General features: G+C 36.2%; 1 protein-coding gene and 1 pseudogene across 1 annotated transcript; one reads left to right on the top strand and one right to left on the bottom strand.

Annotated features, from left to right (window-relative positions):
- The first annotated feature begins 48,139 nt into the window (after nucleotides 1–48,139).
- Nucleotides 48,140–48,819, top strand: LOC143541355 (cell wall / vacuolar inhibitor of fructosidase 1 pseudogene; annotated as a pseudogene).
- Nucleotides 48,820–66,227: 17,408 nt separating this feature from the next.
- On the bottom strand, nucleotides 66,228–67,300 carry LOC143541343 (uncharacterized). Its single transcript, XM_077034185.1, has 2 exons — nucleotides 66,844–67,300; nucleotides 66,228–66,364 (listed from the first exon to the last, which is right to left on the bottom strand). Exons 1-2 carry the CDS (start codon nucleotides 67,298–67,300, stop codon nucleotides 66,228–66,230), a joined length of 594 nt encoding a protein of 197 aa, XP_076890300.1.
- Nucleotides 67,301–72,089: the final 4,789 nt, after the last annotated feature.

Genomic DNA, 72,089 nt, shown 5'->3' with positions numbered 1-72,089 from the left:
ATGGTATGTAGAAGAAGGGCTTGACAAAACACAAAAGACACAGCAAGGAAGCACAAGCCGAACACCCTTGAGGTCTGAGATTGTGAGGCCTGAGCCACCACGAAATCTGAATCTGCCCACACATCTCTTCTATGATAAAAGATCAAAGACCTTGAGGGTTGTCACTGAAGAAAAAGAAGAAACCCTTATCATATTTAGAGATGATTTGAGAAACTTTACAAAAGAACAGCTGAGGAGAATGGCCGAACTGGACTTATACGATAATCAAGATCGAAGACAATTGGCCGGGAAACAGAGAAACGATCTCTCTAAATTCATTAAAGAACAAGCAGAAAAGGGCTTCCCGTTTCTGAACCAAAGAAGAAGAGAGATACGGAGTCAAGCAGAGAGGGATAAATGAAACAAAAGGATTAATGAAGTTCACACCCTTGAACTCTCTCTCTCTTTGACTCCGGCAGAAGGAAAACTCAAGCAAGCAGCTCACATGGCAAAAGGAAAACCTTGAAGGAGTGCTTGGCTATGAAGGAGGAGATGCGAGAACCAAATTCAGTGGTGCAGCAAAATGGAATAATCACTTTTATCTCCTACAATCAGTACAACGACTCAATCTCCTTGAGGAATGAGTCGGGTATACCCATTGCTGTAATCAGGCATGATGGAGATCTTCAATTTATGCATCCTCAAGATCTCCAAGACTTAATTGATGCAGAATTCTCAATTGACTCCTCTGACCCTGTGGAGCTTGATATGATAAAACAAAAGGCAACCCTTGTCAAACGAATGAAAGAAAAATCAGACGCAAGGAGCCGGAGGAGGAGATAGCAGAAAAGAAACTTAATGATGATTATTTGATTTCTTTTTATCTTTGTAATTTTGTTTTAGTTTTTATTTTGATGTAAAAATTTTAATGTGTATTGCCCAAGAGGTAAAATTCCTATTTATGTAATAAAATGACATGTTCTTGAATGATATATCTTTGAGGTCTGATACAGGTGTAACTCTATGCAGGTGTGTTTTGGTGCATCTGAGCTTGTTCCAATCTAGGGGGAGATTGTTGGGTCGGATTTTTGATAAGGAAGATTGGAATCTTCTCAACCTCCTCAGAAAACGGCCAAGTATGGACTTCGAGCAACCCTAGACGATCGAGCATGGTTTTACTACTTCGAGCAAGGTCTTTTGAACCTTAAATGGTTGATTCTTCTAAGTGTTAAGGCTTGATCATACAAGTTTGATCATACAAGTTTTAACCAAGTGTTACGAGCAAGAGTATTCTTCTATTGAGCATGGATTGCCAATCTAGCAAACAGCTTGATCATACAAGTTTTAACCAAGTGTTACGAGCATAGGATGATCGAGCACATGGGGACAAGCATGGATGCAATAAGAAGATGTCACGTGATCAAAGCAAGGACTTCGAACACAGTTCAGTTCCCCGAGCAAGATTTACATCCGAGCATGCTAAAGATTGCTCAATAAGTCTAAGGATAAAAGTGAAGACATCAAGAAGAATGAACTTGCTCGATGGACTAGTTCGAGCAAAGAGAGGATTCGTCAAGAGAAATGAAGCCTGCTGGCAGAGAATATCTTCACTGAAGATATTCCAAGTAAAGTATGCTTGAAGACACTCATCGAGCATATCTAGCGTAGTGAGTTTGCTCGAGCAAGATTGTTACCTTGCTCGAGGACTCAACACTTGTATTATTTTGTCTTTTATTATGTAATGATTAGGAACTTCTAGATGGAATGTCAGGGTCAATAAATAGGGTCCTAGGTTTCCATTTAGGGCACGGAGAATGACGCATACAATACGAGAAACATTCTAAAACAACATTCTATTTGTTTCCTCATACAGCCACTGCCGTTGCCGTCATACACGAAACCCTAGACATTCCTTTCACTGTTGTATTAAATGATATATTAAATGCAGTGAATCTTTGTCTTTGATTGTGTTCTTATTTATTATTTATTATTGTTTCGTGTCCGATATATCACACCTTCGTTCCTACTTGTTGGATATCCTGATTCCGCCGGGATATTCAATAGGCTTTTGGGTTACAGAGTCGTCGTGTTCTTATCAACCTTTTTCTATGGTTTCACCCGCCTCTCGGTCCTGACAAAACTAGACTTAATTAGACTCCTACAACTCAAACAAAATGTAAAGCAAAACAAGTAGCACGTATGTAGAAAATAGGTCCAATCAAAGCTAATAACGCAATTACCAAGAGTCCCCGGCAACGGCGCCAAAAACTTGATGTGCTTGAAGTAGTTTAATAATTATTAACTAAACTAACTAAAAATAAACACTAAGTAATACTCTAGACTCTCTAAAACTCGACTAAACTAAAAACCGGCAAGTGAACCGATCAACTCTAGTAAAGCTAAGTAAGTCCGGATATCGAACCCACGAGACTCTCTAAATTACGTTTATTAGCTAATTAGACTCGACTACAAAACACGACTTATTAATTATATTTGTTTGGGGGGTTTTTATTTAAAATACTAATTTAATACTATTATTAAAAAACTAATTAAGAAAACAAGTAATTTAAACGAAAACAAAGTTTGATATGAAAATAATATGATGATGAGAAAACTTCCTAGGCTAGAATCCCCTAAATTTCAGTAATGAATTGACTCGGGAAAACGTTTAGTTATGGAACTGGGATCGTAAAAATAGACACTTATAAGAAAACCCGAACAGGACCCCTGACCCTTTTCAAGAGACACTTATGGATTTCTAACAAGTTTTAATGCACACCAGTATTAAAAATCAAGTTCCCTTAAGGTCACCCAATTATTTATAATTTAGTTCCTTTATAATGAAATCCTACCTTACAGCACGGAAATCAAAGGCAATTTACTATATTTAATCAATTTGATAATCAATAATAAATAATCAACCCTATACGGACTCCTTACGAAGAACTAAATCTAGCAAGATTAAATAGTAAAGACTTATCAATAACCTAGCACTTTACAGATTTAGGCTAGCAGCAAACTTAGGTTTATTCGACAATATTATTCCTATGACCTTATCATGACATCAATCATAAAATAATCAAAAAACACGAAGTAATTGACCTAAGCATTCATACGCATCAATCAAATATAAATAAATCTTTTACTAAACCATAAAAACCATAACGATAAACAATCCCAAAGTCAAATCAAAACATCAAAGTAAGTTCATCTTAAGCCTAAGTAGTTCATGCAATTTAGCCTAGCATCTTAGGTTTAAACAAAACAAACAAATAAGAATTCATGGCAAAAAATAAACGAAAACAAAAGATAAAACCCGTGTTCTTTGTCTTCAACCAATACGCGCAACACCAGCTGACTCTTCAACTCCAAAGCTGCCAAAAACTTGTCTCGAACTCCTCGGAACTCATCAAAATCATTTGGAACTTCAGTGTATTTTTAAGGGTGAGTTTAGGGATCTTTATAGAGGCAACAGGTGTCCAAAAATACGAAAGTCGGTCAAATAAACGAACATTCTGGAATTCCTCACTGCCTCGCCGCGCGACGGCTACCTTCCCCTTGGCCGCGCGGCGCTCCGGCCTAGGGGTGGTGGTCACCTGGTCCGGTTCACTTCTGGTTCGGTCCGGTTCGTTTCCTGATGGATCGGTTCTCCGGTTCGGCTTGTTTTTGCTCCTTTTTCGCCCTCTTTTCACCGAATTTCAAACCCGAAACCTAAAACATAAAAATATGTTAGTAGTATAGAAATCTTACGAGAAACCAAAAAAAAATTAATAAAATAATAAATAAAATTTACACAGGATTAATATATATAAAACGTTATATCAGTATCCATAGTTGGACCCTTCTTCACACAACGTGTATCTATGCATTCAATAACTATCATGCGATGCAGTCATATTACATATACGCATGCATTTAATAGCTACCATACAAAGTGTCCCTAATGGGACCACCTATTCCTTGTATCCGTAACTGGACAATCTTACCATAGTGTCCATAACAGGACCACGTTATCCTTTGTATCCATAATTGGACCATCTTACCATAGTATCCATAACTGGACCACATTATCCTTTGTATCTATTACCGAACCATCTTACCATAGTATCCATAACTGGACCACATCATCCTTTGTATCCATAGCTGGACCATCTTGCACATATCGTTTTATCAGTCAATACATTGTATCTATAACTAGACCACATTACTGTCACAACACGTGCCCTGAAGACAGTTAATTTATTACTAGTTTACACATTTACTTTCTCTTTCAAAGCATATCACGTTCATCTATTATTTTCTTCCTTGAGTTTGCATACAGCCCTAAAACATTTTTAAAGGTAAAAAGGGGGCTAAAACTCACTGGAATCCGGATTCTTCCTAAGTTAACGGTGATACCTCTATTAAACTAAGCACGGCTAACTTTTTAACAAGTTACAAGCATCAACCATCTAGTTATAACTATCTCGCACCTCTAAGTTAGTGAAATCCTAGCGAAAGAGGCCCATGGGGAGTTGTAATAATTACTTATTTACACCTGACTCAACTCGATTTCAGTTGAGTTGAATGACTAGACTCATCTCGATTCCATTTGAGTTGAATGACTTTACTTAACACGATTCCATTAGAGTTGAATGACTAGACTCAACTCGATTCCAGTTGAGTTGAATGACTAGACTCAACTCGATTCCATTTGAGTTGAATGACTAGACTCAACTCGATACCATTTGAGTTGAATGACTAGACTCAACTCGATTCTAGTTGAGTTGTGTAACACCCCGTTAAGCGATTTGCGGAAGCGTAAAACGGAAATGTAACAGATACAACTGGTATCAAATACATTGTTCATAAAGAAACATTACTAAATAATTTACAATATATTACGTCATTCTAACATCTTTTACAAAATAAGTGACACAATCAAAACTAGTCTGTTAACTACTTCACTTCATACTCGAATGCTCACAGCATCGATCACAATCCAACAAGTAACACATAATCAATCTACTCTACTTTTCTGATTACCTGAAAAGCATGTTTAAAAAAGGTCAACTATGAATAGTTGGTGAGTTTCATAAGTTTTAACGAAATCAGTTCTGCGTACCATACAGTCGTAGTTTGCATGTACGCGCGTATATAAAAATTTTATTTACGTTTGTATATATGTACAGCTGTGTCTCTATGTGTACATATGCATGTATGTAAGTTTATAATATAAGTTCGAAATTACGATAAAATCGTGATAGTTTGTTCATACTATGTGTTTCCAATTTCCGTGCTTAATCAACCACTGTGGACCTCCTTCCTCCCACAACGGTTCCACATAAAATCAACCATTGTGGCCCCCCTTCCGCCCACAACGGTTCCGCGTAACATCAACCCCTGCGGCGACGGTGGCAACTGGTGAACAGTAGTCGCGGTAGCAGCAGTGATGCAGTGGCGGCGGCAAGGCAGGCCAACGACGGCAAGGCAGGCCGGCGACAGTGGTGTCTTCACGGAACAGCAGCGGTGGCGGTATGGAGGCCGACGACGGTGGTGAGGAGTAATGGAAGAGATCAATTATCTTTTGGTGGCTAGGGTTAATTATAATTATAGGTTAACTAGTTTATTAATAAACTAATTAAGTTAATACGGGCCACCAAGCCCATCTCTCAGTTCCAATAGCCTGGTCCATAAAATCTCATTAGTGTATGTCATACCCGGTTAACTAACTTAAATGGGTTTCACACTCGTTACCCAATGTGTAACTCTAACGGGTCGAAACTCGGTCAGCCGTGTTGACTTTAACGAACCGGTCCATAAATCCAACAGTCTCCCACTTGGACGGTTTCTAGTTATGTTCCTCAATGCTGACAGCCAGCGGTGCTCTAGCTACACATAGTTGCCCCCAACAAGTTATGAAATTTTAAAGTCATTAACCAAAACATCTTGGAATACACTATTGCAACATTAATAAGTTTATGGTAATCGTTGTCATCTATCTTTTCCGTATAAGATATCAATTGAACAATGAGACATGGATCATATTCAATCTCATATGGCATTCAATCATTATTGTTCTCGATCTAGAATCAAAGTGGTCCAATTAAACACACAGTAAGTTTGGGTGACGCCTCACACTTCACCAGTTTGAATCAACGAGGGCGCCAAGATTTCTAACTGTTACATATCTTGTAAGAGTATAGAATCCTATCTTGATACATACTACTCCCACTGAACTTCATATTATTTCCAACCAATGCCTTTATAGCTGATAGTTATACGATAGCGGTTGACGCTGATTAAAGAATAGCCTTAGTAAATGAAGTTCTAATATGTATCTTAGGTCTAAGCATACTAAATGAGTATACAAATATCAAAACATCTTATGACTAAGATCCATGAAAATGATTTTATGCGAGTTACGTCCAACGTCATTCATAATGAGGTCTGTGAGTTTAGAAGTCAACTCCTTGATTCCAAAGTCAGAATAGTCTTAATTCAGAGTCGCTCCCATGAGTCTGACCGACTATGGATAATTTAGAATACAATATTCATGGATTAAATTTATTAAAATCGAACACAGTTTTATTATTCAACATTTGCATTTAACCATTAAATCAAAAGAGAACTCAAAAGTATAATTGGTTAAATGTTCACACATCCAAATACTAAATCAAAACAAACTACTAGCTAATCTAAGGCCAATAGCATCTCTGTGTTGATCATGCTTATCCTGTCAGTTTAGTGAACGGGTCAGCTAGGTTTTGATTTGTGTCTACTTAGCTTATTATGATGTGTCTTCATTCCAGTATTTCCCGTATAAGGTAGAACTTCCTTAGAATGTGCTTGGCTCTGTGATGAGATCTGGGCTCTTTGTTCTGAGCAATATCACTTGTGTTATCAAAGAACACCTCGATTGGTTTATGAATACTTGAAACCACATCGAGGTCAGTGATGAACTTCTTCATCCAAACAGCATCTGATGCAGCTATGTATTCTGATTCGGTGGTAGAATCCGCCACCGCACTCTGCTTGGAGCTTTTCCAATAAATAGCTCCTCCACTGAGAGTGAATACATATCCTGATTGTGAGCAAGAATTATCTCGGTTATTCTGGAAGCTAGCATCAGTATAAAACCTTAAAGTGAGCTCTTCTTCCACTCCTCTAAACACTAAGAGCGTATCCTTGGCCCTTTTCAGGTACCTTAGAATGTTCTTTACTGCAGTCCAATGGGTAATGGCAGGATTTTGCTGAAAACACAAGTCATGCTTAAAGCATACGAGATGTTAGGTCTAGTACATAACATAGCACACATGATAGAACCAATCGCTGAAGCATATGGAATTGCTTGCATGTGCTTAGTTTAAATGTCCATTGTCGGAGATTGCAATTTGTTCAACATGGTTCCTTTAGCAATGGGAACAACTCCTTTCTTGGAGTTATCCATTGAGAAGCGTGCCATTACCTTATCCATGTATGTACTTTGACTTATAGAAGCCTAGACCTAACTCAGTAGATCTTGATTCCTAGAATATTATAATCAGCTTCACCAAGATCTTTCATTGAGAATCAAGATCCCAACCAGTATATCATCCACATATAGGATGAGAAATGATATATGCTCCCACTAGCCTTTCTGTAAACACAAGGCTTATCTTTATTTTTGATAAAACCAAACTCGTTGATTTTCTTATCAAAATGAAGATTCCAGCTGCGAGATGCCTATTTAAGTCCATAAATGGACTTATTCAGTTTGCAAACCCTGTTAGGATATTTAGGATCGACAAAACCTTCAGGCTGAACCATATAGACATCTTCAGAAAGGTGTCCATTAAGAAAAGTAGTTTTGACATCCATTTTCCATATCTCGTAGTCATAATACGCGGCTACGGCAAGTAAGATCCTTATCGACTTACTCAAAGCAATGAGCTAGAAGGTTTCATCGTAGTCCATACCCTGAGTTTGAGTAAAGCCTTTCGCGACTAGTCGTGCTTTATAAGTCTGTACATTTCCATGCATGTCGGTTTCCTTTGGAAAATCCACTTGCTTTCTACTCTCCAAAATTCGGGGGTAGCTCAACCAAGTTCCAGACTTGATTCTCATGCATAAATTGCATCTCGGCATTCATGGCATCTTTCTATTTCTCAAATTTCGGATCTAAGATAGCAGATTTGTAATTAGCGGGTTCGTCACTTGACTCGGCTACTAAGAGGACTTCGGGAGCATCTAGATTCCATAGGTATTTAGAATTTGGTATGCGAGTCCTATTACTTCTGCAAACGCTTGTATTTATGTCTGATGTATCAGCAACAACAACTTGTTGATCAAACGTTCCAACTTCCTCTGCGATTTTTTGTGGTTCTTGAATTTCTTCAAGATCGACAATATTATTTCCAGTTCCTTGATTGAGAATTTCCTTCTCGAGGAAGTGGCCCTTCCTTTTGATAGAAATCATATTTGTATCAGGATGAAAGAAATAATATCTGCTTTGGTTATAGTATACGACTAAAACAACATTTACGCCGTGAGGATCGAGCTTATCATCATAATTACTGGTGACATATGCATCACATCCCCATACTATAAGGAAAGAAAAATTGGGTTTATTCCCATGCCATATCTCACATGGGGTTTTGCTTACCTTTTTAGTTGGAGCCACATTGACAATGCGGGCGGCGGTCATAAGGGCAAAGCTCCAAAAGGAGTGACGCAAATTAGTTCTACACATCACTGATCGGACCATGTTTAGCAAGGTTCAATTTCTCCTCTCGCTCACGCCATTATGTTGGGGTGTGCCGGGTGGAGTGAGATATGAAACAATTCCATGCTCTTTTAGATGATTTATGAATTCTGAGCTAAGATACTCTCCACCTCGATCTGATCGAAGCATTTTAACAGTTTTCCTAAGTTGGTTTTCCACTTCATTTTGAAACTATTTGAACTTTTCAACATTTCATGCTTGTGTTTCATAAGATACACATAAGCATATCGACTGTAATCGTCAATAAAAGAAACAAAGTATCTTTTATGATTTCTTATAAGTGAAGGAGTCTTTGACGAGTTTACCAACTAAGCAAGATTCGCAGCCATCAAAAGAGTTTGTTCCTATGTATTCAAGAATACATTTGGATTGGAATCTCTTAACTCATGCCTTGCTTATGTGGCCAGGTCGGAAATGCCATAGAAATGTATCATTGATGCTAGATCTGATACGTTTAGAAAGATTATATACGTTATGTTTATTTGAACATAAATCTCATAAATACCATTTCGAGGTTTAGCCTCAAAATAAAAAACATCATTTAAGTAAGCAGAAATAGCAATACCATTAAAAGCGTACTTAAATCCTTGTTTAAAAAGTAAAGAAAATGAAATAATGTTTATGGTTAAACCATGCGCAAACAAATAGTTATTCACAATAACTACAAGGCAGATGGGCAAGCAAAATGATTTGTGCCAGTTGCAAGAAATGGGACTCTCTTCCCATCACCAACGATGAGTTCCATGCTTCCTTGTTTCAACTTCTTCTAGTTTTCAAGCTCCTGCAAGACATTAACGATGTGGTAACTGATATAAGGCTAAATATATATAAATCCCTTGTATATTTTCATTAATATTTTATTATTTTTTGTTCGGTTTTATTAGAATTTATATATTACTAACATATTTGAATAATGTAGGTTCCCAGACTTGTTCATGGTTAAAAAGGGCGAAAAAAGAGCTAAAACAAGCCAAACTAGTGAACCGGAGCATCAGAATTGAAACGGACCGCATCAAGAAATGAACCGGACCGGTCAACAATCCTAGCCCGCTGCGCCGCACGACCAGGAGGCAAAACACCGTCGCGTGGCGCTCCAGGGACCCCATTTCTCGAATTTTCTTCGGTATTTATCAGTTTTGGGCCCAGGAAACCTATTTAAACACCCCTAAACTTAATCCTGAGCATACCCTGCGAACCAGAGCCGAATTTGGAATTTCCTGGAGCTTAGGATTGCAATATTTGGTGGGTTTGAAGGCTATGAATCAGCCGGCGAAGTGCTTATCATCCAAGAACGAATACCACGGGTTTTATCGCCTTTAATCTTCCGTTCTTATTTATTTTCGCCATGATTTCCTTTATTATTGTTTTGTTTGCTTTTATGATGTTAGGCTAAACTTTATAGACTGCCTAGGCTTGTGATGAACCTTTGTTGACGTTTGATTTTGACTTAGGATTTATTTATTGTTATGGTTTTTATGAACTAGTTAAAAGGTTTAATTATATTAAATTGATGCATATGTGTGCTTAGGGTTGTTTAATTAAGTTTTATTATTCCATAGTTGCCTTGATTATTGTTTTTTATTATGATAGGTTTCTATTAGGTCATCTACTTTGTGTTTTTGACTATTTTATGATTGATTTCGCGATAAGATCATAGGAATAATATTACTTAATCAAATAAACCTTAATGTGCTGCTAACCTAAATAGCTGTAAGGTGCTAGGTTATTGATAGGTCTTTGTTGATAAAGATTTCTAGATTTAGTTCTTCGTAAGGAGTCCGTCTAGGTTTGATTGATTAACTTTGTCTATCGAGTCAATTGAATATCTTAGACTGCCTTTGGTTTCCGTGCTGTAAGTTAGAATTTCGTATAAAGGAACTAGTTTGTAATTAATTAGGTGACCGTAAGGAAACTTGATTTTTAACACTGGTGTGCGTTAAAACTTATTAGAAATCCATAGGTGTCTTTTGAAAAGGGTCAGGGGTCCTGTTCGGGTTTTCTCTTAAACGTCTATTTTACTATCCCAGTTCCATAACTAAGTAGTCTCCTGGTTAATTGATAACTGAAACTTAGGGGATTCCAGCCTAGGTGGTTGTTCATCATCATCTGAATTAAATCAAAGTTCTAAGTTTAGTCGTCTTTAGTTTTCTTAATTAGTTTAAATTAGTTTATTAGTAAAACCCCCCTTAAACAAATAATAAATAAATAAGTTGTGTCTGTAGTTGAGTCTGATTAGCTAGTAAACGTAATTTAAAGAGTCCTGTGGGTTCGATATCCAGACTTACTTAGCTGTACTAGAGTCGATCGGTTCACTTTCCGGTTAGTAGTTTAGTTAAGTTTAAGAGTTTAGAATTTATTACTTAGTGTCTAAATTAGCGTTTATTTAGTTAATAAATTACTTACTACTTTTAGCACATCAAGTTTTTGGCGTCGTTGCCGGGACTCTTGGCGATTGAGTTATTAGCTTTGATTAGATTTATCTGCTACATACGTGCTACTTGTTTTGTTTTGTCTTTGAGTCGTGGGAGTCTAATTAATTGTGTCTAATTTTAAGATTAGTTTATTTATTCTTAGTTTTATTTTAGCATTTAGATAGAGTCTATGGATTTGGTCTTGTGTGCTTTTCTGGTTTAAGCCACATCTTCGATCGCAAGGACATCTCCGTTAAAGTCAGAAATCAGATCACCGATCATCATAGATTCTCCACCAAAGTCATCACCAAACAGTTCACCGCCGTCGAGTCCCAGAACCATTCCCGATATTCAAATGGCCGACAACCGAACCGTTTACCAACAAGCCTTCGAGGGTCTCACCGGAGATCACTCGCCCATCATCACCCCCGCAATCAATAACCCTAATTCCTGGCAAATTCCATCTTATGTCATAACCAATCTCACCCAGAGCAATCTATTCCATCAACCGTCTTACCCGTGTGCTTAGGACGTTCAATTTACAAGGTGCTAATGAAGATGCCATTTTCCTCCATTTGTTCCCGTTTTCACTTATGGGTCGGGCTTCTACTTGGCTCGATTCTCAACCTGCTGGAGCATTCACTACTTCGGAGGCATTGCGTACTACTTTCTTGAAGAGATACTTCCCGCCTGCCAAAGCATCTCGTCTCCGTGATCAAATTCGTTCTTTCCATATGGAGCCGGACGAGCCATACTATCAAGCTTGGGAGCGCTTTCAGGGTTTACTGGCCCATTGTTCACAGCATGGTCTTACTCCGTGGGCCCTAGTCAAGAAGTTTTACAATGGGTTGACATATGAGACACAAGCTCGTTTTGACACTGCTGCTAGAGGAAATTTAATGGATAAGAAAAGTGTAGTAGAGTGTAATGAGTTATTTGAGAGTTTTGCCCAGTCCGAGTTTGCTAAAAAGCCACGTAATGGGAATTCAAATCCCGTCACGAGTAAACCCTCATCCGTTCGAGGTGTGCACCAGGTTAATCTGGATACTAGTGTGGCTGCTGCTTTAGAGAGTCTAGCCAGTGAGATTAAAAACCTTAAGGCTAAGATATATAAGTGAGAGTTGTGTAGAGGAAGGCATGGGACTTCAGATTGTCCGTTGATGAGTCAGGAGCAGGTAGAGTTCATAGAAGGGCAGAATAGGGTTCCTAATGCATTTAATGGTAATAATAATTCAAACTGGAACAACTATAAAAATAATAACTATAATTCTAATTGGCGTTCTTCTGGTACACCCCCTGGTTTCCAACCAAGTTCAAATCTTAACCGGGGGCAGGATCAATCATTTAGTGGGGATCAAAGTAGTCAAGGTAAGAGTAATAGGCCAGATCTGTGTAAGAAATTGGATGAGATGATGCAGCAACTAATTATTAGAGATCAAGTTACTGGAAAGACTCTTGCCAAGCATGATCTATTTCTTAAGAATCAACAATCAGCTATGCTCGACATGCAAAGGACCATTGGTGATATAGCCCGGCGTTTAGATGAGAGACCAACAGGTCAGTTTTCAGGCTCTACTCAGCATAATCCGTCCGCTCTAATAAATGCCATTTCTACTCGTAGTGGTATGGTTTTAGGTCCGAAGAGAGAGATTATGGTTGAGGAGAGTGATGAGTTAGTGGATAAGGAGATAGTGTTGGAGACTCCTAGGGGGTTCAACCTAGGCTAGGCCTAGCAAGTACCGCACCTACCAGTGAGTCCATAGTTAGAGGAAGTGAGGAAAAGATACCAAGAGATGTTAGGCCTTCACCGCTTATAGATCATTCTCGTATGCCGTATCCAGCCCGTGTTAAGAATCAGAAATTCAGAAGAGAGTACTGGAACTTCCAAGATATGTTTAGGCAGCTTAGGATTAATCTTCCATTTATCGAGGTCCTCCAGCATATGCCGAAATATGCCAAGTTTTTGAAAGATATTCTTAAACGAAAGGAAAGTCTGGAGGAGCTTTCGACCGTTCCACTGAACGGAGTGTGTTCGGCAGTAGTGCTCAATAAGGTTCCGGAAAAGTTACCAGATCCCGGTGTTTTTACTGTTCCATGTTTGTTTGGTAGGGATACCTCGTGTCAAGCCTTAGCAGACCTAGGAGCTAGCATAAACTTAATGCCATATTCGTTGTTTGAAAAGCTAGGCCTAGGAGAGCTCACACCCACTCGTATGACCTTGTCTTTAGCGGACCGTTCGGTGAAGTACCCTAGGGGAATCATAGAAAACTTGCTCGTGAAAGTCGATAATTTGGTTTTCCCTGTAGATTTTGTGGTTTTAGATATGGAGGCCGAGGAGAGAGTTCCTATTATTTTAGGTCGTCCAATCTTGCGTACTGCTAGGGCACTCGTTGATGTTTTTGATGGTAAAATCACTCTTAGAGCCGGCGACGATAGTGTCACATATGTTGCTAAATTCATGAGACACCCGAGTGGTCAAGACGGTCTCATTGATCCATGTCATCCCGTTTATGCGATTGAGTCTTTTATTCCCGGCATGGATCCACGTCTTGAGCACCCCGTTCAGTCAGAGTTTGTTTGGAGGAGGTGAGAGATGTCGTGAGTTCTCGAGAGTCGATGGAGTTTGATAAAGAGAGAGGTGGTGGCCTACAAAAGTTTGTGGAGTTTCGAAAAGTCGAAGATAAGAGGAATAAGATTGAAGATGAATGGTCGTATCGTGATGCAGTTTCTTGGAGAACCATGGAGTTTTACCTTGGTGGAGGAAGCTCATGTTGGGACTTATATTTTAGACCGACGCATCGAAATATTATTGTTATGGGTGAAAAATATATTTATATTATTGGTCTTATCCAAGAGGCGGATGGAGTGAACAAGGCACAAGACCACTATAAATAGACGATTAGGTCATGTGTTTCATTGTGTGTGTGTTTGTATTGAGAGTTTCCACTCGGGGAAGAGCTCTCCCTGGGTTGTGAGCGTTTATGATATGTATGTATGTATGTATGTATGAGTGTTCTTTGTGACAATCTTTTGGTTAATGAAATCATACTACTACATCTATCTATTTGTGTTTCAATTACAATTGTTCATCCTGTTATTGATTGTTAATCGAATCGAACTCTCCACACCCGTCCAATATTATCGTTCAAGAGTGAATACATGTTGTTGATTCGATCCTAGCTCAGATCCGAGCTCCTCCGTTAATACCGACTATTCACGCTTCCGCACCGGGGCTCGGTTCTCACAGCTCCACTCGGACAGCCGAGTAGTTCACATAAGAGAGTATCTTGAGTGAAAGCTCAAGTGTAGAGTTTGTATATTTGTCCTGTCTTTATTTTTGAGTCGTGTCGAGTCAAAAACGTAGATTGTTGTAGTTTTCTTTGTTTTTGTTTTTTAAGTTTTGCAGGTTTTGAGCTAGAAAAATGACCCCCATGAAGTTTATTGCAAAATTCAAGTGTGGGGATAGAGCAGCCTAACTGTATACTTTTTATTATTTGCTGCTATTTATTCATGTTTTATATATAGAGTGGGTTGGTTGGTCTGGTGAAATACTTTGAATGTTTTAACATCTATCAAATTGATAAGATATATTTTAGATATTGTTTGTGTTTGCGCTTCCGTTCGTGAGTAAGAGAAGGAGATATTGTTTGATACGCACGTTTGGAGTTGGAGGGCATACATGGAAGAAGACTTTGGCATCATATCGTCATTCGCATATTACCAGCTAAGTCTTTTCCATTATTTATCTTGCTTGTTTATTTTTATTTTTATTTTTTCGTTTTTAGTTTTTTGTATTCCGATTTTCTTTTTATTTTTCGTCCTTATTCTTGCATTGAGTACAATGCACAATTTAAGTGAGGGGATAGGACATTTGAGTCGTAGTTAAATTTTTAATTTGAAAAAAAAAAATTTAACATCTCTTGATTTTGTCTCTTTTTGCGCTTAAATGGGAGATGAGGATACTTATCGGGAATCGGTTTTTCAAACTACTAATAATATGAGATAATATTAAAGAATGGATACTTAACTTGGGATGTGTCAGTAGGTCCAACTAGTCTTGAAAGGTGTTCCATTGCATATTCTTAATAAACCTAATTAATCTTAGATTTTGTGGGTTCTCATCCTAAGGGGGGATAGTGAAGCTGAAATTCGATAAGGTATAGGGAGTATTACCATAAGCTGATTACCCTAAGGTGGTGAGAATTGAATGCACTTTAAAATTAGCACGCCATTCCATTTTATGAAAATAAATAAAGAGTGGTGGCGCCCCGCAAATGTCCAATTTTATACCAGCTTTAGTCTTTAGTTATATATTTTTAGGTAAAAGATTGCCTAAGTGCACAATAAAAAAATAAGAAAAATAAATAAATGAATAAAATAAAATAAAAGAAAAAGTGAGAAAAAGTTATGTAATGAAAAATAACAAATAAGCATTCTCAAAAATAGAAAAAGAGGCCAAAGTGCACATACTAGACGAGACTTAGAGTTTACGTGTTACCAAGGGGATGGAGACTCTGAGGATACACTATTGGGGCTCGAAAGTTTCTAGTAACTAAATATTTTCTTAGGGCATATATAGGACGAAGTACAATAATATTTAGGGCATGCTCGTACGACCTCACTTGACCTATCATCCATAATTCCATCTAAGTGCATTTTCTTCTTACCATTAAGGGGTTGTTATCTTACGGTGATATGTTGAACCAGTTTGCTTCAACCCTAAAGTTAATCCTGAGCATACCCTGCGAACCAGAGCCGAATTTGGAGTTTCCTAGAGCTTAGGATTGCAATATTTGGTGGGTTTGAAGGCTAGGAATCAGCCGGCGAAGTGCTTATCATCCAAGAACGAAGACCACGGGTTTTATCGCCTTTAATCTTCCGTTCTTATTTATTTTCGCCATGATTTCCTTTATTATCGTTTTGTTTGCTTTTATGATGTTAGGCTAAACTTTATAGACTTCCTAGGCTTATTATGAACCTTTGTTGACATTTGATTTTGACTTGGGATTTATTTATCGTTATGTTTTTTATGAACTAGTTAAAAGGTTTAATTATATTCAATTGACGCATATGTGTGCTTAGGGTTGTTTAATTAAGTTTTATTATTCCATAGTTGCCTTGATTATTGTTTGTCATTATGATAGGTTTCTATAGGTCATCTACTTTATGTGTTTGAGTATTTTATGATTGATTTCACGATAAGATCATAGGAATACTATTAGTTAATCAAACAAACCTTAGTGTGTTGCTAACCTAAATAGTTGTAAGGTGCTAGGTTATTGATAGGTCTTTGTTGATCAGGATTGCTAGATTTAGTTCTTCGTAAGGAGTCCGTATAGGTTTGATTGATTAACTTTGTCTATCGAGTCAATTGAATATATTAGACTGCCTTTGATTTCCGCGCTGTAAGGTAGGATTTCGTACAAAGGAACTAATTTGTAATTAATTAGGTGACCGTAAGGAAACTTGATTTTTAATACTGGTGTGCGTTAAAACTTATTAGAAATCCATAGGTGTCTCTTGAGAAGGGTCAGGGGTCCTGTTCAAGTTTTCTCTTAAGCGTCTATTTTACTATCCCAGTTCCATAACTAAGTAGTCTCCTGGTTAATTGATAACTGAAACTTAGGGGATTCTAGCGTAGGTGGTTGTTCATCATCATCTGAATTAAATCCAAGTTCTAATTTTAGTCGTCTTTAGTTTTCTTAATTAGTTTAAATTAGTTTAAAATTAGTTTATTAGTAAAACCCCCCTTAAACAAATAATAAATAAATAAGTTGTGTATATAGTGGAGTCTAATTAACTAGTAAACGTAATTTAAAGAGTCATGTGGGTTCAATATCCGGTCTTACTTAACTATACTAGAGTCGATTGGTTCACTTGCCGGTTAGTAGTTTAGTTAAGTTTAAGAGTCTACAATTTATTACTTGGTGTCTAGATTAGCGTTTATTTAGTTAATAAATTACTAACTACTTTTAGTACATCAGTAACCACATCCGGTATCAATGTCACACCCTAGTCCAGGGCCTGGGTGCGACGTGCCGGTTGATACCTGTTTTGTAAATATATCAGAGTAGCGGGTTTATTTTAGCGGAAGTCTTTTATATATTAAAATATTAATTTACATTGTCAAAATTACTCGGGAATTAAACAACCGAGTTTCCAATTATAAAATAGTGTTATTTTTATTACAAGGATTTTATATATTCAAAATAGAATCATCTTGAGCGATCTTCTATCTTTATGACTCCTAATCCTTGTATATCACTATCAGCATTAGTTACCTGCATGGGTTGGAAAAACAAGTCAGCTATATGCTGGTGAAACGTTGACTCAATAAAATAGTTTATAACAGTTGTTAAATACAAACATAGTTTTTTGTTTCACAAGCTCAGAGGGAACGCCTGTCATTCCTGGGATTTGTACCACTTCCCTACACACAAATATAAAAGGTTCCCCGAGTACATAGCCCCAATTCGGAGACAGCATTCCCCTAGACTATGTAACCATGTTGGAGAACTGGTTATGACTGACTTGGTTTTGTATGTCAATTATCAGTTATGTATGGATCCAGACACATGTGTATTCGGTCTGAGTTGCTTTTTATTATCTATTTTGTATTATAACGATTTTAGAGAAAAGTAATCTCATGCAAACATTTATCAGAATCTTTATAATAAACAACCAGTCTATTACAAGAGTAAAATCAGTTCAGACAGTAAAAGGTTTAACGTGTTCACCTTGTGTTGTCAGTTCGGTGATATCAGAACCCTTTTTCACTCAGTATGCTATTAACCTATATTTATAATAGGTATGCATAAGTACCTAGATGGTATATCTTAATTATTCAGCAGACTTTAAGTCTGTTTCAGTTCAGCATACTCTTGGTCTGATCAGCAGACTTTAAGTCTGGTTCAGTTCAGCAGACTCGAGGTCTGATCAGCAGACTCTTAGGTCTGACCTAACCTTAGTAGAGTTATAGTTTTATGAAAATATATACTTTTGTATTTACATATAACATTTGGGATAGCACGCTTTGGCTTAATAGAGTTTATCATGTTGGCAAACTTCTCCAGGTAAGTAAACGGGTCCCACAGTTGATTGGGATTTGTACGAATTACTTAACTTAGGCAAGAAGAGTCTACTAATGATATCCCCCTTCCAGTTACTACATGCCCGTCAAAATATAGTTTTGATAACATTACTTCTTGTGGAAGTAATATTATTATATTCAATAAATGATTATTTGGAAAATCAGTTAGGTTTAACGACTATACCCATAACTAAGTTCTAATAACTATATAATAAATTAACTATAGCATAATTCCTACCTTATTCGGCTACTCGGGAATAAAAGCTAAGAAAATCGGCAGCTCGTAGGTTAGTGCTTCGCTTATCATGGCAGCAGATCGTTAACAGCGTCTGGACACCTCGTTTCTTTGCGAAAACAAGCCCTCGGAACCTCGAAAGACCCTTGGCACGAAATCCGATGCTAACTATGTGAAAGTGAGGATGAAATGGTGTAAATTGGGCTGAACCCGTAGCTGCCCTTTTATAGTTGAGTTTTGGTCATCTTCACGTCGCGCGAACCACCTTAGCGCCGCAATCTGTGCATGTCAATCTCGTGCTGCCATGTGTCAACACGTGGTAGGACACGTGGATCCGATTACTTAATCAGGTTTCGCGTTGTGCGAAATAACACTTCGCGTCGTGCGAAGATCAATCTTCCTTGAATTGTGTGCCAGCAACTTTGCGTAGCGCAAAGTATATCAGTCTCAACTTCGCGTCGCTCGAAGATACATGAAAACAAAACTTTCATTTTCAGTCCCTTAACTTTCAGATTGACATTTTTAGCTCAAAATTAAACAGGGTATTTACACGGTATTACAATCAAATATCCATGTGTTGCGTGAAACATTGAAAAGTTCAGTAATTTAAATGGAAATATCTTCAGAGGAGCTTTCACCATTGGTCATTTGCTTCTTTAGCTCAGCAAGATTATCGGGACAGTTACGCTTTTAGTGTCCCATTTTGTTGCACTTATAACACTGGCGCTCATCAGTAGGCGGCAGTGGTACCTTGCGACACCCTTGTTAGTGTTGGTGGAATACTTGGCAGCAATAGTAACCCTTTTCTTGCCTTTACCATTATTACCCCGTTTCTTGGGTTTAGGCTTCTTGACACCAGCAGATAGAACCATTAGAACTTGATTAGTTTTACTTGGAATATTCATCTCAGCCTTTTGAGCATACAACGAAACTCCGGCACTGTCTTCACCTAGGTATTCATGTTGAAACTCATTACGAACTGGTCGTAAGATATGGGAAGAGAGTTCAAAATTAAATCCGCTGCCATTTCATCCAACAGGGGGTACAAGTTTCTTCAACTGTTCAATGTACCCTTTCATTTTGACGACATGCGCACTAACAGAAGATCATGTTCCATTCTACAGCTAATAACCGTTTCATGGTGTCATAGCGTTCTTGATGGGCTTGTTTCTGGAACATGCCCTTGAGTTGCTCTAGCATCTCATAGGCTTTAAAGTCTTCCAAGCCTTTAGCAAGCTCGTAAGACATGGTGGCTAGCATAATGCATCGACTTCAGTAGAGGCTCGGTTGGAACAGGTCCATCGAGAACATAGTGCTTCTTTGTCATCTTGAGAACAAGTCCCAAATTGCGGTGCCATTTAAGAAAGTTGGTGCATTCAGCTTTTCTTTCTCAAGAATAGTCTTGAGGGTAAATGAGGAGTTATTATCAGTTGACATCTATTAAATAAGCAAAAAGTAATTTAATTAATATTTTAGATGTTTTAATCCTATTACCAATGACCCAATTAACATTAATAAAATAGGAACTTGAGAATCTAGCTTCCAGTTACTAATGGTTGCTGTAGCACACAACATTAGTAAGTGGTTAGGCAGACAAAAAATGATTGCCAATTGTGAATAAAGCACAACTCTCATTTATGAGGCCTATTAAGACAACACTTGCCTAAATAGATACGTTTAGCCTCATCTACGCCCACCTTAGTCTCCAGACAGCTGTAGCACGTAACAAGAGAATAAAGTAATAGTCGCCCTAGTATAGTCACCTGTGAAAGGGCCTGATGTGTCAATGAAACCCTTTCACCTTGAAGGGATAGGCTAGAAATCAAGTGCGGTGCTGTAGTTCCCAAACACTTGAAGTTTCGCAGTATGCCTCAAATGTGGCTTATAGTAGGATGGCATAAACTATTAATTTTAAAATTGAGATTAAATTTAAATATTACCGAATAAAGTAAAACTCCAGTTTTACTGTATTAATCGGACAACTTGATGAACCCTTTCATCTCTCAGGACACTTTGTTTTATAAAACCTTTTAAAACTAAGTTTGTCACAACATGAATAACCAACTTTAAGTTAATAGTTACCTATTAAGTTATTAGTTTTGAAAAATTAAATTTAGTATAATTTTGCAAAACATGATTAATTATAATTTGTTTTAAAGACAAAATTTGACAAGTTGTAAAACTCCTTTCAGAACTTGTTTTAATATGATTATATTTTAATATTTTAAAACTCCTTTTAAAATATATGTATTTGTGTGAGGTTGGTTATTATATAACATTTATAAAAATAAGCAACCACAAAAGCAACAAAAATATGTAAATCTATATGGCCAAAATTTGTTCGATCTTGCTAGAACCTATTAGCAAGACGAGTCACAGGATCACAACACACAAACAACCAAAAGGATGGACTTGAGTGCATCCAATCGTTGCCTCGAGCAACTCCCACTGACTTCATGATTCCCGTTTAGTTTCTATGGTCTTTGTCTTTGGGTCTTTGTTTATTACAATATTTACAAAATAAATACAATGAAAGAAAAACCGCAACTATGACAACTTTAAACCATTCATATGGTCAAAACCAATACCAAAATATCACAAACAACCACAAACACGATCAGGCCAGATTTACATATTGCATTAAAATCACACAAAATTCGGACAAGCTTTTGGTCAAATAAAACAAAATAAAAAATTTGACCCAAATATAAAATTGCACTTAAAAATCTATTAGACCAAAAACTTTAAAACCAGTTAAAGTTTGTGTTCTAATTCCAGTTAAAAGACCGGTACCGACTCGTACGTTGTAACCAAGGCTCTGATGCCACTGTTGGAATTCAGTGGTGATCAGTCAAAATTTTATTTATTAAAAATCGGTTTAATAAATATGACAAATATAATTAATCCAATTATGCAGCGGCGGCGGTGGTGTGGTGTCACGGGACAGCAACGACGACGTCAAGGGAGGCCGGCAATGGTGGTGGCTTCACGAAACAGCAGCGGCGGCGGAATGGAGGCCGGCGATGGTGGTGGCTTCACGGAACGGCGGCGGTATGGAGGCCGGCGACGGTGGTGGCTTCACGAAACAGAAACGGCGGCGGTATAGAGGCCGGCGACGTCAAGGGAGGCCGACGACGGTGGTGGCTTCACGGAACAGCAGTGGCGGTGGTATGGAGGCCGGCGACGGTGGTGAGGAGTAATGGAAGAGATCAATTATCTTTTGGTGGCTAGGGTTAATTATAATAATAGGTCAACTAGTTTATTAATAAACTAGTTAAGCTAATTCAGGCTACCAAGCCCATCTCTCGTTTCCAAAAGCCTGGTCCATAAAATCTCGTTAGTATATATCATACCCGATTAACTAACTTAAACGGGTTTCACGCTCGTTACCCAATGTGTAACTCTAACGGGTCAAAACTCAGTCAGTCGCGTTGACTTTACCGAACCGGTCCATAAATCCAATATTTATAAGATTCAAAAAAATCATAACAATAAACGGTTCCTTGTTACTATTATCCATCACATATTTTATGGAAAACATGAGAGAAAACCATAAATTATATCTCGCATTAAGCTATTAGCAATATGCATTTTTATGTTTGCTACATATGTTAACAAAAACAAATCATAGTTGTTTTATTCTAGTATTCAAATGCATTATGCATTAATATGATTTGATCACATATCTTTTAACTTCACATGTATAAGTTCATGTGAAATGGGGCTTGTATGATCATTCAAGGTGGCATTTGGTTACACGTACCACCATACAGCCCTTTCACTATGTCACAAGCGAAATGCGTAAGGTATGAAATGGGGCTTGTATGATGATCACTTGATGAAACAGCTTTTGTAGCGTTAGTATTAAAAATAAATTATTGCAATGAACCGTTTCGAATTTTATATAGAATTGTGTTATTTGAAATGAAAGTAATTAAGGTAAAGAAATAATATATAAAATATAAAATTTAAAATAATAGTTACACAATAATTTTGGCCAACCTCTTGTTAATTGATGGTTAGACAAATCTAAATGTTATCTAGGTGATAAGAGAGGAAGAGACCCTCATGGGTAATACTCATTCACAGACCAGCCATATGTCGTTATTTCATTTCTACCCTCAAGTACCCACAAATCAGAAAAATCTGAAAATAACTACCCACAAGTACCCTAAAATTTTTTTTTTTATTAAAATTTACAAATAAATAAAACAATTAAATGTAATTAAAATTACAATTTCATTAAAATTAAAAATATTATATAATTGAAATCCGGAAAATTAAACTATGATGATCAAAACCAAAAATAAAAAATAAAACGCGAACATCTAAACTATATGATCCTTCGGCCATTTATATTTTTCCGCAATTTCTCTTTTGTGGGTTATAGCGATTTTTTTCACCTCATCCTCTAGATGATCGTATGGCCGATTATATGTCTTAGAAATTAGCAATTGAGGGTTTGAGTGAATAGAAATGGCGAAGGTTTAGTGAATTAAAATGATGAAATGTTTGAGTAAATAAAAAAGGTGAAGAGTTAGTGCTATTTATATGAAATAAATTGATTATTAATGAGTGTTTTAATTTCTTCAAAAGTTTAACACATGGTAAACCTTTGCCATAAACGGTAATTTAGCAAAGTACCCATATGGTTAGGAGTGGGTTTTCCATGTGGTAAACTACCCGTAAACCTTACCCACACTAATGCCCCGGCCCATCTAAGAGTTATTGCTTACACACCTAAGTGTAGGTGTGGTTAATCCCTTTCCACGTGAATATTACACATGCCTAAGAGCAAACAATCGCATTATTATGATTACATCATCGGAAAATTCTTAAAATAGGTATTTATGAAAACAAATTTCAAGTTTTATGTATCATTTTCAAATAATTCCAGAAATAGATATTATAAACTAATCGTGACAAGTAGATTATGTTACCATACAAGTAGTTTGCAGAGCCAATTAAAACATACCACGTGGCCATAAACTAACTGTGACAAGCACGTTCGCTAATCATTTAGTCACCACGACTAAAAAAGTTGCATGCATCGTAATCAACACCCACGAGTACTGCACAAATCGTTTAGTTGCGACGAATAGATTACAACTTTTCGAGAAACAAGTAGTCTACTAAACTAACCATGACAAGTTGTTTTGTTTACCAAATACATTGAACCAGTTAGTTTACAAGATGTAACCAGACTGGTTAGTTTGAAAGCTCAATTATTCATTATGAGTAGACATTTCCTATAAGTGTAGTTTATTACCAGTTAACTCGTCGACCAGTTTAACCTTACAATCTACTCGTGACTTCTCGTTTTAGTGGTAATCCCTTATTTATTTAAAAAAATGATACAACTTTCAAACAAAATTGAAGACAACCAATAACCATAGCTATATAGTAATAAGGTAATATAATAATAAGGTATAATTTAATTATTTTGATCTATTATTATATAAATAATAATGATGGCCATATTATATATATATATATATATATATATATATATATATATTTAAGGGGAGGGTTAACGTACAAATGAAATTAATGTGCTAAACGTGAGAATCAAGTAGAGTAATTATATATACAAGTAGAGTAATTATGTAATTACATGATGTAATTACATAATTACTCTACTTGTATATATAATTACTCTACTTGATTCTCACGTTTAGCACGTTAATTTCATTTGTATTGGATCCAAACCCTATATTTAAAATGCATCTTCGGTATGTGAGAGGGATTGCACTATAGCTAAATGTACAATTCACCCTGCCTCATGTACAACTAACTGAAGGATAACTTCCAAGATGTTCTTATCCTTTTCCTTATCACGTAACATATACACGTTTTCACTCCTCTGTGTCATCAACGTCACCGATCAAATTCAGACTAAAGAAGCCTTTGCCATATCTCCTCTGCAGGTTCCCTCGACAGCTTCCGCCTACGTGGGTCATACTTTCGGTTGATTGCGATGAAAGTGGTGGTGGTGGTGATCGACGGTTGCGACGGTAATAACGGACATGTTTTCTTTCTGTTCTAATGTAATTTAGTCATGATTTCGTTTTTTTTTTTATGTTCAAAAAATGTGCAGATCGACTTTTTGATAAAGATTTTCATACACCATCGTGTTGTCATTAGGTAGATAGTTAGGTTATGGAACTAATTAACTCATATGGAGGTAGTTCCAGTGATGATTGCTAATGATCGAATTTTAGGGTTTTACATTTGAATTATTTTGTTTTGATTCCCCAAGACTTTTTGTATTTTGACTTGATAGTGAATCTGTTCATATCTTAGGACATGGCAGTATGGTAGAGCCTTGGAAAGCCACCCACGTTCCATATGCTGATAATCAGATTCAAAGGTTTGATTTTTATCTATATTCCTTTATCATTAACGATTATTTGTATATTTAGTATTTACAGATATTTTATTTTACATAACATTTACTCTCTATTCAGGATAGGTTTTATCAACCCCATGGAATACCACAATCAGAACTTCAAAAAATTGATGATGTTTATGTAAGAATGTGGTTATTGTTTTGTGTTTTTGATTTTTTTAATAGCACTAAATATATCTCTTTATAGGTTGGTGTACATACGTGATCGTAACAATTACATATCCATCAGAATCTATGTTTTATGAGCTCTGAAAGCCACTGAAGAGTGGAGGAAACGAACAAAAATATAAACAAACATAAATGAACTGACCTAAATGGATACTCAGGAACATATATGAACAAACAAAACATGTGCTCATGTTTGTTCGTTTATTAAATAAATGAACATAAGCGAACTTCCAGAACACTTCATGAACGTTCAGTTCGTTTAAAGGCATAGGTTGAACACTTCAATTTTTACTGTTTTTGGTGCTTTTGGTGTTTTTTACTCATATTTTCTCATTACTTGTTGTAGGTATCCATGAAGTTAGCCTATAGTATCCCGATGCAAAGCAGCATGACATTTAGCTACTTTGCAAATGCTTACATTGGAATGACAACCTGCTTTGCAAATACAGAGAACGAGAGAAGTAAAATACTAAAATATTTTACTGCTTAGAATAACTATTGATGTTAAATGTTTTATCTCTTTTTATATAGACATGTGCATGGTATAAGATGATAATTTGCAGGAAATGCTGAAGGATGTTGCAAGAGCTAAGACCTTGCAAAGTGTTGTTTACATAATCACATTTTGTTCAACGAACAAGATTGTTCTTCATGTTTGGTGTAGGGACAAGGACTCTCTTTTTGTTTTATGTAGGAGCTGGAGCAAAAATATGTTTATGTTGTATGTAAGTCTTTCAATCTTATATATTTATAATTGATTAAAGTCGTTGCACAAACATACTATGTGTGATATGTTGCTACAAGATGCACTAAGGAGGGATAGTGGGCCCGTTTTTTTTAAAAAACTGATCTAGTTTTGGCGTTTTATTTCTTAAAGAATCATTCAGCCACTTTTGAGTATTTGGGTGAAGAATACTTAGTAAGTTGTTTCTAATAAGCAGCTAATATTGTTTATGCAAGTAGTATTTGTTATATGAACTGTTTTGAGGACATGACGATGACTTGAAATTTAAACATAAGTGATGACTTTAAATTTGAACATAAGTGAGCTTTGGTCTTTGCTTCATAACAAGATGGACACCTAAGGCTGTTACACACTAAGAATGACCCATGAATATGTCTTAACACAAACAAAACATGGCATCAACTCGGCCCGCAGCAACGCGCGGGTACGGTTACTAGTATAAATATATAAATCCATGTATTTATTCTTTCATCCATATCCTTCACACCGTTGTTGCTACATCTGCCTTCATAAATCTCACTAGCTATCATCTCCACCAACACCGTCACCGTCACTACTTCCAAGTAGCAATTATACAAGCCTTGTCTCTAGTGGCGGAGCTACCTTCATGGGACCGGGTTCGCCCAACCTCGATCTGTTTCGGTTTTATATAGAACGTATAGTATCGAGTTAATGACCGAATCCATTCTTTTTGGGCGATCGAACCCATTATTATTTTAAAATAAAAGGAAGAGAACACTAAAGATAGATAGCCAGAGTCATGTTTTCAATTTTCATGCCATTGGACTAAATCTGGTTCTAAATAAAGAAAGACAAAGGAAGGTTTAGAAGAAGATTCTGGATCTCCTGAAGAACATTGGCAACACAAATAATTAAATTCAATAGTTTATAGCAATAATATTATATATTAAAATGCATTCGGGGTTTCTCTCACATTAGCTACTGTAGCATCTTGGTACAACTCATCAAACAAGTAGTACAACTATTGAATGTAGATTTCAAACTACACGTATCAGTGAGGATTTAAAGCCACGCGTCCTATACGTGGCCTCAAATAGAAAGGTTGAGAGTTGTGTCACATGTGCCTTGGTATTTCTTTTATTTATATCTTCATCACAAAAACCACCCATAAAGCTACGCTGAAATCACACCGACTCCAACACCGCCTTCATCCTCCTTCTCTGGCCAGCACCAATGCCTTCACCTCTGGATGCTTTCGGGAGGTAATTGCATCATCTAAGATTGTATTGTTACGGAGGAATTCAACAATTTCTAGGGTTTGCTTGGAGACATGGGATCCGGTAATGAAGTCCGGTTCGTCAATGACCAATTTTTAGAATTCTAGGTTACTTTTTTATCATCTCACTTTCGCTTCTTGACGCTAGGAGATCTTTTAGGGTTTAAATTGATCCATTGATCATCTCATTAGAATCAAAACGATTACAATAAAGTGGCAGGCAAACGGGCAACAAGCTGCGCCGCAACCCCCTTCTGAATAGCAAACCTGATCCTACTAAAAACGAAGCGATGGGCCGTAGGAGCCGAACAAGTACCATTTACAACACGTTGAACCCTGCTCAGAAAATTTACAGCCTCCCGAGCAAGAAACCCAAATGTATCAAAAGCAAAAGGTGGAAACACACGTTGATTCTCCAAACAGGCTTTCTCGTGTTTGACAACTTTACCCGATTCGGCCTTCAATGCAGCCTGACCCACACCAAACCCCCGGTCCCTGAGCCCGACCAGAGGAGACACTCCTGTAAGGTTCACACAAGCGTGTTTACCCCTGCCCACCCAAAGACAAGAATATCAGTCGGTCGTAACGTGGACCTCCCTTTGAGCGGATCTGTGAGAAAGTTAACAGGGGCCTCCTTTTTAGCAGAAATCCCTGCCCGTTTAAGAACATCGCACAGAACATCCCTAACCAAATCATATCTGTATTTAAATTAACAGGGGCCTCCTTTTAAATTGATGTGTGGTCGAATTAGTTATTGATTCCATCTATATTTACGGTGACAGGAATCGATGATCGGAACGGCTGCAAACCCTAGTAGTGAATAGCGGCGCAACTGTCAAATTCAAGGTTGTGGTTCACAATGTGATTATTTAATTGTTGAAGAATCTATATCCACTTATGATGGAATTTGTGAATTTCTACTTCATTTTAGGTCAGGGTTAATTGGCGTAAGATTTGGTAATGTGCGTCAACCCATATGAAACTACAATTAGTGGTAAGTTGCCATCACCTGTCAACGTGTATCAAGGGTTATTTTTCTAGGTTTCTGTTTCAAGTAATTGAGTTTAGTATTACATTCCATAAATTGTGAAAGTTCACTCATCAGCAAACTGTGTTGGTGTGATAAAAACTTTCATGGAGGTATTGACAAATAATATGTTTTGGGCATTTGTGGTTTTGTTTTTTGTTGAATTTTTGCTAAGGCATATTTCCACAATCAGGTACATGATCCACTTAACTCTGGTCCAACATTGTTTGTTTTGGTAAATCTCATGACATTAAAAATACTAATATAATATCTTCAACATTGTTTATTTTGGTGTTTTGATCTTGAAAATAGCCTCCCATTATTTTGATGAGCTGCTAGAAGAGCCAATAGCAATTGATATAAGTTCTTATGGATATGGCATCCTTTGATACTAATAACGGTAAGCAAGTGGGTAATCTATTCATGCATTCTTTTTTCCGGAGCCTTCTATGTAATTAACTATCAATGGAACACCAATAGCTAATATTCTGAGTAATTACCAAAAATGTATTAATTTATAATATAGTTGACGCATTGTATTTGTGAAACCTTTCCATGGCCCATAGGTTTTCATGATAATAACATGATCCCTAAACTTGATTCTTTTTTATGCTGAAAGCATTTTGATTTATGAATATGGTTAATGCAGTACTTACATATTATTATTTGTTTTATTGAACAGATTTTGGAACACCCAAGGGACATAGGAAATCAATGCCTTCATGTTCTCAATTGTTGATAATGAACGATATTTTGTAATTTATCGAGGTCACCTCTTACTGCTGAACCTATGGCCATCTTAACAAGCTTGGGCGCTAAACACGACGAATCATGAGGGGCGAAAAGGCGCGATGGCAGCCTCGGCAAGTCCGGTAGCGAGGAGTGTTGATTTGTCTTTGATTTTTATTTTTATTTATTTATTATTATTTTTTTATCTACTAAACTTATTAACCTTGGTTGTAAAGTTGATTTAAAGTTGGTGATTAAAGCAAAAGATTGTTAGGAGTGGGACGGATTACCAACTTGGGTTTATTTGGTTATATATTCAAGTCAGTTGGCGTGCTCCGCTGCAACGCGCGGGTACGCTTACTTGTTTTATAGTATTTTTTTTTTCTATAAATTGTATACTGGTATATTTCTTTTAGAATTTTATGATGAAGCTATATCTTTTTTATTAGTTAATCAATAACCGTGATAAGTTCAATACAATGATATTTTTAGTTATTGTTAGAGTAACCGGTTAGGTTAACATTTGACTATAGGACATCATTAACTTTTTATTAACTTTGTTTTCTTTATTGTTTTAACTTTATATGTTTATTATTGCTAAAATAACTTTGTTTTTATGTATTGTTATCACAACTTTTTGTTAATTTATGAGAAAAAAAATTATATAAAGGCTTATATTTTTAGTACTTGTTCAAGGCACCGAAGTCTCAAAGACGGTCCTAAATAAATCGAGGACCCAAAAACACCGAACCCATAGAAAACAAAACCTGGCTCCGCCACTGCTTGTCTCACGATCACCCTTCTGCAACTATTCGTTTGGTTCTGCCAACACGGCGTAAAGTCCACAACAATGTGATCATTAGCTATATAGTTACGCTACAATATATCTAAAATATAAAAAAGTAGTTATACAAGCTTTTTCTTGTTAATTTTGTTTTATTCATCCTTGCTTCTTGTATGTTGTAAGTGGGCCTTTCTCTTTTTTTTTATGTTTTATAAAATTGGCCTTTAAAAAAAATTAAAAAAACAATGTATTTGCTTCATTTATGTTCCCAAACTTTCAAAAATGGAAAATAATCACATTATTATATTTATATAATATAAATAAGAAGTTTGGTAGCGTATGATAGTGATTGGTCCCATTTGACGGTCTGTGGTTGGTCCAAGAAATTTATTTTGTTTTTGTTTTTCTTAAGTTTTGTTTTAATTTTGATAATTTAAAGGTTATTTGCGTCAACTCATCATCGCAACGCTCGAGGCTGACAACGCATTAGTTTTACCATGTAAGACCCCGATCCCGGTAGCCTTACATTCGATGTTTGCTTTACTTATAAACTCAGTTTGATACAGCGGAAGCATAATCAATTTGCAGCGGAAACTAAAACTTTTTTACATAACTTCTTTTAACTTATCTTCAATATGGATAGCCTCATACGCGCCTCAAGCTTGCCACGTCATCAATAATACCTGCATGCATGCTAAAAGTCAGCTATACGCTGAGTGAGTTCTAACGTTTCTTTACTTTCACAACATACGATTTATAAGCAAATCACATCTTTCATACATTTATATATAGCATAACGTTTATAATTCTTTATTTACTTTGTCTATGTCTATCTATCATTCATTTCGTAACTATATTCTTATACACCTACTCGTAACCGAGCCTCCTATCTTTGCTCATAACCGAGCCTCCTATCTTTTCTCATAACCGAGCCTTCCATGCTCGTAACCGAGCCTCCTATCTTTGCTCATAACCGAGCCTTCCTTGCTCGTAACCAAGCCTCCTATCTTTGCTATAACCAAGCCTTATAAAGTTAAAGGGATTTTCCATCCTAACTTATTCTGCATGCATAAGGCCCGAAGGCTCCACGCATGAATGTATCCACATTCTTCTATACACAACATTCATACTCATTGATATTCATATAACATTCTACACAAGCAATAGTAGGATATATTCCTTAACTCTTTCTATCCTAGCTATCATTCAAATACACAAATACATATATATATATATATATATATATATATATATATTAATATATATAAACATGTTTTTACAAGATATATGTCATTAGCTAAAGTCACATATATCTATTATTTCACATAGGAGTATGCATACGGCCACAAAAACGTTTAAAGGAAAAAGGGGGCTAGTACTCACCTGGATTCTGTTACGTTCACCATTAATTGTAATTCCCCTCCTGAGCTATGTGCGGCTAACTGTTTAATAGCGTACACATATTAATTCTCTATACTTACTTATTATTTATTTTCTTATGTTAACGGGATTAACTTTTAAGTTAACCGAATCGGCATGTAAACTTCTTTAACCGTTCATATTAATTTATAATACTTCAATTCTCATTTATTTGTATTGAATTTGATTCCTTATTATTAATTCACGTCCTTCACGAGCTTATGAGTTAATTTTTCTTTATGCGAGTTCGGGTTCGTACCGGGTTCATATTTGACTCATGGTCAGTTGGATTTTTATTTTCTCTAAACTAACTTCCCTTTATAAACTTATTCCTTTACGTGTGGTGGGTTACAGGTCTTTAAACAAGCCAGATGATCGATGTCGAAAGGTCAATCAAAAACATTTGTAAAATACCTTCACTAGCAAGGGCAAGTAAGGTGTCGAATCTACAGGAAATCAGTGGAAAGTGCTAATCGAGTTTAATTCTTAACAACTAATTATATTAAATGGACAAACGATGTCAAGCAGTTTCAAAGATTTGTTAAACGAAAACACTAATGAATTGATTTGTAAACAATTATAAAAAGGGTAACCAATCTCCAGGTTTCAGGTTTTGAAGTAAATTGGATAAACGTTAAACCTATTGAATTATAACCTTTGTTTGAATCAATAAACCAAGAGACTAGATGTTTGACTATGTTGATCGTTAGAACTTTATCCAATTGATTGACACAGCTAAACAATAATCTAATTGATTATAAATCTAAGGTAATGATGAAATATTAGTTCTATGGTTAAAGATAACTAGGCCAATGACACTAAGAACTCAATCCTAATTGTTGATGACCAAAATTATTAACTAATAAACTTCAAATATCATTGATTACCCAAGAACATTTTCAAGCGTACAAACAAAATCCAAAAGTTAAGGTTTAAAGTACCACAAATCCAATGAACAACTTAACCCTACACCCGGAGATGGTCACGAGCGGATTAGCCTAGCATATGTATCTTGAATGGCCTCTTTGATTCTTGAATGGATAATGGCATGGATGATTATGGTTATTGGGGGGTGTTAAGATGGTGGAGAATGACCCCAAAATCGTCCAAGGGGGCTAGGGTATGAAGGATAGCCGCCCTAGGGATAAACCGGGCTTAAATATGGAAGAAAATACCAAAAAATCGTGTTTTTCCTCCCACACGACCGTAACCTATGGTCTACCCACCGTAAGCTACGATGGGGACTGTAGCCTACGGTGCAAGCTCACTGCCTTACGGTGGCAGTCGCACCGTAGGCTACTGTGGGCCTGTCACCCACCATGGTGTTTCGCTTGTAACTTCTTCGTTTGAACTCCGATTTATGCCCTGTTTTCGGCCACGTCTTCGTCTTCAAATTCTCTTTCATTTCATGCAATAAAACCTTCATTTCCATTCCATATCCTATGCTCCAATTTAGCTCCTTTAAGCTCCGCACACCAGTAATCATAAACTCACACAAAGTAATCGTGTTTCCGGCATATAAACACACAAACATGTGATATGACTCATTTAACACACGATATTTCACCCACACATCACATTCCCACACTTATCCTTTTTCATCCCGAAAAAGATGTACAATGAAATCAGAACCGGAAACTGTTTTTACTAATTAATTAACTTATTTTTATTATCAACAAATAACACAAAAACCACGATTGCCGATTTTGCTATCCACTTAAACCCACGCCCTAATACTTACTGGAACAAATAAGGTGTGACAATTTCATTAGTTTATATGATTAAATGGAACCCACACATCAAAGCCCTGAAGCCGCCTTACCATGCTTCATTATGGTTTTACCGAGCCAGACTACCCCAACTTGACTTAAACCTTAGAGTTAGATTATCAAAACTATGCACAACCATGCGTACCATTTTAAGCTCATATGTAATAGCTAAAACAATCATGGGTATTTTATCGAACCAATACCTAAACTTACGCATTAAAGTCTACCAAAATGGCCATTAGATAATATTAAGGTACAATTATGTAACTAACTAGCAAATAGCCCCCACTACATGGTATACCCCCGTTATCAAGCAACACCCTAAAGTCCATCTCCATAGGTGAATATGCACGAATTCATCTGTAGGGCTTACATATGACGTGTCCCGTGTGGTCCGTTTCTTAATGGTAATGAGACGCGAGCACGGGGACCCCATATGACTAACAGCGTGGATGATCAAGTCAGTAGTGTAATTGTACTTTAAAAGCACGTAATGATCATGTTTAATGACTTATATTTGGCAAATAAACTACGGGTTTTCACTTTGAGCTCTTTTAATATTCATAAATCCACTTAAGAGATATGAATACCCAGATGATATACTGCATAAAGACCCATGGACTCCAAACCCTAGAGCATCCCATCAATACAGGATTTAAGGTTATGAAGCCATACACCAATGAAGCGCTAACCACTTAAACTAGAAGCATTTTCGTTATGTTTATATCACAAGCCATCTAGCATACTCTAACGTTAAGCCTATCCAAGTATCGTTCAGTAGTCTATTCATATTTTAAAATTTTCTTTTGGTGATCAAATTTAACAAAAGGCTTGAGTATGGCCCGACCTTTCATCCCAGTCCTTACACAGGCTTAGCTAAACAAACAAAACCCAAAGGTGTTTCCCACTAACATCAAGCAATTAAAGGTTCAATTATGTCAATAACCAAACCGTCCTTTCATTCTTAAAGGCTGAGCCTACCGACACATCCCAAATTAAGTGTGTTACTGTTCTTTTATTAATATTATTATTATTTTTATTTTATTTATTATTATTTTTTATTTTTATATTTATATAAATTTTTACAACAGTTCCAGTTTTTCTATCATTTTCCATTGTTTTTGCAAAAAAAAAATTTTAATTTGGGACATTTTTAACATTTTCCACCTTTTCAACTCCAATCCCGCATCCCCACACTTAAACTTTACATTGTCCCCAAAGTAATTTACTGTTAAAAATTGAGTATAGTACAAGAGAATTTACAAATTTTAACAACCAAAGTAAAGTAAAGAAACACATGCACATGCTTCGAATTTCTCTTAACAAACGGGTCCTGCTAATGAGTACTGTTACAACCTTGACCCATACTTCTTGAACTTTGATGTGACAATATACGCTCCACCGAATCATGACTAGACCACCATGAACTTCCCCACACTTAGGGTTTACTATGACTGCTAAACACAAACAAAAAGTAAAATGCAAAAAGAAAAACAAAAATAAAAAAAAAACAAAATAAAATAAAAGCTCGGGTTGCCTCCCAATCAGTGCTAAGTTTTTGTTAAGGTCTTCAGCCGGACCGTCACCTCATTTTGCATTTACGGTGGTCTAAGTGGACACTTTCCTGCCGAATTTCCCAAGTAAGCTCGGTAGTTAAGGTGTTGTGTCCACACCTTCTTCTTTGTATTTGAAACGTCTGTAGAACCAATATGGGCCCACTTCTTGCTATTCTGCCCACTATCCTTCACCTTTACCTTTTTCTTCCTCGATTCTAAACCATCATCCCTAACTTTGTGAATTTGTGTAATATGTAATGAGGGATGGTCACGATAACCTGGAATTGTTCCTGTCTCTGATTTCTCGAAAGGTGTTTTATCTTCGGGTCCACATTTTCAATTATATACTTCAACCAATCTAGATCCTCTCCCTCAACATCCTCATCAACATCCATAACTACAATATTTATTGGCTCATCAGTAATTGATGGAGTTGGTGTGGTATTATTCTCAAAAACCTCCTCCTCAAATTCATTCTCCAAAAGATCAATATCCCCCTCATCTATCACTTCATCATCAGCCACGATGCCACTAGCCAACTGCTCTTGTTCTCGTTTAATTTCGGCTACCTCTTCTAATAGTTGACTCATCCGTTCATCTTGGGCAGCATTAGACGTTTCTTGAATCTCTAACCTTTCATTTATAGCCTTATTCTGAGCTTCTTGTTCTCTCTTCATATCCTTTAGAAAATCCATAACCTCTTTCATAGACTCTTCATTATTACCCGAGGAATCTTCTTGATCTTGCTGATAATTCCTTTGATACGTACCACCATGATTATAATGTTGAGTGACTTCCTTATATATTGGTTGTGGGTACTCATCATAATAGTAGTCTTCCTTCTCTTGATAACTTACGAAAGTTAGCGTCTCGGGCCCATCATTATAATACCCATGATCATTAGGTGGAGGCGGTGAATAATTTTGGTACTGATTGTTATGACCTTGCTGATTGAAGTTTCTGCAGTTATAATTATCTGACTTAGAGTAGCCTTGAAGGTTTGGTGAAGGCGGTTCATGATATGAAATTGGAGGGTACAAGTCGTTGTCCTCCATGACCTTATATCCTTCATCTGGGTCATAAACCCAACTCCACGTCATCTTGAGATACCTGCACACATGAGACACACAAATACCTAGCGTAAAATCAAATGAATAAATGTAAAAAATAAAAACTAAATTACTAAACTAAACTAGCACTGTGCGCGTTGATTCCCCGGCAACAGCGTCATTTTGATCGATGTCGAATGGTCAATTAAAACATTTGTAAAATACCTTCACTAGCAAGGGCAAGTAAGGTGTCGAATCCACAGGGAATCAGTGGAAAGTGCTAATCGAGTTTAATTCTTAACAACTAATTATACTAAATGGACAGACGATGTCAAGCAGTTTCAAAGATTTATTAAACGAAAACACTAATGAATTGATTTGTAAACAATTATAAAAAGGGTAACCAATCTCTAGGTTTTAGGTTTTGAAGTAAATTGGATAAACAATTAAACCTATTGAATTATAACCTTTGTTTGAATCAATAAACCAAGAGACTAGATGTTTGACTATGTTGATCGTTAGAACTTAATCCAATTGATTGACACGGCTAAACAATAATCTAATTGATTATAAATCTCAGGGAATGATGAAACATTAGTTCTATGGTTAAAGATAACTAGGCCACTGACACTAAGAACTCAATACTAATTGTTGATAACCAAAATCATTAACTGATAAACTTCAAATATCATTGATTACCCAAGAACATTTTCAAGCATACAAACAAAATCCAAAAGTTAAGGTTTAAAGTACCACAAATCCAATGAACAACTTAACCCTACACCCGGAGATGGTCACAAGCGGATTAGCCTAGCATATGCATCTTGAATGGCCTATTTGATTCTTAAATGGATGATGGCATGAATGATTATGGTGATTGGGGGGTGTTAAGATGGTGGAGAATGACCCCAAAATCGTCCGGGGGGATAGGGTATGAAGGATAGTCGTCCTAGGGTTGAATCGGGCTTAAATATGGAAGAAAATACCAAAAAAATCATGTTTTTCCGCCCAAGAGACCGTAACCTACAGTACCCCACCGTAAGCTACGGTCCAAGCTCACTGCCTTACGGTGGCAGTCCCACCGTAGGCTATGGTGGGTCACCGTAGGCTATTGTGGGCCTGTCACTCACCATTGTGTTTCGCCTATAAGTTCTTCGTTTGAACTCCGATTTATGCCCCGTTTTCGGCCACGTCTTCGTCTTCAAATTCTCTATCATTTCATGCAATAAAACCTTCATTTCCATTCCATCTCCTATGCTCCAATATCCGCACACCTGTAATCATAAACTCACACAAAGTAATCGTGTTTCCGGCATATAAACACACAAATGTAAGACCCCGAATCCCGGGAATCCTACAGTTGGTATTCATCCAAAACACTTACAAAAATACTTAAACTTAAAAACGGTTTGTTCCATTAAAACAACCAATTCAGAGTATAATTCAGTGGTAAACCGTAATTAATAAAATAAGATCCCAAAAACCTGGGAATTATACCCAAAACTAATTTAAATGTATTTGATAAAACTTTAAAAAGAAATGTTCAATATTTAAAACTTCCATCTACGTATGCCCTTCACCGTCCAAGTAGCTTCGTGCACATCCAAGCGGTAACGCATCCCTCTCCTAACCTGAAACTCACACTAACATGCACACAAAGTCAGCTTGAGCTGAGTGAGTTCAAGTTTTAATAAATAACCTCAATAATAATAATCATAATAGTCATTCCAAGGGTTTTAAAATAAAACGGGATATAACAGTTAGGCCATCATCAACAACAAGTAATCATCATTATATATATACCTATATATATAAACATCCTTATAATTACATCCCTATATATATATATCATCCAAACAATAACATCAGGGTCGAGCACACGTACAACCCAAACACGTAACATCTCATCCAACGTATGCAAACACGAAGTAGGCATAGGTAAACATCCGTAGTCGATAACGACTACTAAACATCAAAAATTATTGGCCATACAATAATATATGTACAAACATACTTACATCATACAATAATATCATCCCAAGGCCTACCCAATACAAGTAAGCCCATAAAAATAATTTAAACGGTTCATAAAGCAAAATCGCTTAGGTGTGCATGCTAGCCCAAAAACTTAAAAAGAGTAACCAGGGGGCATCATGAACTCACCTGACACAAGGCACGAATTCACCACGAGCTAGAGAACCCTAAGTATCCCCAAAACTCAAAACGCCTGTCAGTTTACATACAAACATTACTAATGACATCGAAAGGACTCGTTTATCCTACAAGACTTTCTAACATGGTTCGAGTTACCTAAAGCCTCGACCTCATCAAACTCAATCATAACAGCCCCCAGGGCCTTACATCCACCAACACGACCCTTAGATACTCCCGGGAATAAAGAATTCCCAAATTGCCCCCGGAAGCACTAGGTGACACTAGCACACGCGTTTAAGGGTTGTTTAGGGGATTAACATTCAACTCAGCGCCGTGTGGACCCAATATGATAAATTCACAGCCAACAAGTCCACACAACGCTACACGAGTCAAATGGGTTGGTAACTCGCAAGTACAACGCATCAACTATACAATAAACGCAAATGTGCGTCGTGCGGACCGTTTGAGTAACCGACAACCAATTTAGCCTCATAACTTATAAAAATGATTTTTCAACAGCCCGTACATCAAACCGAGTTCACCCGAGCTGAATTGGTCGTTAATCACTTCAACCCTCGCGTTAAACGCAACAATCTACAATTCTAGTCAACCGAACACTAACATTCAAACTACAACTAGTTGAACAATCAAACGAACACCAATGAACATGGTTTTAAAGTATATTATACTAGACATACCTAGGAAGATTTTGGTGCAAAAACCTCAATCAAAACAGTCCCAGAAAGGTTAGAATTGACAGCCACCCGGTAAGCCTACAACACGAATTTAACGATCAATACGTGTGATATAATGATCAATTAAGGTGTAAAAGACTTGGGGAAACATAGAACTAACCTTCAATTGAAGTTTCGGACCTTAATCTTGGCTTCACAAAAGAAAATCGCAGGGGGGGGGGGCTTCTTTGGTCCGATCGGCTGAAAGAATGGGGAGGAGGTTAGGGTTTTGTGTTATAATATAAAAAGTTTCATCCTAGCCCCTCCAAGTTGAAGGACATGGCAACTTGAAAGAAAAGTTAAATGGTTTAACGTACCGGAATGACGAGAAGGTTTCTGAGAAGGGTCGGTTAAATCTCGAGAATTATACATACTTTACAATCTTCAAATCTTTGAACCGAAAATTAACGGGTGTTACAACAAAACATGTGATAACCGAGCCTCTTATCTTTGCTCATAACCGAGCCTTCTTTGCTGGTAACCAAGCCTCCTATCTTTGCTCATAACCGAGCCATATAAAGTTAGAGGGATTTTTCATCCTAACTTATTATGCATGCATGAGGCCTGAAGTCTCTACGCATGAACGTATCCACATTCTTCTATACACAACATTCATACTCATTGATATTCATATAACATTCTACACAAACATTAGTAGGATATATTCCTTAACTCTTTCTATCCTTGCTATCATATAAATATATATATATATATACACATATATATACATATATATATATACACATATATATACATATATATATACACACATATATATACATATATATATATTAATAAATTAATATAAATAAACACGTTCTTACAAGATATATGTCATTAGTTTAGGTCACATATAACTATCCTTTCACATAGGAGTATGCATACAGCCCCAAAAACGTTTAAAGGAAAAAGAGGGTTAGAACTCACTTGGATCCTGTTACGTTCACCGTTAATTGTAATTGCCTTCTTGAGTTGTGCGCGGCTAACTGTTTAATAACGTACACATATTAATTCTCTATACTTGCTTATTATTTATTTTCTTAAATTAATGGGGTTAACTTTTAAGTTAACTGAACCGGCATGTAAACTTCTTTAACCGTTCATATTAATTTATTAAACTTAAGTTCTCATTTATTTGTATTGCATTTGATTCCTTATTATTAATTCACGTCCTTCATGAGCTTATGAGTTAATGTTTCCCTACGCGAGTTCGGGTTCGTACCGAGTTCGTATTTTACTCATGCTCAGTTGGGTTTTTATTTGCTCTAAACTAACTTCCCTTTATAATCTTATTCCTTTACATGTGGTGGGTTACGGGTCTTTAAACAAGCCGGGTCTTGGGTCCGGGTTGTACTCAAGTCCTCATATCCAAATAATTCTCTATTAATGTTATAGTATTATTATTATATTTATTAAAATTTTATTATTAGTATTATTATTATTTTTACATATATATATATATATATATATATATATATATATATATATATATATAATATACTTCCCTTTCCCACCCAACCCTAGCTCTTGTCCATACCCAATAAACCCCCACCCCCACCCAGTCTCTTCTTCCCCTCTTCCAATCATTCACCGGCTGTCGCCGGCTTCTGATTCCGGCCACACCACCGCCACCCATCTCTCTCTTATCCTAATTATACAGCCAGACTTACCCCCCCCCCCTTCACCCCGTTTCCTTCTCCTTCCTCTTGCATTCAGTAACCGGCCGCTGCCACTCTGGAAGCTCTGGCATCCACCACCACGACACGAAGTTCCAGGTTTTCCTAGGATTCGCTTGGAGTTTTGCATAGATAGGAGTTCGCATCGGGTTTCGCATGGGGCTCTTCGCATTCAAGTTCGCACCGGGGTCTTCGCACGATGACGTCATTCGAAGCAAATTCCGGTAACACTTCACACGGGATGCGAACTCAACAGCTCCGCATGAGGGTTCTTACGGATCTGCTTCTGGCCGTTTTCGGGTGTTCACCAGTAGTAGGTTTGGGTTCGTTTTCATAAGCAGTGGCGGATCCAGAAAGTTTATTCAGTGGGGGGAAAACAATAAGCAACACTTTCTTTGTATCTCATCTCTTTTAAAAGGTTGATTATCCAAAACTCTTAACCAAGGAAGTCTGAATCAACTAAGCTAGGTCCAAAGTTTCAATTATAAAAATGTTACATGACATCTCTCAGACAACAAATTAAAGCCAAAAATTCAATCATTTTCAGTTTCATTTTATATAAATTTCGGTTTTATTTTATATAACTCGAGCAATTAAATTTAAAAGATAAAAACTAACAATATTTGCTACTGAATTCTCACAATGCTCAATCAATAAAAAAAACAGAATTAACATATGGATTAGAACTTCAACAGTTTAATTCAACATAAAAACACAATAACTCAAACCATACCAACCTGATATATCGTGTTTGATTTTAATTAGATGCTTGCGATAATGCGACTACTCTAATTCACCAAACGATATTGAACATATCCCTTTTGATTTCGGTTGGAATACGATCGACAGCGGCTTGATCGCTTGAATTTTCTATGTTAGGCCTTTTGTTTTCTCATTTGTTCACTAACAAATGGAGTTTTTTAATGACTTGGGCTGTTTATTGGGTTGAGACTTGAGAGTAATTTAGAACTTTGGGGGCTGAAAGAAAACCAAAGAGGACCTGATATATTTTAACAAGATTTAACACTACAAAATTTGAAATTACTAAGGGCTAGTTAAAGTTGAGTGGGGGTCTATACCCCCCCCCCCCCTCTGACTTAAGCTTTCGTCCGCCACTGTTCATAGGGGTTTGGGTACTAGACTTATTCACCTTCGTTACAGTTTAGATCTGGGCTCAGGTTCGAAAACTTAGCCGAGCAGCTTGGGTTCTGGTTTTGGGTTTCCGGTTACGGAGCTCCGGGTCTCGTTGAACCCCGTTCACCCTAGTTTGTTATTGTTTGTATTTTGTCACTTACACAAACTGTTGTTACTGTTATTATTATTGTTTGATTTGTTGAAGCTTGTTTATCTTTATTTGATTCGGTTCGCTTTTAGTCTTTAACTCGTTTGTTATCAAACTTAATCAAGAAATGAAACGAGAATGAACATAAATCGTTACCTTTTGGTGTTGTTAAGCTAGATCTAGGATGGATGATTTGGATTGGGATTGTTTGGTGTACAGGAAATTACTTTTGTGTGTATGGATATGTGTGACAATGATGTGGAGATGATGATGAAATGATAAGGATAAAGATTAAAATTAGGGTTTAGGGGTTTAAATAGGTAAATTCCAAAGGCTTTTAGGCCCAAATCACTCTTAAGTCCAATAATCTCCTACTAATATTATCCACAATCAATATATAATCTAATTAATTTGACGACTTCACATGGCACGATAACTAAAATCAACCGAGATACTTTATTTATTTATTTATAGAAACGAGGACGTTACATACCAACGGTTGGGTTTTAGCGGCCTATTAGTTTTAGTTCCAATACCGTAACGAATGCAATCAAAACAGGCCGAATTTGAGTGGACTCAAAATGCCGAAACAACTGGGACCGGTAACGCTCGGGTTTTACTGACCGAATAAAAGTTGTTTTAAATACTTTTATTTTTTACATGCTAATTTGATGAAATTTTTTTAGTTTTAATGCTTAGGCTTTATCAACGTTGTTTATACGGTATCGTAGTTTTACCAACCAAATCAATGCCGTTTTAAATATTTTATTTTATTATATATGTTAGTCTTTTATATGTTAAATTGACGTTTTTATTTTTTGGGTTTAATTATGGCACCGTTATGAACGTAACTGATACCAACCAACTGAATACACGTCGACTTGCCACTGCAACACTCAGGTTTTAACGACCTAATAAACATTGTTTTAAATATGTTAATAATATACTACGCGAGTGCAACTACTTTTTTTTTGGGTTTGACGATTTTTTTGGGTTTAGTTATGATACCGTAATAGACGTAGCCAATATCGACTAAATTCGCGTTGACTCGATGTTGCAACGCCCGGGTTTTACCGACCAAATTTTTCACGCAACGCATGTTGGAAAATCATTGTCGTTATGGCTACCACATTTTTAATATGTTAAATTTTTTTATTATAACTTATACGAGTGTCGTTATTGTTTCCTGAGTTGACAAATTAGTTTTTTAGTGATTGGTCCGTTTGGCGGTTTGTTATTGGTCCAAGAAATTTATTTTGTTTTTGTTTTTGTTTTTGTTTTTTTTTCTTAAGTTTTGTTTAATTTTGATAATTTAAAGGTTATTCGCGTCGACTCGCTATTGCAATGCCCGGGGCTGACAACGCATTGGTTTTACCAACGGTTGGGTTTTAGCGGCCTTTTAGTTTTAGTTCCAGTACCGTAACGAATGTAATCGAAACAGACCGTATTTGAGTGAACTCAAAATGCCGAAACATCCGGGACCTTTGGCGCTCTGGTTTTACCGACCGAATAAAAGCTGTTTTAAGTACTTTTATTTTTTACATGCTAATTTGATGATTTTTTTTAGTTTTAACGCTTAGGCTTTATCATCGTAGTCTATACAGTACAGTAGCTTTACCAACCAAATTAACGTCGTTTTAAATATTTTATTTTTTATATATGTTAGTCTTTAATATGTTAAATTGAAGTTTTTATTTTTTGGGTTTAATTATGGCACCATTACGAACGTAACGGATACCAACCAACCAAATACACGTCGACTTGCCACTGCAACACTCGGGTTTTAACGACCTAATAAACATTGTTTTAAAATATGTTAATAATACGTTAAACGAGTGCGGCTACTTTTTTTTTGGGTTTGACGATTTTTTTAGGTTTAGTTATGATACCGTAATAGATGTAGCCAATATCAACTAAATTCGCGTTGACAGCTGTTGCAACGCCCGGGTTTTACCAACCAAATTTTTCACGCAACGCATGTGTGAAAATTAGTGTCATTATGGCTACCACATTTTTAATATGTTACAATTTTTTATTATAACTTATACGAGCGCCGTTACTGTTTCCTGAGTTGATAAATTAAATTTTCTAATTTAGTGTCAATATCTTTACGAATATAACCCATACCAACAGAACCCATATTAGACCACCACTGTAACGTGATGGATACATAAACAGATTCAACCAGCCGGGTAAAAACTAGTTTATAAAAATGGAAACATTACTATATCACCCCTAATTTCTCAAAATATTAATGAACTAGTTTGAGGCCCGTGTATTACACAGGCAATTGATGAAAATTTTAAATTTTAACCACTGAGTGAAATACAGTCAATAAAATGATCATACATCATTAATACAATTATAATTTACATTAAATTATAGAAATTACATAACTAAAATTACATAAATATGTTACAAATAAGGAAGACCTTCCTTGTACACTGCATTTGTGATTGTATTGGTTTGTATACATTGTTTATCAAAAATCAAAATCTTTAGTTCATGTCTGCTTGTTACTATTGATAAGGTAACATATAGGTCTGCTTATAACTCTTTTGTGTGACAAATATGGATCTTCAAGTGTATACCAACCTTAGATAAATGATAATGTATCCATTAAACTAACAAAAAAATATATATATTCATACACATAAAATATCATACCTTTTAATCAATTAATATGATGTCATTTGAGATCACCTGCTCATGTTTATCAAAAAAACATAATTATCCCAAAAACCAGATTACCTTAACGTTATTAATATAATCATCCCTAGAATTTTTAGAGCATGTTTGGGATTGAGTTTGAAATATGCTTATTAGCTTATTGGCTTTTTAAAAAACCATTATGAAAAACCAGGATTTGAGGTTTTTAAAAAACTGTTTTTTAACCTTTTAAAAATAATAAAAATAATAAATATTTCTATTAAGTTACATTATAATAAGTTAATGAATTTTTATAACATATTTTAATAATAAATGTTATGACTGTAATTTAAAATAAATCTATATATAGCTTTATTATTTTGAATATAAACTATAATAAGCACTTTAATTATGTACTAATCAACATGCAGGACTAACGTAAACCCAATTTGTCTTATATAAACCATAATAAACACTAATTTGTCTTATAAGACATATTAAATTAATTATATTTAAATGTATAAAAGAAATATAAATCAAGTCAAAAAATATATATGTTTATAAAGCATTTTAGTCTGAGTTATGCAAGAAAATATTGAAAATTAAATATTGATCTTTTTATTGCAAAAACATTTTATGCTACATAAAAAAGTCATATAAATAAAGGATTAATTTCATATGTACCATTTCAAAATGACAGATAGTTCATATAGTAAATCGTTATACATATGGATTGTAGTTATAATATTCGACTTCAATGATTTAATGATAAACACCAAGATATATATAATAGGTATTCTTTATGTTTGTAATATTTATACAAAATGTTGGAGAAAATTAAGAAAATACACTTTTTTTAAAGTTTCAATGCATATGAGAAAATTATCAAAATCCAAATTTGAAACCAATCTTATATAAAAAATTCTGCACTGTTGCTCGAATCCCAGCTTAAATATAATTTTTAGTTTACCATACAAATCCAAATTCTTCGCAAATGATGCATCTTTATTTTCTTTATTTGCAATTACCCATGACTTTAAAATTTTATTCTAACAGACCTGAAACTATTTCCTTATTTTCTTATTTCACCAATAATGTTAATAAATGAATCGGTTATGATTTACGTTTAATAAAAAATATTGAATTCATTTATTGAAATGGCTTAAAAGATAAGGACCATATATTAAAATTGGTTGAAAAAAATGTGAGGAGAGCTATGAAATTGACAAGTAGCAAAAGTGGTAGTATTTTATTAGAGTAGATAGATTTATCAATTTACCACACATCAAAGGAAAGTAGGATATTAAATTGTAGCAATTGATGTTCTTCAAGAACTATGTTTTCTGAGCTACACCATAAAAAATATTTTGATAAGTTTCAGAGTGCTTCTCGACTTTGTCATAATGATAACATAAAAAATAACATTTTAACCCATTCAATTTTGTAAATATTTTGTTTCATTTGAGCATAGTTTTACATGACATGCTTCCCATACAACGTTCTGATCACCATTGAATGGAAAATTAATGTTGACATAAATATTTCAAATTTGATAAAAGTTAGAAGCATTGATAGGCATGGGGGTGGCATGTCTGTAAGGCCCCCGTTACCGGTAGCCCTACTTTCGTGTTGGATTTACTCATAAACGCAGTTCTAAATATCATAGTTAATTAAAACATTCGCGGAATATAAAAGCTTTCATAAAACATTTCATAACAAAACACGTCTTGTCTTAAAACATCATTTTGTCTTTCAAAATAAACGAAACATTAAACTTAAACGTCTTGAGTCTTTCGATGCCAGCCTCTTATTCAGTGCCACGTGTCTCCTCAAGCGAGCTGCCTCATCCTACTCACCTGCGTGCATACTAAAAGTTAGCTACGCTGAGTGAGTTCTAGTTAATCATACATTATACAATACACATAAACTTATTTTCTTTCATTCATACTTTCATACTTTCATACTTTCTTTTGTATTAACTTACTTTCATATCTTACGTTATAAAGAGCATTACGCCCTACATTCCTCGAGTATTATTAGGGCTCGGTACCCTCCTTCCTCGAGTATTATTAGGGCTCGGTACCCTCCTTCCTCGAGTATTATTAGGGCTCGGTACCCTCTTTCCTCGAGTATTATTAGGGTTCGGTACCCTCTTTCCTCGAATATTAGTAGGGTTCGGTTCCCTAGTTCTCGAATATTAGTAGGGTTCGATTCCCTCTTCGTTACCATACAACCATACATCATACCTCGAGTATTATTAGGGCCCGGTACCCTCTTCGTAGCCATACAACCATCCTTTCATTCTTTTATTAACTTTATCACATTCATACACATAAGCATACATATCATACTTACCTTATACTTAGCGTTACAACCTGACAGTACGTGCAATATCCGAAGATCGTTCACGTACCGTCAAGCCATCATTCATACATATCACATCATTCACATAAGGCGTACACTTATCTCTTAGGATAAGCGTATTAACAAACATATCGAGTATGTACACAGCCCCGAAAACATAACACATAAATGGGGCTAGAAACTCACCTGAACACGGTTACGTTCACCGTTAATCGTACTCCCTTTCTTCAGTTGTGCACGGCTGACTGTATAACAAGTATACGTATCAATTAACTATCACTACTCATATCATCTTTCTAGTCTTAACTACTACCCACAACGAACGGGGGTCCGGGGGCAGCGCCCCTGGCAGCGGGGTCTAGGGGCGGCAGCCCCTAGCAGGGTCCAAGGGGCAGAGCCCCTGGCTGGGGTCGAGCTTAGCCGTAGGCGAAGTTACCAGTTAGGCGAACTTGGTCGTAGGCGAAGTTAAGCTTTGAAGGCGAAGTTAAGCTTTTGCAGGCGAAGTTATCAGTTTGCAGGCGAAGTTGCCCAGTTCGCAGGCGAAGTTGCCCAGTTCAGCTACGGGTTTGGTTTTTATCAAGCATTTTGGCGATTTTAATACCCTTGTTATGGTTCGACATCACCCACTAACGTTCCCTAACCATTTTCGGTCGTATATATATCCCGTATATACTATAAAGCTTGGATCTTTAAGCTTAAGGACATTCAAAAGGCTAAACGTTCAATAAAACGTAAACTTTAAAGGTCAAGAACATACCTTTAGCGCTCGTTCGATCTTGGTTAGCTTGTTTATGCACTCTAGATCTCGTGTAATAAGATCTAATACCAACTAACGTTTACTCTCTCTCGGGTCTTGCTCGTTTATGGTGTGTGTGTGTGTGTGTGTGTGTGTTTGGAGTGTAGAGATTATGATGGAAATGAAATGAGGGTTTAGGGTTTTAGCTTGGTTTAGGGGATATTTATATCCCTTAAAGCCCATGGACCTAAGGCCCATTCTCATTTAACCCATCTCAATTAATCTAAGTCCATGATCCGTTCTTTACTCGATATTAATTAATTAATAACGCGAAATCACTAAACGTAACTTTCTTTATTCAACATTATAAATTTTAGGATGTTACAATGTCGAAAGTGTTCGCAATCTTTTCTAAAATTTTAATAGTTTGAGGGGAAAATAGTCAATTTGTCAAATCCCGAACCTTTTGCTTATTTCAAAAAATGCCCTTAAAAATAAACTTGAAACCTGAATCATGCTTAAAATTCTAACTTTCATACTTTTGGCATTTTAAAGTCAACACTTTGAACCCATAACAAAATTGACGATAAATCTATTTTGCATTCTCAAACTTTAAAAAATACTCAAAACTTTCATTTTGACCCGTAACAAATTTTGACCTAAATGTAGTTAACTTGTGCCAAAGAATCTATTTACCAACTTTTAACCCATAAAATCAAATTTAACTTCCACAAAAAACCCGAAACAATTTTCATTTGAGAAACATGATTTGTTGTTGATTTTTGGAATTCACCAAATATTTTGAAATATATAGTAAAATAGTATGTTAATATTTATATTTATAAAAATATATAAATATTATATAAATATAGTGTAAAAAAAGTGAATAATTATTGATTTATTACAGATATTAGGGTATATTAATTTTGAAGATAAAAATTATGAGAATTAACCAAAACATGAAAGATGTTCATATTTATTTTACTTTATTAGAATAGGTAGATTCGTTTAAACCCACGTCACTCAATATTATTTATAGCAATCTTCTATTCAAACAACACTAAAGTTTAAAAAATCAAAACACTAACATCTTAAAACGTGTACAATATGCATCACAACTTGTACGCATGTCAATTTCCACTTTAAAAAAAAGAAACTTATTGGTTTATAAATAATAGACCATAACACATCACATTTCATACCAAATCAAATATCATCTTTCAATATGAAGCTTCATCTTCTCATATTTCTCTCTATTCTTCTACTTCAAACTCCACTAATGGCCTTAGGAGATAAAAGGTTGATTGAAACCACATGCAAAGCCACACCCTCATACAATCTATGCATGTCAACTCTCTTAACAAACCCCAAGAGCTCAAATGGTGATATTAGTGATTTGGGGCTCATCATGGTTGGTGCAACCAACGGTAAGACAACTCAAGCCATACAACAAATCAAGTCTATTTATAAGTCTCATCCGGAGCTAAGACGGTCGTTAAACGAGTGCACTCGGAGGTATATGGCCGTGGTCCAGGCCGACGTGCCCTCAGCCGTGCAAGCGTTGGATGGTGGGCAACCGAAGTTCGCGGAGGACGGGATGGCGGATACGGCTGTTGAGGCTCAAGCTTGTGAACGGAGTTTTAGTGACCGTGGTCAGAAGTCACCCATGACACAAATGAATAAAGATATAGAAAATGTTGCGAACGTTGCTAGAGCTATTATTAGGATGTTGTTATAAATGATGTTTGTGTTTACGTATTCCGTTAAAGTTGGCATGTGTTTAACGGCGTGATTGACGGTTTACATAATGAAAGGTGTAGTTAACTATAAACATGTTTTAGGATATTATGTGTGTTTCAAAAATGAAAATAAAAGGTGTAAAGTGTATAATTATTAATGTATGGACAAGAATAACTCATTAGAATTGAAACATTGCACATGATACAAACTTTGAGAGAAGACGCATGCTTTCGTATGTTAGAATAGAATCCACTCAATTCATTTAGGTATTTATTAAATGTGTGTGCGTTTAAAAGTAATATTATTTTGATGGAAAAAGTTACAATTAGTTATTATAATAATATTCACTCTTATATAGTTAACTGGCGAAATTTGGACGAAAACGCGGGCTCAAACTTTTTGGATGAAATTAGTAAGTTACGCTATGCATAAAAATATTTGAATGAAAACGGTTAAATTTAAACTACTGATAAGAAAACGATGAAAGGCCAGGGAATCCCCCAGTCTCTATTAAGCTTTCGTCCATAATACGGTTGCATAACATATATAGTTGTCACTAACACTCTCTGTTCATACTTACATAATAAAATCTATGGTAAATTGTATAGTTGTTAGTTGTAATACTCTATATCGGTGATTACTTGATAAAATCTATTGTAAATTGTAAACTATCGACAAACCTTTTGGCAAAGTCATGTTTTACTTCAGAGTACCACCTCCAGGCTTCATTTTCACCGATAAACCTCCAAACGATGCACTATTTTTGTAGTATTATTTTGATGTGGATATGCTACAACAAAAACGAGTTAATGACTGTTTAGAATGTATTTAAATGATTAATTGTTAAATGATTGGATGATTTTTTATTTCTAAACAACCATTTGAATCGTTAATGAGCCATGTGTTTATCTGATCATCTTCATTCTACTGTTAGAAAACCCATCATAGTTCTAAACCATTTTGGTGGACTATATAATTAGATATGATATGTATAGAGTTGTAGACGTGTTTCCATGTTTAATATACAAATATATATCATTAATGTTTTCGTAATACTATTTCATAAATGGTAAAAGAATGTATACGTGTTAATATTATGAAACTCAATTTAATGCATATATCCTGAATTAAAGTTTGAAAGAAATGTCTTATCTTATGAACAATTATTGAATTCATCATTTTTGCTATGGCCTACACTTGGGTGCTCCATATATATCTCATTCTTTTTCACAAAAGGAAGGTAAAAGAAAAGGTTAATCATATTATATGTAATGTTTTCAGATCCGGACCGGACGTCGACTCAGACGTCTTACCGGATCATAGGTCGGATTGACCCGGAAGATCAGACCGGACATTGACCAAAATGCATAAATAATTCATGATACATACATGGTAAAAGTATGTATCATGATTATATATACTTTTATAAAGAACAATAATAATAGTAAAGTGTATAATAAATTTGAAATGATTGTGTTATAAATTAGATATATTATTATAATATAATAATAGATTATATTAAAAAGGAATGTATGAAAATAAATGAGTAAAAAATGTTTAAAGTAAGTTATTATAAAAACTAAATAATAAGAGGATGAAATTGCAAATTATACTATACATAAATGCAAACCTATAGCTACAGTAAAAAGTATTCTGGTCCAATCAGTGGCTGTTATGTATTAAGTTTCTTTTTTTTTTATTATTTTCTAAATCTATTCTACAATTTATTGCTTTCAAACTAAAGGTAAGTAACATAAATAGTGGTTGATGTGGTGGTTTTATTGAGTTCTTCCAACTTGTACAACCCGAGTTTGAGTCTCTTGGAGGCTTTTTTTTCTTTTTTTTTTTATTTGAAAGTAATAAAAGTAACAAAAAAAGAAGCTTTTGTTGTGGTATTGTTTTATTGTTGCAACTTGCAAGTCCCAAGTTCGAACCTTTTTGAAGCCATTTTTTTAAAATAGAAATAGATCTTTGTATTTATAGATTTCATACTTAATCGCAACGAAAAAGTAAGATGATGTGGTGTTTTGGTTTTTAATTTGTTTTAAATACGTTAGTTTTGATATCGTAAAGACCGTTGCCGATACCAACCGAAATCGTGTCAACTTACGGAAACGACGGCCCTAGTATAACCAACACAGAACTGCCCAGCGCGTTGCGCCTGCGCCGGGTAACAACGTAGTTAGGTTAAAGGGAAAAAGTAAAAGAATAGTACTTTAGAATATAAAGGAGTTTTCATCTTTGTTAACCCTGACATATAAACAACAGCCGCCTCCGCCTTTTATTACTCTTCAATATCTCATTCATTTCTTCTCAATCTCCAATTCTCCATAGCCATGTCAACTTCAAGATTTTAATTCCCCATCGTCATACCACAAGAAGCACGCCTTTTGCCAGTGGAAACCAAGCTTGCTGCAATACTTGCCGGAAACATGCCGGAATTTTTGCCGATACCCTTTTTATTTAATAAAAAAAAGGGTTCTACCGAATCAACCGGCGGTTCACCGGTTCCGGGCGAACCGTGAACCGGCAAACCCGGCCGGGTTTTTAGAAAACGGGTATATGGTGCGAACCGGACCGGAGTGTCTAGCGGGTCCCGGTCGGGCCGGTTTGACCGGCCTGTCCGGTCCGGGTTTCAAAACATTGATTATATGTGCGTGCTTCGTTTTGACATATAGATATTAAGAAATACGTTGCAAGGCCAATGAGTGTTAGTTATCCTGGTATTTGAAGAAGTGAAAATTTTGACGGGAGTTCGCAAATTCTCAAGTTCAAATCTGAACTTAACTGGGTTTTATCGTAGTGAATTTTTTAACAACAGGTTTTTCTTCTAGACAGGAGATAGTGGGTTTAGGCTACACTACACTGTCTTCACTCTGCAGTCCCAAATGTATAGAGTCATCTTTTACGATCGAGTTACTCCGGATAATCAGGCCTTGTTTTGAGATAGGTAAAAGGAAAAAACAAAATATTATTAAATACTTGTTGTAGTTCTCAGAGTTGAATGATTGTAGTTAGGACTGGTTGTCCACGTCCTACTTTTTGTTGGAGACAAGTGTTGCTCTTTCGCACTCCCATTAACACACGGCATATCCGCCTTACGTTGCCCATTATTACCACCCGGTCCCTTTTATTTATTTTCAAATATTGATTGGATGATTACATATTTACATGTAAAGCTATTATAATTTGTGAATTGTACATAAGACTAGTTTTATGAACTCGTACAGTCCGACAGGAGTAAAGTGTTGTGAAAAGCAACGTTGAAATGTTGTAGCGAACTTGCGCGTAATAAAAGTAATAAATAAAACGAACTTATTTAACGATGCTTCATAACGTCCAAAGGCCTTCGGATCTTGCACGCTTTTTAACCGCTTAACAGGTATGATGGATCTTGTGGTCAGGGTCATCTCCGAGAATCACTTAAAATGTTAGGGCCCTATAATTATGTGAAAAACAATTTTACCAATATGGTTGCATTTTAAAAGCCCATATAAACCAAAAAAAAAAATTAAAAGTAAACAAGCTATTAAAATGACTCATAAAAAACATAAATAGTTTTTTTCTGTGAATAAGAACACCAATATTGTGAGAATTGAACCTATATGGAAGAAAAAAAAAGAACACCAATTAATTCCATTGTCTAACAAGTTTTCCATTTAACCCATGACCTTTAGTTCCATTGTCTAACACTCTTTTCATTCAACCGATAACTCTATTTGTAAGCTTTCATTTTAATACAAAATTATATATAAAATATAGCTGTATTCTTTATTAACAATTATGGGCCTCTTAAGAGAGTATGCCCGTGTACCTCACCCTCCCTTTGGGCCCGGCCTGCTTGCGGTACCATTGTAACAGAAAATCCTAATAAGGGTTGCAAACATTAAAAAAAATGTAAAGGTCAAGTGTAAATTAACCGACCCAAATGCTTATAATCAAGAATGAATTGATAATAGAAACACAACCGAGCACATGATATTTAGGGTAAACCTCTCGTATTATTATAATCAAGAAACTAACTCAAAACTTGAATACAATAATCACTCTCATAATACAATAACTGTAACCATGGTTATGTATTTATAGGGTGACCCAAACTTGGTCAACAAGTAATTACCAAATATAAAGAACCCTAATTGAAACCCCATAAACCCATTACAGCATTAATGAATTCCATAGACCCAATAGGTCCAACCCAGCCACCTACATGTGACGGGCCTAATAAGAAGGAAATTACCAGCAATCACCCCCTAATTTCCGACTCGAAACTAGGAGATCTTCAACGCCGAGCAATCTTCTCATGCCATCAAACTTGATTCTCGCAAGTGCTTTCGTAAGAATGTTAGCTTGCTGTTCCTTGCCACTAATGTGCTCCACCGCTAACTCCTTCCACTCCACACATTCCCGTATATAGTGAAATCGGGACTTTATGAGCTTGCTCCGACTATGAAAAATGGGATTTTTAACCAAGGCGAAACACATGACATAATCATCAAACTTAACTGGTGCAATCGGAGCACGTGTAGATCTTTGTAAGTTAATTTCTGGTTCATTAGGTGTTGCTGTCGCAAAATCAGTTGCTGCTGGTATCGCTAAACTCGTTGCTGAGTTGTTGGAATTAATGACCAGAGTATCAGAACTTATCGTTAAAGGTGCTGATGGGCTGTCTGAATTAGCGACATAAGCTGAAGATGTCGCTGATTCTATTGCTGAATTTGGCGACAAAGCTGAATTTTCGTCGCAAATGATGTTGCTTCCCACATGCTCGGTTACAACTTGCCCAACTTCGGTATTAATAACCCCGTTCCAATCAACCCAAAATAAACCTGGTGTTAGCTCCGTTTCTTCATTGTTTTGCCTCGAATTGGACCAAACCCACGTCTTTTTTCTCATCAAAAATAACATCACGAGCTATCACAGCGTTCTGGGCCTTCAGATCAAACAACCGGCAAGCTTTGGACCCGTTCTCGATTTCGATATGCACTAAAATCCTAAAACCATCGTCAAGCCTTTTCAAGTGACCCAAAATTGGCCAACAACTAATTACCAAATATAAAAAACCCTAATTGAAACCCCATAAACCCAGTACAACATAATGAATTCCTCCATAGGCCCAATAGGTCCAACCCGGTCAACTACACATGACGGGCCTAATAAGATGGAGATTACCAACAGATAACTCATATTAAAGAGCAACAAAATAGTAACGGATTATAGACATGAAGGCGAGAAGTATCAGATTTTACACCATCAAATATCATCTACCAAGCTTAGTGTCACACCCCGACTCAAGGCCTGGGCGTGACACCCATTAGTTGGTACCTATTTTGTAAATATATCAAAGTTGCGGGTTTATTTTAGCGGAAGTCTTTAATATTCATTTATAAAATTTCGAGCTAGAATGCCCATTTCTTATTATTGTAACACAAGGTTTTAAGGATTCGTAGATCCCATGCAAACAGTCTGACTCTAAAAGAGTTTGTAAAATTTTAGGGCGTATTCACCTTTTATGATTGTAATCAGTTTCTGACACTGATTCCTGTTTATGATAAGCTTCGGTTATTGACCCCTGTCTGTAATCAGTTTCTGTTACTGATTCCTATTTCTGAATTCTGATACTGTTCTCTGATTCTGGTTTCTGATTGATTGATTGATTGGTTGGTTGTTATCTCGGACCTATTGTAAGATAATGACCTTTGTATAAATATTTAGATCAATGATCTAGCTTCAGACTCATAGTTTGTATAGCTTTAACCTTTATAAATCATTTTTTTATATAAAACATTTGGACCTTTAGTCCTTTTGTTTATTCATCAATTATATGCTGGGTTTCTTTTTCAGGAAGAAACATCTACACTAAGTTTCTTCTTCAATAAGAAACATTACTATAACCTTTATACGTGAATGAATATAATATTTCTTAATCATAACAATATATTATTTTAACTATACCCTTTGTGTGTGAATGCTTACATTTCTTAATCATGAATAAACAATAATTTGTCTATAGCCTTTGCTTATAAAAAGTTATACTATACTTAACTATGATCAAGGTTCGGGCTATACCCCGACTATGGTTTAAGCCATTATAATAATAAAAAAATAATACTTAAGCGGAACCCCTACCTCCCACGGGTATTCGGAGTTAGACGTCTAAGACAAGCCCAGATACTGCTCCAACTCAGTCCACCCCTAAACCCTGTCCGGTCTCTGTTTCATCAGCCCAAGCCCATATCACTGATTTTGCTGCTCTCAACCAAGCAAATCTAAGCACTACCTTTGCGACTATGCACGCAAACACCTCGGATGACCCATGGCACATGGACACGGGTAGCACCTCTCACATCACTGGTGACCAAAGTAAATTATCTTCCACATTGTTGTCCAGTTCAATACGTTTTATTCTTGTTGGAAATGGTCGACGCATTCAAATCCTCGGATTGGGAAATAGAACTTTACCCACTTCCACCAAACCACTTCACCTTAACAATGTTCTTTACATACCTCTAATAATTAAAAAACTAATATATGTTCGTCAGTTCAACATTAACAACTGGACATCTATTGAATTTGACCCGTTTGGGTTTTCTGTGAAACATTTAATGAATGGAAGATTCTAATGAGGCATGATAGTGATAGCCACCTTTACCTAGTCACCAACACAACAGCTTCCACGTTTTATTTTCACAAGATTAAGAGTTTTGGCATAATCGTCCTGGACATCCGGTCCTTTCAGTTTTTAATTCGCTTATTTCTAATAATCTTATTTCTTGTAATAATCGTGGTCATGAACTTGCTTGACATTTTTGTCAACTCTCTAAGAGTAAACCTTTGCTATTATCTTTATCCACGTCACAAACTTTATTACCATTTGATATTTATTCATTGTGACTTGTAGACCTTGCCGGTACTAAGTAAATCCAGTACAAATATTATATGGTTTTGGTAGATGATAAAACATATTATACTTGGATTTATATCCTATGACTTAAATGCGAGACTTTCAACAAATTTACCAAATTTCACAAATATATTCTTACCCGTGACAATGAAATAACTGATGATCAATTTATAACATCTATACACATTAATAGACGCATGAGCAATGCAATTTTATCGCAAACTGAAAAGAAGGCAATTCAATGTTTGAAAAAGGCATTGATATGAAAGCTTGCGAGCAACCAACGCAAACGGGATGTATTTATGATAGTCTCTGAGATGCACTTCTTTTCGGGTTTTTTGTAAAATAGATTTTGGGTTTTGAGACTAAAATACCGGGATCAAAATTTTCAAAAACCCATTGTTTCAAAAAAAAAAAAAACACTTAATTCCCGGAAATTGTTTTTTTTTTCAAAAACTCACAAACCTCGGAAACTTATAAATTCCCAAGAAACTAAAAATTACCGAGAAATTAAAATTTCCCGAGAACTAATTCCCGTAAATTGTTTACTAAATGTTTTGCAAACAATTAAATCTTATAAAATTTTACAAAACAAAAAAATCTTAATTTGAATGAATTTTGATGTATCAGTTCTGATCAAAGGTGATGTGTTACATATACCCTATCATCCAAGTCTAACTAAAAAATTTTATTAGTTTTGCATTGAATGATACAAATGTCTCACTTCTACCCAAAGGTGATGTATTATGTTTATATCTAGCGAAACTAGCTTGTGCATAATTAAAATAATTTTCTCACTTCTGCCCAAATGTGATGTGTTACGATTGTTTTGCACATATACTTAAATAAATTTTAATTCTACCCAAAGGTGATTTATTTTTTGTTTAAGTAGAATTTTAATACAATCTATTAGTTTGATGTTAATAGCAGACAAATCACAACTTCAATAAAAGAAAATGATCCTCACATTAATGATCTTTTATTAATCTAATGGTCATAAATTTTAGTCTGTCTTAATTTTATATTCCATAAAATTACTTACTATAACTTTCTTTTCTGATTTAGTATCTCATCCAAATCATCCACTCCAATATTAAAACATAATATGAGTTTTGCATGATAAAGAGTTTCAATAACATTTAGCTCTTCTTGTTTTTTTACTATCTCTCAAGACATTATATGACAATTTCGTCGCTCTTTCTAATAACAATCATACTATTGAAAACTAGAGCATGACAAACGGGATGAGTCAAATAAAATTTCTCTTATGATTAGCAAGCACTCATTTAAATAAATGTTATCACTAGAGTTATTATAGAATAAGTTTTTCCCAAGACTGATCTATTTTATGTGAAATAATCAAAATAACTTCTAAGATACATGCATTCCTTCTCAATTCTAACCAAAAGGTGAAATGGTATCCCTGAATATATCATAATGTACAATACCATGATCCATAAAATTAAGGGCTTACACATGGAAATAAGCACACTCTTCTAATGCATTGCATACTAAAATTTTCTACTATTAAAATTTGTTGCCTTAAAAATCAACTATAACACTAAGAAGTACCAAAGAAAAATGTGTGTGTGTTGAGCAACAACATATGTAAAAGAGAAGAATTTGGAACTAGAAATAATATGTTATTCGACTCACTACAACTAAAACCTAAAAAAAGACAATTCATAGGTCCATGGACAAAATGCAAGTATTACCTCTAGCTTTAAGTTCTCCAATGAGAAGTTTCACTGCTGAAATATGCCATTAGACTAGGGATTAACAACAATAGTATCCATAATTCAAAAGAATTGAGAAGCCATATTCGTTCTTAAGGATCTAGTTCATTGATGACAACAATTGATTTGATGATACAATTAGTAATACAATTAGGTGTACGAAGTGTGTGTGTTTCTTGAGTGATTTCGACAGAGTCACGAGAGGATTCAATAATAAAAGAACTTCTCATTAGTTTAGAATACTTTACAGGGATATATATAGGCGATGAGGTCATTCGTTAAACATGCCTTAATGAATGACACTCATTCGTTACAAAATACATTAAGTAATACGAATGGCCCACATTTGTTAACAAGTTTAACGAATGACCTTTACATTTAGCGAATGGGTCACATTCGTTAATTCTTAACGAATGTGCCCTACATAACATAACGAATGGGCTATAAAATTACCAAGACTACCCATATACATTAAAAACTAATATAATAATACTTTACAAAGACCGAGACGTAAAACTGTGTACTAACAAGAACAACTTACTAAAATAGGTAGTCGTATGTTAATGATATTTAAGTTCGCTAATCCTAAAATTCCAATTAACACATGATAGGTTGAGTCTAGTTCTATACGCGTCCTTACCATAAATCAATAAATAACTAACATAAGTGTTAGTGGTAAAATTTAAATGTTAAGGTTATTAGAACCATAATAAACTGTCTTCTAATTAAGCTTTTTGATACCTTACTGATTCTGGAGATTAATCAAAACTTAGTACCAATACTTAAGCTAAATTATGACAGTTGTGAGCTTCACATAGCCAACATAAAGTCACTCTTACCTTAAACTCTCATATTATATGTTAACAATATCTGGATAGAAACATTTATAAGATAGAACTAGATGATACCAGACACTCTCACAACTTTTGTTATCTAGCAAATGATAACTTAGCAAAAGACAAATTAGACTTATAAAATTCATCCATTAAAACCAAATTTCATGAGAAATTATGACATGGTTGATGAGGATTATTTTTTCATCTAATCTCATTCTCAGTGATTTCAAATCATGTGTTAGATGCCCTAAACATTACTTGGCTTAAAGAATTAGTAGGGTCACTCGAAGTTATATTTCATTAAAATTCATGGAACTTATTCCAAACGGAATATTCAAACATAATTTATCATTTAAAAGACTATCTGCTTGTATCTAATATGTATTCTATGGTCCATGGTTTTAAAGAGATCCATTCATATATACTTAATATGATTTCTTCTAAATATATCCATAAATTTCTTATGACATCTGGATGTTAAAAAAATCAAATCAAGTCTAAGATATCTTTGACAAGTTCCCACGCTACGCACATCATTGAAACTTCTCATGCAGCTCTTCTAGAGATATTAAAGATCAGTAGGAGCATTAAGTGTCTTGATCATTGCCTACAAGATTTGCAAAAGGTTGGGAATGAAAACTTGATATCATATCAATTTACATCTCTTGTACAATACATTGTTCCACGACATTATTTCATCAAAATTTATCTCCTTAGAAACTAATGCTACTCTTACAAAAGTTTCATTGTTGCTTAACTGTGGACATAATTAGATTCCTTACCAATGCTAAAGCAATCATTGTGACATTTATCATTTTCAGTTCGATTTATATTTGTTTTGTATTGTAAACCCCACCTATTTTGATTTTTGGATCTTTGGATATTAATAAAATGATGGATTTTATGTATGATCTTATTTCATACTTGACGTGTTGTTATATTACCATTACCGGTCCTTAACTCGCTTCTGATATTGTATACCTATTGTATATATTGTATAACCCTTTCTATTGTATAACCCTTCTTAAAAGGTCCCACGGATGGCGCCAATGTTGAAACCTAGTCCCGGTTGGGGTAACGTTTCTAACGATACTTGTGAGGCAGAATATAGTGTATACCTGGTGCGGTTAGATTTCCCCAGCACCAATAATTAGGCAGAATATGAAGAATTGTTAGCTGGCCTCAAAATGGAACAAGGGGTGAAGGCCAAAAGGATTAAAGCTCATGTTGATTCCTTATTGGTAGCAAATCAAGTTAGAGGACATTACAAAGCCAAAGACCCTAAGATGGTGGAATACTTAAGAAAGACACAAGAACTATTGCAAAAATTTGAAGGGTCAAAAGTAATATGCATTCCCAGAAGCTTCAACAAAAAAGCAAAAAAGTAATACGATCACCATTCCCAGGTATATTTTTAACTTTTTTGAGGCAAAAGATACAAAAGGTGTATTTTGAAGGGTTAAAGATAGTGATAAGCAAACTGGCTACTATGGCTTTCGACCACTTGGCCAAAGAAATAAAAGTAGAAGTCCTTCGGCATCCATCGATAGCAGAGATAGCGGTTGCTAGGACAGAAGTCTTAGAAGTCATCTGGATGACCCCCTTCCTCCTGTACTTGCAGGAAGGGATAATTCCAGGTGATAAAGATGAAGCACGAAAATTGAGGGTCCTGGCTTTGCAATATGAAGTTATCGACGGGTCCTACCTAGGACCTTCCCTCAGATGTATCAACTCAATGGAGGCCGAGTATGTAATCCGAGAGATACATAAGGGAATATGCGGGATGCATATGGGAGAAAAAATGGTGGTATCTCAAGCCATGAGAGCAGGATACTATTGGCCGGCCATGTTCTTTAGCGCTGTAAAAGAAATACAAAAATGTGACCCCTACTAGATACATGCTCCAGTAGGGCAAAAGCCTAAGTCAAATTTGATCCCGGTAAATTCTTTCTTGCCTTTTCAGAAATGGGGGATAGATATAGTGGGCCCTTTCCCTGAGGGGGCAGTAAAGGCCAGATATATAATGGTAGCGATAGACTATTTCACTAAGTGGGTGGAAGCCGAACCACTTACCACCATCACCAGGCAACAGGTAAAGAGGTTTGTGTGGGAGAACATTCTGTGTCGATTTGGGTTACCACACTCCATTGTTAGTGATAATGGGAAGCAGTTTGATAATAATTCCTTCCGTGATTAGTGCGATCAATTGAAGATAAAACAAGTATTCACTTCAATAGCCATCCCCAGGCCAATGGCCAAGTAGAAAGGGCTAACCGAAGCATAGCAAAAGGGATTAAAGGAAGGTTGGGAAGGCAAAGAAATTCATGGGTGGAGGAATTGCCCCATGTTTTATGGGCCCACAGGACCATGCCCAAGACCAACAATGGGGAAACACCTTTTAGTTTGACATATAGGGCAGAGGCAATGATACCATTTGAAATCGGATCTCCCACAAGCCGAACTCTTAAAAGGGGGGAAGGGAACGAAGAGGATTTGCGGTTAAACCTGGATTTAGCCGAAGAAAGAAGGGAAATGGCAGCAAGGGGAGAGGTGGAATACTAGAAAAAAGTGGAAAAATACTACAACTCCCAGGTCCGGGAAGTCAAGTTTAAAGAGGTAGATTTGGTTTTAAGAGAAAACGAAGCAAGCCGGAAGATAGAACAGGGAAAACTGGTGCCAAATGAGAAGGCCCTTACCAGGTTACATGGGCTGGAGGAAAGGGTGCCTACAAACTGGCACACCTTTCAGGAGAAGAAATACCAAGAACATGGAATTCTGCAACTCAGAAAGTACTACGCATGAGTTGGGCAAAAGAAGATGGGCTGAATGAATAAAGCAAAACCTCTCTGAGATGGAAATCATGAGAAAAAGATGTAACCGTCTTTTTTTTTTTTGTAAAATTTTAATGTAAACATGATTCAAATGGCAATGCATGATAAAAGTTTTTGTACCCAAAGGTATCATAAATGATTCAAGGAAAAGACTAAACATTGATCTCTCCGGGAGAAAGTAAAGAGATATACGAAAACAAATAACAAGGGATCACCTGGACAGGACAAAGTCCAACAAGCAATTTTGCATAAATTCCAATGAGTTCTACACACGAGTCAGCCTCGTAAAAACTCATCTAAATCCCATTTTCGTCACAAAAGACAAAACGAAGGCCTCGCTGATAGGCTCAATGGTTAACCAAATATCACCCAAAACGTTCATGAACTATAACTGCTAAAAGCAATTGCAAATACTAAAAGCATCACCAAACATTCATCATAAACATTCAAAGAAAACATGTTCCATACAAGTTATAACCCACATCGGGGAAAATATCAGAATAAGTTTGAAATTGTTCAACAGACCACCAAGACAAGCAGTAAATATAAGAAATAACCAATCCATGACAAAGGCACATCAGGGGAGTGGAGGGGGGGATCCATGATCGAAGACAGGGCTTCTTCAATGGACACTCCGGGATTAGAAGATATCTAAAGCAATATGGGTGGTACATGAGCGATAAAAGCCACAAAGGCTTCCTGAGCTTCAGCCTCAGCAGAGGCTGAAAAAGAAGGAACCTCCTGCAAAGGAGTCCATTGAGAGAAATGCTCATAACTAGCCCGGAGTCCATGATGGAAGCCCGATGCAAAGATGGCTCGATTCAAGGTATCCCTAGCTTTTAGAGTTTAAGGCTATCTCATAAACCTGACGAAAACCTGCAGAGATGATCCGCCCCTTCTCCTCTTAGAGTTTGGTTACAACCCCCTGTAAACCTGCACACTCCGGCTTCAACCAATCATTTTCTTGAGAAAGTTCGTCCACCTTCTGTTTCTCTTGCTCCTTGACAACCTCCATCTGTTTCACCAGCAACTCACGCTCAGCTAGTTCTCGATCCAAAGAAGTTTCTAACTCATGAATTTTTTACAAGGGAAGGAGTCCCCTCAACACGAATTTGAAGGGGCGAGGAATTGATACGATCCTATATTTTATTTAGTTTCCTTATTATACTTTAATTGTGTTTCCTTATTGTTTATCTTTTTCCTATTTTAATGTCTTTGGTTTTTCTATAAATTGTAATAATTGTTTGAGAAAAGAATAAGAAAAGTAATCATAAAATTGTCTCAAGTTCGGTTTCTCTTCTTTTCTTTTGTTCTTGGAGCCTAACCCATTCTACGGGTCTATTGGGAGATTGACCATCTTGAATCGGTCTCTATCACAATAAATGAACACATTGATTTAATGTGGTTTGGTCTAAATTGGTCTACACCTACGGTTGGCAACTAGCTACTCTTTATTTCAGTGATAATCGATTACAAATACACAAGATTATTATATAAAGATTACACTTAGGGCGCGTTCGTTTCACGGATTTTTTTTAAAGGATTTGGAATTGGAATTGGAATGGAATGTTTGAGAATCCCTATCATGTATTTGGTTGTTTAATATGTATTGGAATTGGAATCTTCTTCATTCTCGGTTTTTTTTTTTAATAAAAACCCCTCCAAAAAAATTAATAAAAAAATCATAACTCAAAAATAAATCAAAAATGAAAAATGTAAAAAAACTAAAACGTTTCCGCCTTTGCCCTCGTTCTTCAAAAAAAAACCCGACCCGAACCTTTTGACACTAACCCGTTCCGACCGAACCAAAACAACCCTTTTTTTAGTTGACTCATTCCGACCCTAACCCGCTCCGACCCAACCCATATGCCACCCCTAGTACTGATTAGAGTTAATAAAACAATCCTTCATTTTCCATAGTAATCCTTATAAAATAGGTGGGATTTAAAATCCCATGAAATGTGGGATTTGATGGGGTTTAGTTTCCATTCCCATTCTTTCATTTAATAAAACGAACATATCAATTTATGGGATTTAAAATTCCATTCCTTAGAATTTCTTTCAAATTCTTGAAACGAACAGGACCTTAAGGTTACTTGATAAAATAAACGGCCGACAATTAAGCTAGGGCCAGATGCCCCTTCTCTTCTTGCGATCTTGGTTGAACCTGGCCCAACAAGGGCTTCGAACCCAACGTGACCACCGCCCACCATTCACTCTTTTTCTCCTACCACCACCGTTTCTTGTGACTTCCAAAAATGAAGATCATGTTAGTTCAATGCCACGAATCAAACATAGGCGATTGGTTTCGAAAATTTTTTGTTTTTGATATCACCATATAAATATTATTTGTCAATCAAATAATCAGACGGTCTTAAACGAGTCCACAGGTTCAACCGAAAATTAGCTTAAACCCGTTTATATCAAATCCAAATCCAAATCCATGAATTTTATGTCGGGTTTTTACATGCCATAAATTCACACCCCCTAACTTTGAAAATCGAGTTGAATTGTTACCCGTCATCACAAGCTTTAGTTATAATGCAATGCAAACATCATAAAATAGCTATTAGAAAGGTCCCGAGCCCAAACCTATTTAATATGATATCGACTTTCAAAATGTGTGACAAATGGCACACCATCATTAAACCTTACATTTCATTAAAAAAAAATCAGATCATTCACATCCACAAGGACTTATCCATTTACTTTATCCTAGTGCTTTAATCTTTAATCATGGGAAAATTGCAATGTCAGGCCTTAGTTTATAATTCAAGTGAAGTGTTTAATTATACTTTTAATAAATACCCATGGACTCCTGAAATCTTCAATTCAAACAGGAATCTTGGCTGTCAATTCTGATACTACATAATTTGCTCATTTTCAAGAGACATAAATAAAGCATAGTGTTAAAACTTAGAACAGGGCATCTGTATTTTCCAACTACAACGTAGATCGGAAGCTAAGTGAGAGTATACAATTCGAGATGAAAAATAATATATAGAAAAAAACACTTACAAATTAAAATCTAAATTGGCTTTCCACAATTGAAATAAAAGGAACAAACACACCAAAATAAAAAAAATGCGCTAGTAAATTCATGATTCATGCGCTTTTACAATAAATTCACGAAAATCTGGGAAATCCCTTTTTTAGTCTAAACTAGTATTATTATTCACGCGTTGCAGTGAGAGCCTTAAATCATGAAGCAGGCCAAGTTTGCATTATATGTTCGGATGCGCAGAAAGTTCAACATGTAAGAAACACAAGAATGACCTTATGCTTCTTTTTAGTAGGAACAAATAACAAATATACAATGAACAATGACTTATATGTACAAAATCTATTTTGACTGGACTTATATGTACAAAATAAATTGAAGTTTTAACTACTCATTTGAAAAGATAACTCGACGCATGTATAAAAGTTAGTGGTTAGTATTTATGAATAGTAACTTTTGTGAGGTAACTCACACATGCTTTTTAATATATATATATATATACATATATAGGGAGAGGATCAAGAGAAAACTCACCTTTAGAGAGAAAACTAAAAAACTCCTAAAGAATTATTTTTAATTAAAAATAAAAAAAATATTTTCAAAATTTTGTTTTAGCCATTATTCTTATATTTTCTTATATTTCACTTGAAAAATATAAAAAAATTAAAAAATAAAAAAAAACCGCTGTAATGCACATACGTATTACTGTGCGATACCGTTGTATTACACATGTGTATTACTATGTATTTTTGAGTTTAATAGTGTTTTATTGCATATATTCAATATTTGTGTATTGTATATGTGTAGTAGTGTTGTATTATATGGAAAAAATAATAATAATAACAAAATAAAAGTCGATGTGGTGCACATATGCGTTAATGTTGTATTACACATACGTACTAATGTGTATTCGATGTGTGTATTAGTCTTATATTGCATATATACAATAGTGTGTATCAAATATGTGTAATAGTATTGTATTCTATGCAATACAAACAATTTTGCATATATGCAATGCACACTATTACACATGCGTACTATACCGACGAGGTTACCGACAAGTTTTTTTTTTTTTTTTTAAACTAATAACAACATATAAGAATAATGGAAAAAAAAAGAAACTTCAAAAAAAAAAAATTTAAATAGTTAAAAATAGTTTTTTAGAAGTTTTAGGAGTTTTTAAGTTTTCTTTTTAAGATGAGTTTTCACTAGAACCCACCCCTATATATATATATATATAAAATTAATGTGGTTTGCCAAATCATGGATCATGTTACACTGTTTACCATTTTTGTCCATTACACCAATCTCTTAGACATTCCACACCAGGGTCATTCATAGCTTATGTGGAGAAGATTTGTGAGAATGATGGAAAAGGCAAGTGTTGTGAAGGTTGAGGGGGATCCTTAAAGATCATTTATCAAGGATGGTGAAGGATTATGGTTTGTGAGTCCACCATATTGGTGATATGGAAATTATAAGATTATTTGTGGGGAAAATGGATATGTTATTGTTGTGGTAAAAATGTTTGAAGAAAAAATGAATGGAAAGTTGATGTGGCACGCTGACTAGACTGTTTGTGGAGAAAATTACTTTGAACGGATGCGGACAATCTTACATACTTCATTCATTCATTCATTCATTGATACAGATTAATGAGCTTATACTGGTAAAGAGTTGTACTAGGTTAGATTAAGGTTTTTCTCTAACTCATTGTTTACCAAGTTACTACTTACTAGTTACTACCAACAATATTTATGTGATGAATTCGACCACCGACAGTTGATACTAATAGGGACATTAATCAATGATAAGACGGTGTTATAATATTTGCACGCCCTATTTCTTTCAAATTCAAGGTCCACTAGAGTAAAAGCACTTCATTTATTGCTTTTTGTATGCATCTCATAGCATATGCACATGCATGTTTCATACATTGTACCTACAAGACCAAGGTAAAACAGTCTTTCCAACACTAGACTCATGAGTCCAAAACCATTTTATTGACTTTTTCCAGAAAAAGATATTTATGACAAATGAAAAGATTGTTATAATAACATACATAACCTAGAAATTAAACCCTTTACATTAAAACCTTATTAGCATTTTAATCCTATAAAACAACCAAAAAAAGACACCTAATCTTGTTATGATTCATAGTTTAATACCAAAGTACCGTTGACTGTACATGTGGTCAAACTTAGTTTATCAGCATTTCATTGGTCAACCCTTTATTAAGTTTTATAATCGGGCGAACCCGAATCACTGGGAGAGATATTGAACTGATTCTGTATAATTGTTAACCCGTTCACGTTGCTTTGACCCGTTTGACCAGGACCTTGACCCTGAATCGTTACACCGGAATTTTGGCCTGAAAATTCAAAAAGTATAAGTTTAGTTTACAGACTGACTAAAAAGGTCAAACTAGAGAGATACTAGAAATAATAAGTTTTTATCTTTTATGCGCCATAACTTTTTTTTTAAACGTGCGAATGATTAAAGATTTTGGCGTGACCCTAGAGATATTTTCATGTAGGGTAGGAAGGATTCAGGCTTGGTGATTTAAAATTTACTGGCACTCAAGCGTCACATGTAATGTTAAGCCAAAATTTGAATGTTCTATACGCTGAATCAAAACCGATTTTTAATGTAGGGTAGGAATCATTCATATGGTTAAGGATACTTGAGTGTCACATGCAATGTTATGCCAAATTTTGAATACTCTATAACTGTACAAGCCCATTTTCATGTAGGGTATGCATTACATAAACAAAACAAAAATCATTATATTTTCTATATTTAAGATGCTAAAAAGCTAAAATAGATATTGAATAAATAGTGATTGATTACCTTGAAAAAGTATCATTATGAAGAAGATGACGGTAATCAGCATTGCAAAAAGACTGCCATGTGATGATGATGAAGAAGATGATGACGATGCAAGCTTCAAGTTTTTCTTTTGTTTGAGTGCCTTCATGCGCTCGACTCGGGCCCTTTTGATCATGGCGATTTCAGTAAGCTCTTTAACAAGCTTTTGATCAGAAGCATCTAACGAAAGTGGCCGAGGTGGTCTTGGAGGTTTTTTAGCACTCGAAGCCTTTTTAGACTTAATAATATTATTCTCTAACGAACCCTCACTGACAGTTAATGAATCTGGTTTAACTGAACTATCATCTTCTACACTCATTAATCCATCACATAACCTAGATAAAACCGTTTGATCCGGACTGCTATGAATTATACCCGTACCACTCTCGAGATCAACATCAAAACTGTTGTCGTGTTCTTTAGAAGCCAAATGATCCATTCAAACAACTTGAATCAACAATCTAGGGTTCTGAAGCTTAAAATATTCACAATGGAAACAAAATCCTGAATGCAAAATTGAAGAAAACAGTTTAAAGTTATTATAACACGTTATATGAATGCAGATAGATGATTTAAATAGAAAACTGTGTTTTAGTAATCACAAAGCAATGAACAAGCCTAGAGTTGACATTAATATTTAAATATTTTATATACTGGAACACAGATTTCATCAAATTGTGTAATTTGCCTAACTTTCAGTCAAAAACAAGCAATCAAAACCTAACTAACAAATTGTCCGAAACGGTAGAATTGACCGTGAAACCAAAAAGAAAAACAATCCGAAACCGAAAAATTCGCCCGAAACAAAAACTGACGGTTTGGTTTTATGTTTTCATAAAAACCAAAATTACGGTTCAGTTTTGATTTTCTATGTAATAAAACCCGAAAAAACTGATCCAAACTGAATAACATATTTTCATTTTTTACTTTTTAGTTTTTATTTTAATAATTTGTATGAATTTAATAAATATGTAAGTCAATTATTTCTTATTTTGGCGCAAATATATACTAATCAAATAATTATTAATTAATAACATAACTTAAGCCCAAAATATTTTCCATTCCAAAAATTTCAACCTCAAATGACAAAAACCTAAACCCAAAACTGAACCCAAACCAAGTAATCGAAACCGAGAAAACCCAACCCAAATGTATAATAATTAATTAATTATTAATTAACTGCATGATTTAGACCCAAATTCATTATTTTGAGCCAAAAACTTTTTCATGCCCAAAATTTTCAACGTCAAATGACAAAACCGAAAAAACCAAACCATAACTGTTTTCAAAAATTACAAAACCCAAGTTTCGGTTTCCAGTTTGGTATTAGCCCAAAACCGACCCGAACCGTGCACACCCCTACGAAATTATTATTAAACCCTATGCAACAATTACATGTTTAAACCACAAATTGAAGCAACGAATGTGAAACACGAAGTGAACAGAAAGCAAAGTAGAAATTAGAAACAACACAACTGTGTCATCAACATGTTGTAATCCTAAAGCCGATTCTTACGCAGAAAATTGAGTATGATCCACTTGTTCAAGTCAAATTAACACGCGTAAATCAATTAAACAAAATCAAATTATGTATCTAATGATTAGAAGCGATGGAATTGAACATTACCTGTTGAGAATTGAAATTAAAGAAACACAGATCTGAATATGACAATAATTATCAAACTGATGTGTTTGTATTGTTGGTGTTTTAGTTGTGTGTTGAACAATGAACGAATTGTCGTTGGTTCACGACACGATGGCTTTTTGAAGTTGAAGAGGTAGGTCCCAGCAGAGCCCAGTTGGACCCGCAAGACTCACCTTAAACAGGGACGTCTGCGCAGAGACCAACTAGATCCGCAGGACCAACCATGCTCAGAGACGTGACGTCCTTACGCGCAGTACGCAAGCTGGTCCCGCAGGAAATGCCTCCCAATGGTGAAGGACTCCGCCTGTCCCCGCAGCCTCGGATACAAGCCATTAGGGAAGGCCACCCGCGCAGCATGGCTACACGCACAAGGCACTTAGCTCTCAATCGTTCAGTGTCACCTGAAGGAATGAGCCAAGCCGGGAGCAATCCCGCACAGAGGCGGGAGGGGGAATACTCCCGCCCAAATAAGCCAGTCCGTATACTGAAGGATCTTTTACTGTACCTGACGAGGTATGGGCAAAAGATCTGATCAGAGATGCGACAGCTCACTGACAGCAGCATGGCAGACAGCACGCCACAGCACTGTGACCAATAGCCGCCGCCTACCCACCAACTCCTGCCATACCACGTGCCTAGCCTGTAGTTGGCAGAAGAGGAAGAGTGCACGACACGCCTGCTCTGTGTCAGCCGCTACCTATCCACCACTCACAGGCAGGGCACGTGCATAGGTTACAGTTGGTAGCGTGTTGGGCCGGCTAAACCCCTTGGAAACCTACCTTCGGCTATAAATACCACAAATGGTATGATCATCTCATCTTATCATATCTTATTACATTATCATCATAATATACCTGATATCTGCTCTAGCAATCTCTTAATATACTTTTATATTTAAAGAGCAATCTAGTCTGATTCTCACGCCGGAGGGTGGTCACAAGGAGGAACCCCCCCCCTTCTCAGTGACGAGCTCACGGTGTCTGTTTTGCAGGTTATCAGAAGAACCATCTTCCAAGGGTCTAACCCCTCGTGGGAAACATCTCTCCAACCCCCAGGTTACCAGTAACCTGTCGTGGGTCCGGTTAGTGTTTCTTCATTGGCGCCATCCGTGCATAAAGCTAGAACTATAATTGTCTCCAGTTTTTTCAAAACTTTATACAAAAGATGGTTAGAGAAATTCCGGTAACCACAACCCCAGCTATTGGGGGGAATACCGGCAACACAGTTTTTACAAACACTACTCCGGCTACCGAAGCCGGAGCAAGTGAAGTAAATTTTACGAACACTACCCCACTTACTAAAGCAGGGGCAAGTGCAGTAAATGACCGCCTACTGGGATCCACCGATACCCAGTTTGAAAAACGAAGACTCCCCCGCCAGACTCTCGACGAAGTCAAGGCATGGGCGGAGGCACGACAAAAGGAATTCCAGGCTGAGTCGAACGAACGCTTGCGTTCCGTGCAACAGGCCGACGAATTCGAATACTGGGAGGATGACTCGGAGGAATCCGACTCCGACGCGAACCCTCGTCATAAGGCAAAAGGGAAGCGTAAAGAAACGGAAACCCAACCGAAAAGGCATTTTGGACAAGCCTTCAAACCAAAAAGCATAGATGGAAGTCCACGAGACTTCTCTAAAACGTTCAGACCAAACGTTACAAATGCAGGAACGTCCAAATTTGCAAGGGACATTGCTGAAGCAATTGCCCCGAAAAGTGCTAAACAAATGCCTAACATAGGCACATATGACGGCCTATCTGATCCAGATGATCATTTGAACAGGTTCATAGCGGGGGCAACCGTTAGCAATTGGACGGAACCCACGTGGTGTTACATGTTCCAAATGACGCTGGTGGGGGCTGCTAGGGCTTGGTTTGATCGTTTACCGGTTAACCACATTTACGACTGGGCAGACTTCCAGCAGAAGTTTAGCCAACACTTCAGCCAGCAGCGAAAGTATACCGAGGAGCAATGGACAATCCTCAAATGCACACGGGAAGAAGATGAATCTCTGCCAAACTTCATCACTCGCTTCAACTCAAAGAAGTTAAGTTTGGGCAATATCAGCGAGGATCTTGTTCGCGCAGCCTTCATCCAGGGCGCGCAAGACCCAGAGCTTATCCGCACCCTAACGGGTAAAGATGGAATGCCATCCACATGGGATGGCATCATGACAGCAGCCAAACGCTATGCGGAAACGGAGAAGCAACTGGGTAGAGACCTTCCGCAGAACACAAACCTTTACACCCAGAGGACGAGAGAGGACAACGTCCTCACCGCCCGATTGAACAAAAAACGGAAGCAAGGCATTTGGCAGTCAAGGGTAAACTTTGACACCTCATCCGGCTTACAGCACCGATTGGGTGAAAGGGATAATGTAAAGCCGCACCGGAACTCCAGATGGACGCCACTTACCAAAAGCGTCACTGACATATTTGCTACTGAGGAGCTCCCATGGCCAAAGCCTCCAGTAATCCGGCATCGTCACGATGCTGATCGGAGCAAGTACTGTGACTATCACAGAACAAAAGGCCACAACACTGAAGAATGCATAGACGTAAAAGACATGGTCGAAACATTCGTCAGAGATGGGACGCTCGCGCACCTCGTGGCGAAATAAAAGCTAGGCAGGCGAGTGCGTATAGAACCCCAGCTGGGGAAAACACGAACCAATTCCAGCTTCAAAAACGAGACTACATGCTGCGTAAAGAACGAGATCCCGAACCAGGTGCGTATCGGCTCGATGGCACTCCCATCCCAACATGGAAGGGAGTTCAATTACACAGTTTGCATGTAATCAATTCCAATTTGTAAAGAGAAGGCCAAGAGCCACTTCTAATGGAAATGATTCTCTTTAAGAATATCGAAGCTGATGATTTTACATTTATACTTTTCTGGACACTAATATGCCGGCTTTCACCGCATAATTACGTGAAGTCATTGCATGGGAAGGCGGTCCTACCCGCACGAACCCAATAACGTGACAAACCTTCACGCAGGTCAGTTGAAGGGGAAAAAGTTCAGCACCCAAAAATGAAAGTGCCGGTCTATCCGCATGAATCATTAAGGAAACTGAATAATAACCTGTCAACAACCGCGCGTCGAACGGTTAAAACTATCCAACACTGGTGACGACATTCACATTACGTGAAGTCGTTGCGTGGGAAGGCGGTCTTACCCGCACGAACCCAATAACGTGGCAAACCTTCACGCAGGTCAGTTGAAAGAGTTCATCCCATTAAATGAAAGTGCCGGTCTATCCGCATGAATCATGAGGAAAATGAACACTAACCTATCGACAACCGCGCGTCGAACGGTTCAAAACAAAATTCTTAAAAAGATGAGAAAAACTTACACGCAGGTCAGATAAGGGTAAAGTTCTGCCATCCTACTAAGTGCAAGTGACGGTTCTACCCGCACAATCACGAAAGAGGAAGCAAAACTTCACCTATTATCAACCACGTTCAAAGGTTAACTTATCCTCAAAAGATGAGAAACCTACACGCAGGTCAGATAAGGGTAAAGTTCTGCCATCCTACTAAGTGCAAGTGACGGTTCTACCCGCACAATCACGAAAGAGGAAG

Source organism: Bidens hawaiensis, unplaced genomic scaffold (genome assembly GCF_021521415.1).
Source record: "Bidens hawaiensis isolate Kalapana, Puna unplaced genomic scaffold, B.hawaiensis_p1.1 tig00012555_1, whole genome shotgun sequence".
Classification (NCBI taxonomy): Eukaryota; Viridiplantae; Streptophyta; class Magnoliopsida; order Asterales; family Asteraceae; genus Bidens; species Bidens hawaiensis.
The sequence above is the reverse complement of the archived record's forward strand: the minus strand, read 5'-3'. Positions and strand labels throughout refer to the sequence as shown.

What these genes read in the sequence shown, in the direction of transcription:
- LOC143541343 (XM_077034185.1), bottom strand. Translation starts at nt 67,300, where the DNA reads ATGGATCATTTGGCTTCTAAAGAACACGACAACAGTTTTGATGTTGAT. An exon ending in CATAATGATACTTTTTCAAG is followed by an intron (nt 66,365 to 66,843) that starts GTAATCAATCAC and finishes TTGAATTTTCAG; the next exon opens with GCCAAAATTCCGGTGTAACG.